Here is a 71,886-nt window from a genome sequence, read left to right as displayed (position 1 = left end):
CTATTTTTACAATTTTTTTTTTACAGCTTGCAGTAAGTTGTAATTGGAGTTAAATCATTTTCGTATAAGTCTACTGCTGACAAGATTTTTACCAGAAATTAATCACAATAATCCAATGTAAACAATTGTAAAAAAAAAAATATATATATATATATATATATATATAAATTTTATGTATTGATGGACTTACTGATGGCATGGCCCTCCCACCGAAAGAAAAAAATAAATGTCTGCCTATTCAGTATTCACCAATCACCATTATAGATTTAGATTTTCAAAAACAAATCATGTTCATTTATATATATATATATATATATATATATATATCATTTATATTGTGTTTTAAGTTTTGACGTGGGAGGAATTGAATCAAAAAGGTCGGAAAGCCCATGAAAACTTGAAAAGACTACGAGAATTGATGAAATTGTGAGTTGTAATATGTAAAGCTTTGTTTTGTCATCATTAATAATTTCCTCGTTTTTTTATGGGAAGATTTGCCTTGCTTTTTGCTCCAGAAGTAACTGTAAGAAAATACTCTTTCTTTCGTTTTAAGTAAACATAATATTTTTATTTTTAAGGGAGTACAAAAGTTTAGAGGAAATCAACCCATCTTACTCTTCAGAAACTGATCCAAAAAAGAAAAGAAAAGACAGAGATGGATCCATGATTCCATGTTACTTATAAGTTATTATAGTTAACAGAATTAAAAGGAAACAACTTTTATCCTAGTTCATTCTATAACAAGACAAATGATAGAGATAAACTTCTAAAAAAATATTTAAGCAGCGGCGCAGCCCATTCATATCCAATAAAAATCTTAAGTTATTTCATTCTTAACATTTTACTTTATATTCTATCAATTTTAGAATGTCATGTGTCTTGAGAAATTTTTTTTTTTTTCATTATAAATTTATGGTTACTTTATAAGGATAAAAATGTATATAATTTTTTAGGGTGAATGAAAATTAAAAAATTGTAGAGATTTGACAAACTGCAATAGATGAAACATAAACACCAAAGAATAATTTAGACTTAATTCTTCTACATGCAGTTATGTGGATAACAATTGGAACTGTCTGTAACCCCAAATAAAACCACAAATTCAGCTAACTAGTGAACATCAGATTTAAAAAATACTAATATACTACACAATAGCCATCTTTAAGCTTCATCAAGCTTGAGCCTTTTTTTTTTCCTTCCTTTTTGTTTGCCAAAATTGTGTCGAATCCATCCAAAACCCAACTGCATAACCAGATAGTTATATATTTTGAAGGGAACAAAAGCTTTAATGCAATTAGCAATTCATGGTGGCTTATTCTTCATCACAGACTGGCTCTGGAAGTACTTCAAAGATCAAATTGAGAAACTAACCAAATCCTACTTTATGAGCAGAAGAGAAATGCTTAGCTGCAGCTACCATTGCTGCCTCTGGTCCAGAGCTTGACACAGACACATTCCTTGAACATTTTGATGAACTAGTCCTTGATGACATGGGCACATGGATACACGACCAAAATGGTTCTAGTAGCAACATGTACCAGGCCATGTACTTTTTACCTCCATTCATTTTGTTCTTAGATTGTTTTATCTTTGGTGAATGAAACCCCAAAAGATGTGAAACTGTTCTAGTAGAGAAGTCAGAGAAGATGAATTAGAGAGAAGGTTGCTATTAAACAATAAAGATAATTGCAGTAGGAAGATATCACTATGCACAGTGTACTTAGGTTCTTATTGTTGGGTACCTAGCTAGATTCTAGATTTACATATATATAGGCGATATTTCGTGGGCCACACGCTTATATTTTAGAGGCTGTGGGGTATGATTGTTGAAAGTTGAATACTTTGCTTTCTCTTTTTGACCATGACCCCCAGGTTTTCTCTGCTGAAGTTGCTTGGAAACTGTCTTCTAATAACCTGTCCTCCAAGTTACTCATAAATTTGACCAACTTGTTAAATATATTTATTTTTTTATTTTTTTTATTTTTATTTAACATGGGTTAGAGATTATTTACTTTGATTTAGAGTTTGTACATGATCTGCTTATTTTGCTAAAATTGAAAATTTTTTGTTGAAAATACTGTAGATAAAGGTAAAAGTTAACTAAAATAGTACAGTGAAACCCATAAATAGTAGCAGAAATAAGCTAAATAGTAAAATAAACTAGCTTTTTAAACTGGATCCAAATGTACACTTAGTCAAACTCAGAGGGGTGGTTGCTTGTCTTAATTTTTTTGGCATACCTGTAATGGAGTACAATATGACTTTTACTAGCTTTCTAGCTTCTGTCTCACATACTTTAGGTAAGGTAATGCAATTGTAGATGTTTTAGTCAAGAGAGCAAAATATTCTTTTTCATATTTAGTCTGAGTAGAGTTTGTTGTTCCTCTAACATCTATTTCTTTGTATCTGATTTTTCAGCAATTAAATTAAATGGCACAAGGTATTTGTAAGGTGACGAATTTGGGGTTCAGGCCCAACAGGTGGGAGATTCTGGCCCAAAAGTCCCTCAACAATGAATTTGTAGAGAGCAGGTTATAGAACTAGGTCTTTGACAGAAGAAACGAAGTTACGACCAAGCCATGCAACCAGTTGGACGTAGGGATATTCCTTCGTCTTTTGGAGTAACGGTCCCTGAGGCTGTTCCTGCTACTTCTCTCTCTTTTCTCCTTCTTTATCCTTTCTTCTTTCTGCTTGCGATCCTTTTTCCATGGGGATCTCCTTCCCTTATATAGCACCCTTCCTGAGATCATGTCCCTACACTTGTCAGTCATCCGATCCTCCACTCGAATGCCTGTCCCATAGGTCATCCTCCCTCCTTTCTGTGAGTTGCACTGGCCAAGGTCATTCTGCGTTCCTGTCCCTTCCACATAAATGCGGCTGGAAAAGTAGTTCCTTGGCATTTAATGCGGCAGTTGTGATTGTCCCCTCCTCCTTCCTGAGTGTCATGCATTGTTTCTTCGTATTGGGCGACCTTTCGCTAAGTATGGGGTGCAAATTGGATGCTTACTGGGTGAGTCCGAGGAGGTGTTCCTCCTCGGACGCCCCTTAGCAGGTCCGGCCCATCATGATTGAGACGGGATATCCTACGCCCATGCCCTTTCTTCTTTATCGCAGCTGGGCTTGGTACATGTGTTACGGCCCAACATCAACTGACAGACTTTACCCACCACAGTATTGATTCATAAAAAAAAAAAAAAAAATAAAATAAATAAAAAACCATTATGCCAAATAGATCTGTCTAAACTAAAAGGATGTTCTTGACACCATTATGCCTAGGGGTGACCACGAGTCAATCTGGTCGGGTTTGTGCCCAACCCATGACCGACCTAACCAAGTTGGGTTAAAAATTTTCAGACCCACCGTCAACCAGTTAGAGAGTTGGGTCGGATCGGACGGTGCTTTGTCGAAAGGTGATCGGGTCTCGATTAAGGTTGGATATGGTCGAAACTCGTTGGATCTGGCCAAAAATTGGGTAGATCTAGCCAAAATCAGGCGAATCTAGTCGTAAACTAGCCTTGTATGGCAAGATCTCACCAAATCTAGGCGAATCTCGAAGAGATCTTGTCGGATCTGGATAAGATCATACCGGATCTCAACGAGATCTTGTCGGATCTAGCAAAATCCGACTGAGAAATTGTATAGACGGTGGAGATCGGCGGCCTTTTTGGTGGTAGAATCAATTGGGTAGGTTGAAATCGGGTTTAGATGCAAGGACCCATCAACTGACCTACCGAAATCGGGTTGGGTACCTCGGAAACCGTCGCCGACCCATCACTGGAGTCAGATCGGGCAGTTTTCGAATCGAGTCGATCAGAATTTCAGATGGGTCGAGTACACAGTTTGTCTTAGACAGGCCTAATTGTGCCATGTAACACAACATCGTTACACCACCACCTGTGTATTTAATGTTTATCTTCAAATCTTACACAATTTGTGAGATGAGATCAAATTTAAATGGAGAAATCTAGAACAAAACCTTAATATATTCATGTGGTAAATTAAAGTGTGCTAAGTTGGAGTCTCCCATGGAAGCCATGCAGGTTCCATACTTTAACAACCTTTTGCAATTAAAGTACTTTTATTTCTACCACATTTGAGTTATGAAAAATGAAAGTACCACAAGCAAAATGTAGAGGATATATAGTAACAAATAATTTTTTTTTTAAAGAAATATTTTTTTAAAGAGAAAAAAAAGTGTTTGGTTTTTAGTGTTGGTTTAGTCCATGATATTTGCTTCTAATTAAACTTAATTCTAGATGTATTTTATTTGATGTAAAATGAGTTATTCTGTGTAAGAAGACTTGAAGATTTGCTTATAAAAGAGGCTCGCTCAAGTAGAGATTAAAGCTCGCTTGAATGAGAATGTGCGAAACAAAAACCCTACTTTGTTTTGCACCCTTGTTTAAGTTGATTTCTTAATCCTAGTTTTAAACACTTGCTTGACACTATAATGCGCAATTTTCAAGAGGGTAGAGGGCAGAAAGTTTGCGTCGTTCAAAGAGAAAAATTCAGCCTTCTTTTCCTGGGGCTTCCATGAGAGATCTATGCTATAGTTTAATCGTCATGATTGTGATCAAAGCATGAAATCATAGTCTTCATCCTAGTGAGTTCAATATATATCAAATCTTCAAGGAGGTGTCTTGGAGAGGGTCAAAGGCTTTGACACGAACAAGTCGTTCACGAAAGGATCCATGTACAAGAAGTTTGGAGTTCTAAAATTGTTGTAGGCATGGTTGTTATGATTGGAATCCTTCACAGATCATTAGAAATTAGATTGTAGGATTAAATTGAGAATCATAAGATTATTCTACTTTTTATTAAAAGGAAAAAATGAAAAATTATGAATAATAATAATAATAATATATGTTAAATAATTATTGAAAAGAAAATTGACCCCTTCCCCACTATCCATCTATATACTAAAGTACGATATTATCAATACATGAACAAATGACAATCTCCAAACTTCCAAAGTTATAACTTATTAGCACTATTTCCATGAGAGAGAGAGAGAGAGAGAGAGAGAGTAAAAACTATTAAAGAGAAAAGGGAAATAATAGCAACCAAAAGCAAAAAGGATTGGCAATGAAATGATAAACCAAAATATAAGTAACAACCTCATCTTATGTAAGCCTTGCTTTCCAAGCTAAATTTTATTTAGTTTTCATATGTGCTTGTGGGAAAGGCAAGCCTTTAAAACATAATAGTTTGGATTGTTATAGAGTCCATCCGAAATCTCACTAACAAAGTTTTTTTCCAAATCGATTTAGAGAAACTCCTCCAACCTATTACGCGGCGACTTATAAAACTATTCACATATATTATTTAAACAAGTACATCAAGTGACTAAAAATACACATGTATGGTTTTATCAATCATTACGTAATGAGTTGGAGGAACTTTCCTTCAAGCCGGTTTGAAGTTAAACTTTTTCTAAACTGAATTGCATAACCGAAAGGTATCTTTTTTGAGGGAACAAAAGCTTATATGCACCAAGGCATTCATGGTGAGTCTGGTGACTTATTCTTCGTCACAACCGGACTCTGGAACTTCAAAGATCAAATAGAAGCTAACCAAATCGTACTTTATGAGCAGAAGAGAAATGCTTAGCTGCATCTGCCATTGCTGCCTCTGGTTCAGAGTGTGACACAATCCTTGAACATTTTGATTCAGTAGTCCTTGAAGGTAAGTGGAAATCAAAACATGACCAAAATGGTTCCAGGAAAAACATGCACAAGGCCAAGGCTATGTTACCTTCCTTCATTTTGTTCTAGCTAATTGTTTTCTCTTTGGTGAATGAAACACCGCCAGAAGATGTGAACTGTTCTAGTAGAGAGATAGAGTAAGGACTAAGGTGAAGAGAGAAGCTTGCAATAGAAAGAACTTTTCACAGTATACTTGGTTCTTATATTGCTGAGTAGCTCGGTTCTGTATTTATATAGGTGAGATTTTCGTGGGGTTCACGTTTAAAATTTTTAGAGACTGGTGGCTATGATTGTTGAAACTAAAGATTTTGGCAGAAAGTGCTTTCTATTTTTCTATGAAGTTGCTTTTGAAACGGTCTTCCAACCTCTCCCCCAAGCTTCCTGTGAGCTACTGATAAATTTGACCAACGCGTTAGATTTTTATTTGAAGTGGTCAAAGATTAATTAATTTTTATTTTGTCAAAAATCATATTGGTGATTGATCTGATGAAGACTGATACAGGTTTAGCATTCGCGGTCACTCGTGCAAAAACTTAGGTCTATTTTAGTATAAGAGCTTACTTTTTCTATTTTTTACATATTTATCTTTCAAAACACTCTACATTTAGATTATCTATTTTAAATTACATTTCAATAAAATATCATTTTTTCTTTATTTTTTTTAATTGTTTATGTTTTTTTACACACAGTTGCGTATTTTAATACAAATTTACATAGCCTGATGTGGGTGAATTTTAGATTTAGTTAGTTAAAATGTGCTACTTTTTTATTATACAAGCACTAATACGAGTGTTCTTCAACATAATTGTTTGGGGTAAACAAGGATTAAGGAAAGTATATAATTAAAAATTTATTTTCTATGCTTCAACATTAGGCTAGATCGATCTATGTCTAAAGAATGTTTCTGACACCACTGTACCAAATAACACAACGTTGTTACTACAACTGTGTTTTAAGGTCTATCCTCAAGTCTTGGACAAGTTATGAGATAAAATTTAGGCTAAAATGTAATATTGACCCTTTAACTTTCTTCAGATTTCATTTCAGTCCTTTATCTTTGCTTTCGTTCATTTCAGTCTTCTAAGTTTTCAAATTCATTCAACTAAAGTCTTTCCGTTAACTTTTGTTAAAATTTTTTAAAAAACAAAATCTGGAAAATATTTTTCAATCATTAATTGATTTTTTTAATTTAAAATATTTGAAGAAAAATTTATAAACTTGAAAAATTAACTACAACATATAACAAAAGTTAATGGAAAAGTCTTAATTGAATAAACTTGAAAGTTAGAGAACTAAAATGAATAAAAGCAAAGTTAGAGAACCGAAATGAAATTTGAAGAAATTTAAAGGGTCAATTTTGCATTTTATCCTAAAATTTAATTCGATAAAACTCGAACAAAACCATAAAATATTCAAGTGGTAAATTTTGCTAAGTTGAGCCTCCAACAGAGCCTGGGAGGGTCCATAATTTGAATAGCTTTATATTTGGTTGTAGGCTTATAGCAGTTATTCCTTACCAAAAATAATAAAACAATATAGTACTTGCATTTCTAACACGTCTAAGAGCATCCACATCAATGAATGCAAATTTTCCATCTATTTTACACAAAAAAGCTACTTTTTCTATTTTACACACCTATTTTTACAAAACACCCACATTAGTTTATCTATTCTATAGATTTTTCAATAAAATATTCATTTTTTTACCATTTTTTATTATTTTCTTCACTGCCTCTCTCTCTCTCTCTCTGACCCAACCACCATCATCATCACTACCCCAATCTCTCTCTCAGACCCGACCCAACCACCATCATCACTACCCAGATCTCTCTCTCAGACCCAACCACCAACCCAAGATCAGAAAACCAATCAACCCTAAACCCATTCAAGTTGACGAACAGACCCAAGACCCATTTAAGACCCAAAGTCATCACCCACCTCGATCAGCCTTAAACCCATTCAAGTTGGCGAACAGACCCATTCAAAACCCCGTCACCTCGTCACTTTAGGGCCATGGAGACGTGGGTTCCGACGAAGCAGCAGCGTCGGTGATGAGGATGGTGAGGCCGATGACGAGGACGGCGAGGGTTGGAGCCAGAAGGAAAAAGAAGCAGAGACGAGAGAGAAAAAATGAGGAAAATGAGAAAAATGGAGAGCAACCAGAGACGAGAGAGAAAAAATGAGAAAAATGGAGAGCAACCAGAGACAAGAAAGAGAAAAAATTAACAAAATAATAAATGCATATATGTACAGTTATTGTAACAATTGTGCATAAATGCATAATTTTACATCCACTGATGTGGGTGTTTTTTTGGGTCAAATTGTGTAAAAGGAGTAACTTTTCTAATTTACAAAACTTTACACAAGCTGATGAGGTTGCTGTAAGGTTCAAGAAATCAAAGTACCCCAGGCTAAATCTACATGGTTACAAATAACATTGAAAACTGAGTGCAATGTTATTTATAATAATAAAATTAAAGATAATGCTATAGATGTGAGAGGTCGGATTTTGATACGCCTTCCACCCACACATTATATTCCACAAATCAGTCTCTAAAAATTGAAAGTGAGAACAGTTTATCAACCACCTCTTTGAGACCTACTAATAAAATTGAAAACATCATGTACTAAGTGTGGGTTTGGATTCAGAGGAAAATCCTGCATCGCCTTTTCCTCTTTTTTTTCTTTTTTTTTTTTTGCTTTCACGCGTTTAAGGGATAGACAAAATTTACTGTTCATGAGACAAAAAACACTGTTTACACATTGTTCATATACTGTTCACGTACTGTTCACGGGTTCCACAACACCATTCACACATTTAAAAATTATTTTGCTACAGTGTTTTCAGTTTCCAGTTTCAGCAACAATAAGTTCAATCCAAACGGACCCTAAGTACCATTTTTTTTTTTTAAATGTAATGCACTCTTCTTTATCATACACTCATAGCACATATGGAAAAAACTTTATAGCTCAAGGAATGAAGGTCAACGAGGTTCAAAAACTTCTTGCATTGTTGTTGTCTTCGTTGTGCATTTTTTTTTTCTTTAGCCTGCTTAGGAATTAATGCATGTTGCATGCATGAAGTTTAATCTTAGGAAAAAGAAAAAGAAAACAGAAGTTCAATACACAGCTCTCCCATGGACCAAATTATCATGTTTTACCTATGATAACATGGTAATACACAACTGTATGTCAATGCATTGGCAGTAGAGGTAAAGCAAAAAAAAAAAAAAAAAAAAAAAAAAACTCTTATATGAATGGAAAGAATAAATATATATTTAATCATGGTCATGGATAAAGCACAAGCATATACCTTATTTTGCTTTTGATAAAGTTCCATAATTCGAAAGAAAGTCAAAATGCATAGGAATACACAATAGTCCTACAACAGACAAATTAGATTTTCAAATTTCCATAGACATGCTAAGTTACATCAAAATTGATTGTGTGGTTACATATATGAAGAGAGTAAGAAGATATTCCCCAAAGGGTATTGAACTAAACTAAATTACACTATCCAATACAACATAAAAGTGCTTCATACCAGAGCTGCGGATCCAAACTGACATGAGCTGAATTAAAATGTGCCCGAGTCACTGAGTTCTTGAACCATAGTTAGAGAACTTGCTTGTCTTGTTGAACTAAAGTTGAGAATAAATTCCGACCTTTCCTGGAACAGACAAATAAAATTGTCATTTATATACAACTAACGAAGCTGTAAAAAGTGCATAATGAGCACACAAAGAGACACCATCACTGGCACTCATTTCGTCTCTCACTATCTTTCTCCACCCTCAAGCTCCTCTTGATCATCCATTTGAGCTTCTTCTTTGTTGTTTGATTCCCCACCTCCACTTTCATGATTTTCACCACCTTGTCGGAAAAACAATCCAGATGATGTGGAATCATCCTCATCAAGATCCTCTTCATTATCCTTGTCTTTTGACCGCAATATCAAATCACTTTTCATCCAGGCCGGGCATTGATGCGCAATGCCAAGAGCAGCCTGAACTTGTGATTGAGTTGAAGGGCTTGAAGCATGAACTTCTGTTTCAGTAGAGTCATACATCAAGCAAGAACATTCAGGAACTGGATGAGAGAGAAAAGACTTTGGTTTTGATTTCGTAGATGCTTCTATTAGTCCATCAATCAATCTCTTTCTCATATGCTTCCGTACTGATTTTAGCCAAGTATGGTTTGCATGATATAGATGGTCCTGGATTTTTTCAAAAAGCTTGGCAACTTCTTTTCTGCATTGACAGAGATATGTTTAAAGAACAATGAGAGAGAATCTTCATGAGTTAACAATTTGAGATAACTTAAGATGATTAGCAAGACGTTTTATTGATTAAGATAATTTAGGCATGCCGCTATATCATATATATCAGCATTGGAGAAGAACAAAATACTGAGAGTGCTCGACCAATTTACTTCATGTAGCGGGATCTTCAAGTGCAAGTCCCACAAGCTATCAAGATTTAACGTGGGAAAAAGAAACACCTACACTGATTTTATGGTCTTAAATAGCCTATGCTGTCCAATTAGTAGTGTTATGGCATAAAGACACAGCAATATAACAACTTGAAAAGAAAAATAAAGGGGAGAGACATTCGGCAATTGATCTCAATGCCTTGACACAGGCAAAATAACAGTCAAATAATCTAAATCACGTCCTGATTCTCTTATTCAGAATGTCATATGAAGATACGCAGCATCCAGATAGATGTGATAATTACCTGTCTGGCCTATATGTTTTCAGTGCAGCTGACTGATAGAGTCTGTGCCCCATTACCAAGCTAGCAAAATTTGGATGTCCCTTGCCATCACGATCGAATCCAGGGATGAACGAATCAGCTTCAATGCATATAACATAGTCAATTGCTTCCCATAGCAATTTATGGGCATTGGTCCGCAATTCCATTACCGTGCTCTCAGGCTCATTATCGCTCTCAGCCACCCAACCCCACCAACCTTCAATGTTATATGATTTTGGTCGGGCTGGAGGTGGTGGAAGCGGCCGAGGGCGTGGGCCTGCAGTTTTCCAAGCTTCATGCTTCATCTCTTTCTCAATCGAAGGTGGAGTACTAGGATAGCTGCTGACAAGGTTAGCCTCACGACCATAAATCCAAGTAAGCTCCCATGGGGTGCTAAGGGAGGTCCTATCAACAACATTTTCAAACATAGAATGAAGAGGAACTAATGTCCTTTGACCACCAAAGACTTCTCCGCCAGAGACATATATTATCGTGTCCCATGAGTATCCATAAGCACGAAGAAGAATACCAACCTGTAGAAATCCATGGGATTAGGATCAAAGGCTCAGAATTTTTAAAATCTTGCCCCATCGATAGACAACTATGCTTAATTAAAAGAGTGGCCAAGTTGATCAGTCATTTTTAAAGCATGGACTCAAACATAACAGGTTTGCCTACTTCCACAGTACACTGGAGAGTTTACCCGGACAATTTCCCATAAAAAAAAGCTAAAGAAAGGAAATTTTAAAATAACACCCATCACTCCTACAGTGTAGTGACATGAGCACCCTCCAACCCCTAAGGTTTGGAGATTATCAGGAAGCAACCATCTTTGGTATTTGTATTATTGGAACAATTTTAACATTGGGAGTTAATATCTAGCAATCTCATACCTCTTCTGGCATTAGTGGACAAGAACCATTAAGGCGTTGCTTAGCTGAATTCACTGGAAGCTTCCCCTTGACAATCCCCCGTTTCATCATCCAAGACCTTTTGTGCTGGATCAATTCAGTATGTACATCCTTGGAAAGTGATTCCAAGTCAGAGGACACATATCAAATTCTGAGAAGAGTTGTAAAACATCTCAATCATGCATTTCCAGTTTAAAGGCAGATACCTGGAAGAGTTCCGCACAGCCATGATATGCTAAAGCATCTCTCGTCATCCCAGGATCATAGGCTATAAATGGCCGTCCAGGAGCCCTTAACCTAAAATAACATTGGAAGTAAGTAAAAAGTAGAGATGATAAATGAGAGAGAGAGAGAGAGAGAGAGAGAGAGGTTTATGAAAAGTCATCAATGACCTAAGTAAAATTTTGGTGGCAAGTTCCTGGACCTCTTGCCGGAACCGTAGAGCATGGAAAGCAACCCTACATCTCAGCCTTTGAAGCTCTTCATTGTGTTGAAGTTGGGGAGGAAGGATGGCCTAAATCAAGCAAGATAAAATAGTAACAGCTCAAAACGTAAAGAGAGATTATTATTAGGAACAATGACATTAAATCAAGAACATAAAACTCCAACAAAGAAAGATTTGTAAATTGTAATTTTTGAGCTGCAAAGAAAAAAATATTCCAGGAGGAAAAAAAATCAAACACAGATATTCTGACAACACCTTCATCCAATGCCATCTGGTAAATATTATGAACAACCATAGGAAATCTTCATTGCAAATAGCAAATGAATATATAAATTTCTTTTATAAGTTGATACAAACCTTTTTAGGTATGCTATACACGTATGCCACTTAAAGTTTTTAATATAACAATGAATTGAAGAATATTTAAACATGAATCAACTTCCTATATTTAATGGTGCAAAACATATAAATGGATTAAGGGCATCCATGGGTTTCCCATGGAGATCAAACAAATCCATTTCCTAGTTATATATATATATATATATATATATATATATATTTTGGGGGGGGGGGGTTGTGGGTGGTGTGGGAATGGGGGGTTTAAATTCCTAGTTGGATTACATTCCTAGTTTTGAACATCCCAAATGCACACCCCAAATCAACCCAGTTGTGGTCAACATCACATTTAACAAGTAAACCTTAGACCAGACAAACCAGTGGAAATATCACTAAATGAAGAGTCAATTAAGGCATCCAACACATCCAAAGCAGGATTAAATCAATATGCCATACTTTACTCAGTACACTATGCTCCAAGCTGCAATTACAACTAGGGTGAAAGTCAAGTTCAACCTCAAGCTATGGATCCCAGAAATAGGAAGGTACATAATAACAGTCATTACCTGCAAGCATCCACCTTCAGACACAACTAGTTCAACCACCGAATGCCTCTTCAATACTACGAGAACTTGGTTCAGATAATAATATGGTGAAGCTGAGTAACGCACTTTGAAACTTGGAATTTCTTTCTTCCTTCTTGCCCATTTGAGATTTTTTGGAAGAGTCTTTACAACTTTCACATCTTTTGCTAATGCTGCCATGAACTGTTCCTCATTGTACAGGTATGCAAAACTCTTGAACTCAGAACTGCATAAATTATAAAATATAATAAACCAATTAGAATATTAACTGGTTAAATTAATTTAGGCTATAATCAAACTTAATCATTATGGTTATCTGGAGGAAATTCAACCTAATCCCCTTCTTGCTTGTAGTTGATTGGATCTCAGGAATTACCAAAGTAGCATTTAGAAGCCGAGAAACCACAACCACATCGCATATCTGAAAGAACACAATGATATTATATATATAGTTTAATATGACATTTGAATATATGTGATTCAAACATGACATCCTCACCGAATTCCTGATCTCATGGAAACCTCCTTGTATTCTAACAAAGATAAACCCATTTGTTTGTGAACTGACATCTGCTACAGATATTTTTAATCAGAAACACCCCTTTAGTTATTAAAAATAAACAAGCACAAATTGAAAAACAACAAAAAAATGAACTTTTTAGTTTTCTTCTTCAACATAACACCTCCCTCCCCCCTTTTGTTCCCCAACTAGGCTTTATTTCAAATGCACAGTGAGTTTAATGTATTGAACTAAAATTTTAGGTTTAAAAAAAGGAGAATAATTAAATGAGTTGAACCATCTCCAATTCTATTTAGATCTAGAGACAAGAATGTTTGGCATATCCTGCACGGATAACAAACAAACTGATATATTGACAAACTCCCTTACTTAAGTCACACCAAAGACTCTTTCAATAAGCATAAATGCCAAAGTTCCAAACATTGAATTTATAGAGAAATGAACTGCAAGCATGAAACCAATTCGGTAAACTGTAAACAAGAATTCAGGAAAAACCAAGCATGTATTTGGCCAATATTTCACTTCCTAATCTTCTTTTTGATGTGAACCCATGGTCCATGATCACATAGAGGACATATCTAGTTCCCTAAAAGTTTCAACTTGCAGGTTAACTTCTCAGATTTACATACAATGTCTGAAACATAATTTTGGTCTCTTGATATATATAGGTGTTATCTAAGGTTAAATTTAATTTTGAACATTAGTTAATAGTTCTTTGAAGCTTCACTTCTCTATGCCAAATGAAAAATAGTATTGTGCATTCCTTGAAGAGATTCAAAGTAGTATAATGGCTTCTTTATTTCATGAAAAAAAAAAAAGGCTTAAGCTTTGGTTGATTCTGGGGCAAAATAGCACTACAACCATCCACTAAAAAGTTAAATATCATTAGTTTGATGAGAACAAAAGTTTGATAGATTAAATGACATTGACCTTTCAACATATATTCAATTATAAATTTATAATATGCTCCTATGCCTTGATAAGTATACTGCTGTTTTTAGTAAATAGTTCACATTAAGATTTCATTGTAGACCATTGGAATTTGTCATAGATTAAAGATTTTCAATCCCCATTGTTGCAGGTTAACTTCAAAAGGAAAAGACAATTTTCTTCTCAGGCAACATTTATCCCGAATTAACTTCAACTCTTCGTTTGATTTTGTTCTATCAATAACAATAATCTCTACAAAGCATTGAACTAATGCAGAATGTACTACCAAGATGCAAATGAGACCTAACCAGCATAGTGTCCTCTTGGATTTGCATCAGGATGCAAAAACTCAAGACGCCTTACAGGACCCCACAGTCTTCTATACATTGGACTCTGCACAAGAAAGTAAAAGTAGAAATATAAGAAGCCATAAACAGACAACAAGAAAAACACAGTTTATAAGACACAGAGATAATAGGGTCCCCAAAATACTAGAGGCCAATTGCTAGATGAAGAATAGGATAAAACCAATGAGTAAGAGGCTATGAGCTGTACTCTAAATTATTGCAAAAATTCAAAAACATAGATCCATAATAAGGAACAAACATAGAGCTGATCAAATTTATTAAGAAACCAAACAAACAAAATTCTAGCTATGTTTTCTACATCAATATCTAAAGATCCAAAAAAAATCCTACAATTATATGATAAAGCAGCCAAGAGTGCCCATTAGCCCCAAACAACATTAGCCTCCTCATTCTTAGAAAAAAAAAATCACATCCCCATAAGCACCACCCAAGTAAGCAACAGAAAATTTAAAACCCAGCAAAATAAAAAACAATATGGAACGATTATGAAGCTGGTTAAACACTACATTCAAACAGTATATATATATATATAGAAAGCATTCAAATTTTCGGAGCATAAAAGGAGAAAGAAGCAAAAGAAGTAAGTGGGGTTGTATTAGCACATTACAGTTATGGGAAAAAGAGGACTTTCAAAGATGGGTCGCCAAGAGAAGAGAGTGATTGAAGACTGGTAATCTACAATGGCCTCTGCACTAAATCTAGCAAGCAAAAAGTGAATGAAGAGAGAAAAAGCAGAGAGCACAAGTCCAACCAGACCAACCCATTTCATTCTAGAATTCAACACCATCTTTCCTTCCCCTTTCATTGAAGATTGAAGAACCCCTCTCTGTGTGTCTGTGTGTGTGTCTCTCCCTGACTAAACAAGGAACTGAGTCTGAAAGTAGTGTAAAAGAGTTGTTGAGAAAATGAAAAGTGAGACTCTGTGAGGGAGTCAGAGAGAGAGAGACGGAAAGATTGAGAAAGTTGACACGTGCGAGAGAACATGTCTAACACGTTACAGTTGGGTCATCAAAGGATCCACTAGTATCTATCACATATATGTTACTGCAGTGCTATAGCCACTAGTACTGTATATTTTACATAACCCACCCACAATTTTAGAGTCAAAGAAAATTATAATTTGCTTCGATTGGATAATGCTATTAAGACCACACAAAAAAAAGACCAAAGTGTCTGTTGGATTTTTTATTGTTTTATAATTTATTAGAATTTTCTATGATATATATATATATATATATATATTATAATGCATTATATTAAAATAATCTTTTTTTATACTAAAAAAATAATCTTAAAAAAAAAAAGAAAAAGGAGAGAGGGTGAGAGTTTTTAGTATTTAGAGGGAGAATGGAATAAAAAAATAAGAAGAAAAAAGATTTAGATGAGCTAAAATGGACATGTATATTTACGTGCTCCCTATAGTATGTTGTATAAAATTTTGTATTATACATTATAGGGAGTGGGTGATTTTTGGTGTCCTTTTGTGTTTTTGGATATCTATTTACATTTTTTGTGTTTTTGAAGCATTGGATAAGAATGTTTTGGTTCCATTGGATAATGTTTTTGGTTTTTGGATTTTTTTTATATTTTTGATTTGTTTTTATGGAATTTGTTAGGATTTTCTATGAGTGAGTGCATTCATGCCCGAAAATGCAAAAATAAATAAATATTGCATTTTGCATATTTTGCATTGTCATTTTAACAATTCACTATACACCGCTATATCTTATACTCTATTTTATAATATATTATATTAAAATAATCTAAAAAAAGAAGAAAGAAGAGCAAAAGCGAGAGTTTTAAGTAGATGAGAAGAAGTAGATTAGACCCTATTACGGGTGTATGTTTCCTCCTTCTTATAGTTGATAGGACTCCACAGTTGTCAGGAGAGGAAATACACACCCGTAATAGGGTGTATTTTTCTGTAGATGAGACAGAGGAAAAAAAAATTTGAGAAGTTACATTGACATGTCATAGACTCATATGCACATATATATATTATGTTGTATAAATTTCTATATTGTATATTACTGTGTGTGGGTGACTTTTGGCATGCTTTCAGCTTTTCTGTTTTGGGACATCTATTTTACATTTTTGGTGCTTTTGAAGCACTAGATAAGAATGTTTTGAGTAGTGTTACAACTGATTGTGCAAAAAGTATATAAAAATAATTCCAAAATTTTTTTAAACATTCTTTTATTAAGTTACTTTTTTGATAAATAGTTAGACCACTTTACTTTTATGTTTTTTTTTTTTTTTTGGGGGGGGGTGGGGGGGGGGGGAATCTTACTGTGATGTTAATTTGTTAAATTATGATCTTATCAATTTGTAATAACCTTTTTCAATTCCCACGCTTGCCATTGTATTGTCAGGAGTCATGTGACTTTCGGACTTTTCTCACATGCTTTTGAACTCTCTCTCTCTCTCTCTCTCTCTCTCTCTGTTCGTGACTTTTTCTATTCTTGGTAGAGTGGGCTTTCTTTTTGAGTCTGTGACAGGAAGAGAATCTGGGGAGATATTGCCTATTGGGGGTTTAGGGACAATTGATGAATGATTGAGAAAAGTGGGGTTTGAGTTTGAGTCATAAAATAAAAGCAGCAATAAGTTTGGAGGTTGAAGATTACGTTTGGAGTAAATTTTGACATTACACAAAATGGTATCTCCTTCTTCATATCATTTTGTGCCAATGTAAAAAGTAAATAATTGTGCTTATACATTTGCCCAAACTTGATTCCAGCATGATGATTTTGTAACTTTTTTTATTATCTAATCTCTATTCTCTAGCTCCTGATGTGGAAATTTTGAATATAATTTAGACAATGCTACTGTTTACACTTTACACTGCTCATTTTATTCATTATTACTGCTTAATGTCAATTAACAAAATCCTTTTTATAACCCCAAAAAAAAACTATAGATCCTTCTCAAAAAAAAAAATAAAAATAAAAACTATAGATCTAATCAGTCAGTTAGTAAAGTAATTTAAAGAAACCAATCTGTTTCTAAAAGGAAATAGGTATAAGATAGCATTGAAACATTTTTAAAATTTTATGAAATAAATTAACACAATTCTAATTCATAAACGAAATTAAACTCTGACACATCATCCAAGACTAAAATTTTATAATAAAAAAATTTCAAGCGACGATTTTGCAAAATAAATAAATAATGAAGAACAAATATGCGATTTGCAATTGCCGGAAGGCTCTTGTAAATAAAGTGGTATACAAATACACGGCTCTTGTAAATAAAGTGGTATACAAATACACAATTTAAAATGAAGATTGATGGATTTCATTTTCATCCATATGAACACAATTCTTGTATGGTGAAAATATATTTTTAGTCCTTATATTTCGGGTCAATTCTCGTTTTGGTCCTTATTTTTTTTAAGTGCCTATATTGGTCATTGAAAATCGAAAATCGTTACTATTTTGGTTTCTACCGTTATCTCAGTAATGAAAATTGTTTACATGGCAAACTAAGTGCATTGTGGCAAGTTAGATGAGGACGTGACTAATAAAAAAAAATTTATTTTAGTATTTAAAAAAAGTCACGTCAGCAATTAAATTGCCACATGTAGGGGCCTTTTTTCTTTATGTATGGTGTATTGGACTGCTTCCTGCGGTAATGGGCTGGGCTGCCTCCTGCGGTGATGGGTCCGAATATTTCTGAGTAAGGAAGTTGGGGCCGGTCCAATTGTAACTCAACTTGGGCCGGTTTGTGCACAAACTTATGCCTTGTCTGCCAGGAGTAAACTTACGGCAAGCAAAACTGCTGCAGACAAGTTACGGCAGACAGATATAATAATAACCAAAACAGAGTATTCTGACTATTTAAATAAATGGTTATGTATTCTCTACTAATAAAGCATGATTACAGTCATAATGATATCAATCACAGAGAAAAATGAAGAAAATAATACTAGCTAATCAAATGGGCATAAATTAAGTTTTAAGCTTAATCTGCCGCAGCAAAGCCAAAGAGGAGAGAACGCCTCTTCTCAAGGCAAATAATCCCCCAGGAAAAAGATTCTGCCATGGGGATTAATGGCTTTGAGGGAGTCGGACCTGAATGGTTATCGCCCAAAAAAAAAGAGTCCTTATTTACGTTTTGGAAGAAAGTAAGATTTGAAGGGGGAGAGAGGGAAACCGATCTATTGGTGCATGTCCATTGAACTAACTCTCATTTTTCCTTAGTTTCCTTTCTTTTCTTCTCTGTTTTCTTTCTTATCTTTTTTCCTTTTCTTCTTGCTCTGTTTTTCTTTTCACTCCGTAAAAATACTCTGTTTTTCCATCCTTTTTACAGGGCACAACAAGAGCCTTTTTATGGTGCCTGCCGTGACCAAGGTTTTACCATTTTGCCCCTTAATCGCCTCTGTCTGGTCTAAATGTACTTGCCGACCACCAGAGATGTGTGCCACTCACTCTTGCCAGACAGTGGCAAGTTTCATTTCTCCCTCTACCACAGCACTTCTTTCCTGCCACGGTATAAATGGTCTCTCTCTCCACTCTCAAGGCATGCACCCAACGATTCCCCCTCAAACTTGCCTCTTTTGGGTGGTCTGTCATCTCAGCAGGACATACCTCCCAAAAGGGCTTAGGCAGGAGCCGCAAATAGATCTTTTCCCCACTCCCCACCACCAAACCATACCCCCTTTACCTCTTACCTCTGGCCCATGGCCCCACCATGTTCTATATTGGCTGGGTACAGGTTGGTGGTGCCTGGGCCTTGCGCGTGCTTCCCTTTCAGATATGTCCAAGAGTCTGCCTGTTGCTCATGCGTCTGCTGTGATCTGGAAACTCTCCGTTTGCGTTTCCTGACCCTTCATGTGGGCTTTTCTTTGGTTTCCCGCTCCATTCAGGAGCTAGGCTTCGTATGATGATGGGCCTTACATTTCTTTGGCCCACTTTTGTTTTTCTTTATTGCCTGCTACGTTGAACTGTTATTCCTGCCGTAATAACTTAATCCTGCTGGACCTCTTTTTGGGTCAGCCGTTTATCCCTTTTCTCAGTGGCCTGTCATGGACACTGTTTTGCTTTTACTCATGAGCTCCTATGTCCCTTTGGGCTTTTCTTTGGGCATCCATTGCCCGATTGCTTTCTTTGGGCTTCCTTGGCCCGTTTGCTAATTCCACACTCCCATGGGCTTTTTACTAACTTCATTGGGCTTCCCCAGCCCAATAATCTTATCCTTATCTTTGGGGTTCATGGGCCTGCCATAAACCCCTTACTCTCTTAGTTTGCATTGCCTTGGGCTTGCAGCGGCCTTTTCTCACTTTTCTACCTCATAGTCTGCCTATGGGATGCTATTTCTTTCTTTCCTGGCTTCTTTGAGCCCGCTTGCCTCTTCAAGACCCATTTATTTGTTTGTTGGGCCTGTGATCGATTATTCCTGCCGCTTGGACCTAATGGGTTTTTTGCTATTTATCTTGTCAATTCTTTGTAACCCTCATTATTGGGCTTTTCTGTCTGCCTGAGCTTCCACAAATGACCCTCAACACCACATCAGCATTTGGAAAAAAAAAATTAAACATGTTAATTTTAAAGAAATACAAAAACAAAAAACAAAATTAAAAACCAAAACAAGTATAAATTTAGATCTAGGAACATATTAAACATAAACAAACACAAAAGAACATACCCAGAAAAAATCTCAGTTCTTCATTCAACTTGAACCCAAACCCAAAACACAATGCCTCACCCTCTATGTTTCAAACCCTTCCTAAATTAAAGACCAATTGGTATTTTAGCCCCATAATAAAAGAAAGGCTAAAATACAAAATTCAGCCTCTATGTTTTACCAAAATTTATTCCAATTCTCTAACTTTACTTTCGTTCATTTTAGTCTTTTAACTTTCAATTTTATTTAACTAAGGTTTTTTCATCAATTTTTGTTATATGTTGTGGTTAATTTTCCAAATTTTTAAATTTTTCTTTAAATTTTTTAAATTAAAAAAATTCAATTAATGATTGAAAAGTATTTTCTAGATTTTTTTTTGTTCAAAAAATTTTAACAAAAGTTGACAAAAATGCCTTAATTGAATAAATCTAGAACTTAGAGGACTAAAATAAATGAAATCAAAGCTAGAAAATTGAAATGAATTTAGAATAAACCTAGAAGATGGGTTTTACATTTTAGCCTAAAAGAAACCATCATGAAGTAAACCCCATAGGTTGAAATTATTAGACGGAAGGCTTGAATTGAATAAATTTGAAATTTAAAAGACACAATTGAACAAAAATAAAGTTAAAAAACTTGAATGAATTTCAATCAAACTTAGAAAATGTGATTTACATTTTAGCCAAAATTTTATTAGAGTCCAATTTTGCGCCATATGTCCAAAAAAAAAAATCTTAATCTTAGTGTCAAATGTGAGGACCACACTATAGTTATCCTTCCAAGTGTCTTACAATAATTGAGAAATCCTTTTTTTTTTTTAATGAATACAACGAATATGGACTTATACCATTGTTTATATCTATGCCATTCACTAGGTATAGTTTCAATGTTTATTAAATCATGCTTTAATACAAAATATATTAATAGGTAAAACTCAGAGAAAGTCTAATTAGAATTTGTAATTGGAGCCCAATATTACATCATGTGTCCAGAAAAAAATATTAATCTTTATGTCAGATATGGGAACCACACTATAATTATCCTTCCAAGTGTCATGCAATAATCAAGAAATCCAATTTTTTTTTTTTTTTTATAGAATACAATGAATTTGGCTTTATACTGATGTTTATATCTATGCCATGCACCAGGTATAGTTTCAATATTTATTAGTTTCTTCATGCTTTAATACAAAAGGAGGAGTTTGTTTAAATTTTGCTGTAAGGAATTTATTCCACCATAAAAATCAAAGGGTCCAATGGGTTAAAACCTCAAAGTGAAGGACCAACATAAATTGAGAGAGAACTTATTCCATTACAATCGCCAGGGACTAGAGAGCATCTATCTAACACCCATAGTAGCAATTTATGTCTATGATTACTGTGTGCTAATTTTTTTTTTTTTTTTTTATCTAGAGAATTTAAATAGGAAAATGATTAGGTACAAGCCACCTAACCCCTCAGATCTTTTTCTCATGCGTACGTATGTAGGACTCTCGATTTCTTTCTTTCTGTGATTGATTTGGTTTCTGTTTGGCTTTTGCAGCCGTTAAATTGTATACAATGTTGGGGCTAATTGTTTTGTGTTTGTTGCAGAGTAAACAATGAATCATGAAAAAGGTTTTGACTTGGTTTTAGGTGAGTGAATATTTTTGTTTAGCTGAAAAAATTTGATGCATTTTTCTTATTAGTATATCCTATTACACGAGCTCTATTAGTCTGAAGTTTGGTAGGCCTTTGGTTGGTTGGCTGTTTGTGGGTGGTTGTGTTGTAACACTTTAAAATCTTTTGCGATCAGTAACTTTCAGAGTACAAGTTTTTTGCAAGGGTTTGAATGTGTAAAATTTAGGATATTTATGTTCTATTTTCATATATAAGTAGAATGTGTGTTGATATATTTATAAGAATTATAGCACAAGAGCATTACTTAAATTATACTCTCTACTTACTTTCTTTGCTATCTAAGTTGAACAAACTAAGAAAAAGAAAATTAATTTCATTGAACAATTTAGTGTATATATAGCCAAAAGTTAGAGAAAATTTAATTAAATTTCAAATTGGAAGCCTGATTTATGGCCATGTGTCTCATCTAAGTTTTTTAAAATTTTGTGACAAAGTAAATGATACATTAACAACTAATACAAAGCCAAGAAGACCACAAAAATAATCTTTACAAGAAAAGTGGATACTTCAATTATTTATTTATTTATTATTATTCAATATTTCCATGCATAAGCACGGATTGCAAGGTTTTTTTTTATTTATTTATTTATTTTTTTCCTCTTAGAGGGAAGCGCAGGTTACAAGTTAGCATAAGGTAATTGTGTTGAAATGGGCTGTATGTGTGACTTGAATTGTCAAGCCCAAGTCCACATAAGTTGATAGAATCCTAGTTGAAAAGGGAATCCCACTCCTGCCGACTTTTGACATATATATATATATATATATATATATATATATTAGGTTTTGTGTAGTATAATGCTGCCGTGAGAACATAGAGATTAAAAAAGGAGTAATTCCAATTAACCTAGTGAGCAAGCCACATGAGAGAAAATAGAGAAAAGAGAGGCAGTCAGCTTCTATTCTTATTTTTTATGTGAGAGAGTGCTAGGGTGTAATTGGGATTTGGGTTTCTTGAGAGTGTTCTTGTGCACTATTGTATTTTCCCTGATAATAGTGAAATCCCTGCAACTCCGTGGACGTAGGCAAATTGCCGAACCACGTAAATATTGTCTTGTGCGTGTGATTATTTTCTTTGACGTGTGTTTTCTCTATTTGTTTTGTTTCTCACAGGTTGGAATTTTTGGTTAAATTCCCTACAACTGGTATCAGAGCCTAGGGTTAGGTTTGAGTGGGAGCAATGACAGAGGAAGCAGGAAAGGCGTCTGGAATAGAAAAGTTTGATGGCACAGACTTCGCGTATTGGAGGATGCAGATTGAGGATTACCTTTATGGGAGGAAATTGCATCAACCGCTTCTAGGGGAAAAACCTGAGGCTATGAAGGCTGAGGAATGGGCTCTTCTTGACAGACAGGTACTAGGAGTTATCAGGTTAACTCTGTCTAGGTCTGTTGCACACAATGTTGTAAAGGAGAAGACCACAGCAGATCTGATGAAAGCTTTGTCTGGTATGTATGAAAAGCCGTCAGCAAACAATAAGGTGCACTTGATGAAGAAACTGTTCAATCTGAAGATGGCAGAGAATGCATCAGTAGCACAACATCTGAATGAATTTAATACTATCACAAATCAATTGTCGTCTGTAGAAATTGATTTTGATGATGAGATTCGTGCTCTGATCGTCTTGGCTTCTTTGCCAAACAGTTGGGAGGCAATGAGGATGGCAGTAAGCAATTCTACAGGAAAGGAAAAACTCAAGTACAATGATATACGAGATTTAATTCTGGCTGAGGAGATTCGCAGAAGAGATGCAGGTGAATCCTCAGGATCTGGTTCTGCCCTAAACCTTGAGACAAGAGGCAGAGGTAATAACAGAAATTCAAATCGGGGCAGATCAAAATCCAGAAATTCTAATCGGAATAGAAGTAAATCTAGATCAGGCCAACAAGTACAATGCTGGAATTGTGGGAAAACAGGTCACTTTAGAAATCAATGCAAAAGTCCTAAGAAGAAGAATGAAGATGATTCTGCTAATGCTGTAACAGAAGAGGTACAGGATGCATTACTTCTTGCAGTAGACAGTCCACTTGATGATTGGGTTTTGGATTCAGGAGCTTCGTTTCATACCACTCCACACCGAGAAATCATACAGAATTATGTTGCAGGTGATTTTGGTAAGGTGTATTTGGCTGATGGTTCAGCCTTGGATGTTGTGGGTATGGGAGATGTTCGAATATTGTTGCCCAATGGGTCTGTTTGGTTACTGGAGAAGATTCGACATATTCCTGACCTGAGGAGGAATCTGATTTCTGTTGGACAACTTGATGATGAAGGACATGCAATACTATTTGTTGGTGGTACTTGGAAGGTTACAAAGGGAGCTAGGGTATTGGCTCGTGGAAAGAAGACTGGTACTCTGTACATGACCTCAAGTCCAAGAGACACAATTGCAGTTGCTGATGCAAGTACTGATACAAGCCTATGGCACCGAAGACTTGGTCACATGAGTGAGAAAGGGATGAAGATGCTGCTGTCAAAAGGAAAACTACCAGAATTGAAGTCCATTGATTTTGACATGTGTGAAAGTTGCATCTTAGGAAAGCAGAAAAAGGTGAGCTTCTTGAAAACTGGCAGGACACCGAAGGCTAAAAAATTGGAGTTAGTACACACTGATTTGTGGGGGCCTTCTCCGGTTGCATCCCTTGGAGGTTCAAGGTACTACATCACTTTCATTGATGACTCAAGTAGAAAGGTATGGGTTTATTTTCTGAAAAATAAATCAGATGTATTTGAAACCTTTAAGAAGTGGAAGGCCATGGTTGAGACAGAAACAGGTTTGAAAGTAAAATGTTTGAGGTCAGATAATGGAGGAGAGTACATAGATGGAGGGTTCAGTGAGTATTGTGCTGCACAGGGAATTAGAATGGAGAAGACCATTCCTGGGACACCACAGCAGAATGGTGTGGCCGAGCGCATGAATAGAACTCTCAATGAGCGTGCTAGGAGTATGAGGTTGCATGCTGGACTACCAAAAACTTTTTGGGCTGATGCTGTTAGCACTGCAGCTTACCTGATAAACCGAGGACCTTCAGTTCCCATGGAGTTCAGACTTCCTGAGGAGATTTGGAGCGGTAAAGAGGTAAAGTTTTCACACTTAAAAGTTTTTGGTTGTGTTTCCTATGTTCATATTGATTCTGATGCTCGTAGTAAACTTGATGCAAAGTCTAAAATATGTTTTTTCATTGGCTATGGTGATGAGAAATTTGGCTATAGGTTTTGGGATGAACAAAACAGGAAAATCATCAGAAGTAGAAATGTGATATTTAATGAACAGGTTATGTACAAGGACAGGTCAACTGTAGTGTCAGATGTTACAGAGATAGATCAAAAGAAATCTGAGTTTGTCAACTTAGATGAATTGACTGAAGGTACTGTCCAGAGAAGGGGTGAAGAAGATAAGGAGAATATAAATTCACAAGTAGATCTGAGTACACCTGTAGCTGAAGTCCGCAGATCTTCCAGAAACATTAGACCTCCACAGCGTTATTCACCCACTCTAAATTATCTCCTGTTGACTGATGGTGGTGAGCCAGAGTGTTATGATGAAGCCTTGCAAGATGAGAATTCAAGCAAGTGGGAGTTAGCCATGAAGGATGAGATGGATTCCTTGTTGGGGAATCAGACATGGGAACTGACTGAATTGCCAGTAGAAAAGAAGGCTTTGCACAACAAGTGGGTATACAGAATAAAGAATGAGCATGATGGTAGCAAACGTTACAAGGCCAGATTAGTTGTTAAAGGGTTCCAGCAGAAGGAAGGCATTGACTACACAGAGATATTTTCTCCAGTTGTGAAGATGTCAACAATCAGACTAGTACTGGGAATGGTGGCTGCAGAAAACCTACATCTTGAGCAATTAGATGTGAAGACAGCATTCCTTCATGGTGACTTGGAGGAAGACCTTTACATGATTCAGCCAGAAGGGTTCATTGCTCAAGGACAAGAGAATTTAGTTTGCAAACTGAGAAAGAGCTTGTATGGCCTAAAACAAACTCCTAGACAGTGGTACAAGAAATTTGACAGTTTTATGCATAGAATTGGGTTCAAGAGATGTGAAGCTGATCACTGTTGCTATGTTAAATCTTTTGACAATTCTTACATCATATTACTGTTATATGTGGATGATATGCTTATTGCAGGGTCTAGCATTGAGGAGATTAATAATCTGAAGAAGCAATTGTCCAAACAGTTTGCAATGAAGGATTTGGGAGCTGCAAAGCAAATCCTTGATATGAGAATCATTAGAGACAAGGCTAATGGTACATTGAAGCTTTCACAGTCAGAGTATGTGAAGAAAGTTCTCAGCAGGTTCAACATGAATGAAGCTAAACCAGTGAGCACACCCTTGGGTAGTCATTTCAAACTAAGCAAAGAACAATCACCGAAGACAGAAGAAGAAAGGGACCACATGAGCAAGGTGCCCTATGCCTCAGCTATTGGCAGCTTGATGTATGCTATGGTGTGTACAAGGCCAGACATTGCACATGCAGTGGGAGTTGTGAGCAGATTCATGAGTAGGCCTGGAAAGCAGCATTGGGAGGCAGTCAAGTGGATTCTGAGATATCTGAAGGGTTCATCAGATACATGTCTTTGCTTCACAGGTGCAAGTTTGAAACTGCAGGGTTATGTAGATGCTGATTTTGCTGGTGATATTGATAGTAGAAAGAGTACTACTGGGTTTGTTTTTACTCTGGGTGGTACAGCTATATCATGGGCTTCAAATCTACAGAAGATTGTTACTTTGTCTACTACAGAAGCTGAGTATGTTGCAGCAACTGAAGCTGGAAAGGAGATGATTTGGCTACATGGTTTCTTAGAAGAATTGGGTAAGAAGCAGGAGATGGGCATTCTACACAGTGACAGTCAGAGTGCAATCTTTCTTGCCAAGAATTCGGCTTTTCATTCAAAGTCGAAGCACATACAGACAAAATACCACTTTATCCGTTATCTTGTTGAAGATAAGCTGGTAATGCTTGAGAAAATTTGTGGATCTAAGAACCCGGCAGACATGTTGACTAAGGGTGTCACTATTGAGAAGTTGAAGCTGTGCGCAGCTTCAATTGGTCTTCTAGCTTGAGGACAGGAGGATGAGTTGCAGGGATGAGGGACTGTGTTATGGAGGATTGTGGCTAATGCTTGCAGCTTGTGAGCCCTTAAGGGCTAAGGTGGAGCTGATGGAGGAGTTTGCTCGTGTAGCTTGATCAATTCAAGCCAAGGTGGAGATTTGTTGAAATGGGCTGTATGTGTGACTTGAATTGTCAAGCCCAAGTCCACATAAGTTGATAGAATCCTAGTTGAAAAGGGAATCCCACTCCTGCCGACTTTTGACATATATATATATATATATATATATTAGGTTTTGTGTAGTATAATGCTGCCGTGAGAACATAGAGATTAAAAAAGGAGTAATTCCAATTAACCTAGTGAGCAAGCCACATGAGAGAAAATAGAGAAAAGAGAGGCAGTCAGCTTCTATTCTTATTTTTTATGTGAGAGAGTGCTAGGGTGTAATTGGGATTTGGGTTTCTTGAGAGTGTTCTTGTGCACTATTGTATTTTCCCTGATAATAGTGAAATCCCTGCAACTCCGTGGACGTAGGCAAATTGCCGAACCACGTAAATATTGTCTTGTGCGTGTGATTATTTTCTTTGACGTGTGTTTTCTCTATTTGTTTTGTTTCTCACAGGTTGGAATTTTTGGTTAAATTCCCTACAAATTGGTCTCAGCCTATTTTATGTCAAATAAGTTTAGGAATACAAAAATTTCACTAACTATTTTAATAATTTATATCATGACTAATTTTGATTAATGCATAATAAATTCCTTTGGTGACCTTTAAGAGCACTTTAAAAGCCTGTTCTAACATACTCTCTCATGTGTCGAGGTTTAAATCAAGTAGAACAACAAGAAGTCTCCAAAGTCATCTGGCCAGGCATATCATTCGCGTTATTGGAGTCAGTCTAGGTTTACGGGTTTACCTCTAATGTAAACCTAGACACAGAATACAGATAAGCACAGCAAGTCTATCTATCACAGTGGGACATGCTCCACATTGTTACTATTTTTTTTTTTTTTTTTTTTTTTGACAAGTGATCAATGCCACTAGCTTCACTCTCATAAACCTGAAACGGCAGGGTTTTTAATCCTATTTTAAAAGATACATAACAAATAATATGGACAATCTTAACTAATAAGGTCTATTTGAAATCTGCTTATTTTATTAAAATTAAATTTTTTTTGCTAAAAATACTGTAAATAAAGGTAAAACGTAACTGAAATAGCACAGTGAAACTCATGAATAGTACCAAAAGTGCAATAGAGCCCATAAATAGTGGCAAAAATAAGCTAAATAGTAAAATAAGTTAACATTTTAAGCTGAAACCAAATGCACACTAATGGTCTGTTTGGGATCCACTTATTTTACTGAAACTAAAAACTTTTTACTAAAAATACTGCAGATAAAAGTAAAAGTTAGTTGAAATAATACAATAGAATCCATAAATGGTATCAAAAAATATAGTAGGACCTATAAATAGTACCAAAAATAAGCTGAATAGTAAAATAAATTGGCAAAATTAATTATGTCAAACAGACACTAATACTGAATCTGATCTCCACACACACACACCAAATCCATTCTCAACAGTGAAATACAATCCTAAAATTATGAACTACAAACATTAGCTCAACTTACTTAGCATTATTATTGGAAAATGCTAATGCCATATCTAAGGGAAATTTGGCATTTGCAACCTTAAAATCATTTGCATCAGAGAATTGTAAAGGCAAGTATTGCAAATTTTTTGCAATACTTGCTACAGTGCAATTCTAAAGATAGAATTGCACTGTAGCAGTATTGTAAAAAAAAAATATATATATATATATATATATATTTTTTTTTTTTATAGGAATGGCAACGGGTCGGGTTCAGGTCAGGTTTCTTTATACCGGACCCGACCTGCGGGTCCAACCCCAAAACCTGAACCCTCCCCGTTTAATAAACGGGTTTTTTTTTAATCCAAACCCGCCCCGTAGGGCCCCGCGGGCTCCGCCAACCACTTAAGGGCCTTAATCCATGGCCATACATTCTTAAAAAAAAAAAAAAAAAAAAGACTTTCCCTTTCAAACACAGAATCACACAAACACAAACTCACAGATTCGAGACACAATCTTATAAAAAGAAAAAAAGAGTTTTCTTTCAAACACAGAATCACAAACTCAGATTCACAAAATCACAAACACAAACTCACAGATTTGAGAATTGAGAATTGAGAGAGGACATGAACCCAAAATAAAAATGAACCCAAAAATAAAAATTGGAGAACTCTGTCCACCAAGGCTCTATCTCCGATAATCGGCGGTGGTTTCAGCCACCAATTCCACCTCTAGGCCGAAGCTCACGGCCTAAACCTCGCAAATCTCTCTCCGATCTAACCTCCATGCTTCTCCGTGGAAATAGCAACCATCAAGTGATGAAAGTGAAGGTAAGGGTGGGTCGGTGAGTGACTGAGAGTGACGGTGAGGGTGACTGGGTGAGGCCGTGTGGGGTGGCTTGAGAGAAAATGAGACAGAGAGTTATTGAGGGTGAGGTGAGAGCACAAAGAGGAGGCGGCTTGGAGAGACTTCAAACAAATGAAAAAAGGATTAGGGTTTGTTATAAGTTACATATATATATATATATAGGTAGGTATTTTAGTAATTTTGTTTTAAGTTTAACTGGGTCGGGTCCGGGTTTGGGCCCGGGTTTCGGGTTTTTTTTTCTAAAACCCAAACCCGACCCTATTTGTTATCGGACCGGGTAAAACCTGACCCATTAGGGTCGGGCCGGACTGGATAACCGCGGATCGAATATAAATTTCCATCCCTAATATTTTATCTCTGACTCTCTCTCCTCTGTCTCTCGTCTCTCTCATTTTTTCTGTTCTCTTCTCTCTCTTCCTTCTCTGTTTCTCCATCTGCTCTCTCGTCTCTGAAGCTTCATCGCCATCCCCTGAGTTTTGGATTTTGGAGGTTGGATCAGCGTGGATCGGCGAGCTGGGTTTGGATCGGTGGGCTGGGATCGGTTGATGGTGGGTTTGAAACGGTGGATCTGTTGATCGGTGGGTGGATCGGTAGCTCCGATGGTGGCTTTGATGATGATTTTTTTTGAATGGGCTTGCTCCGGTGGCTCCGGTGATGATGTTTTTTGAATGGGTTTGCTCCGGTGATGATTTTTTTTTAATGGGTTTGCTCCGGTGGCTCCGGTGATGATATTTTTTGAATGGGTTTGAATGGGTTTGCTCCGGTGGCTCTGGTGATGATTTTTTTTGAATGAGTTTGCTCCGATGATGATTTTTTTTGAATGGGTTTGCTTCGGTGATGATTTTTTTTGAATGGGTTTGAATGGGCTTGCTCCGGTGATGATTTTTTTGATCGGTGACCTGGGTTTCAAATCGGCGGCGTGGGTTTCAAATCGGTGGCTTGGGTGGTGGGTGTGGTGGCCGTTGTTGGCTCCAACTGGTTTGATGGTTTGTGTGTGTGGCTCTGTTGATGGTTTGTGTTTGTGTGTGTAGCTTTATTGCTGGTTTGATGTTTGTGTTTGTGTGTGTGGGTGTAGTGATGGGTTTGGATAGATTGATCGGTGTATCATGGGTGTGTGTATGTTGTGTGTTGAACCAGTGCTAGAGGATGAGAGAGAGAGAGGAATAAAAATGGCTGTTGGAAAGCCCAGGAAAATGAGACTGAAAACGATTGGACAGAAATAATAAAAAAAGGTTAAAAAATAATATTTTAATAAAAATAGAGTTTTAAGATGCTAGAGGTATTGTAAAATGGTATGGTATAATGATAAAATGGTGTTTTAGAATGGTAAAATAGAGTAGCATTGGAAAATTCCAATGCTAATGCTAATATGATTGAAGCTACATTCTTCACATTACTCAAGTTACTTCAATTTGTATAGTGGGTCACCAAATTCCTCAATTCTAGATTAAACAATCATATGAAAGCAATGTAACACTTTAAAAGACCCAGCAATGTCTAAAGGCCAGAAATTTCTTTCCACATTTTTCAAATATGATTTGTAGACATTTTGAAACACTAGTTCCTTAAAGGTTATCAAACAATAGTTCCATTTTTAAGTAACTAGTTCCATTGCTTATTATCAAGTCATTACTAATTAGCACGAAAAGAAAATCATTCAACTTCAACCGAAAATAAAACATGACAACTGAAGCCAACCTTTTAAAGAAAAATTGAAAGGAAAAAACTCTTGAAGGTCAAAAATAAATGTCTAACATAGTCAATCTAAATCCTTGACAACCTTAATCCCCATAGAATTTGCAGTCCCAATGATGGACTTGGAAATAGACTCCAAGGACATGTACTGGCAATAAGGATCAGACTGCTTGATCTTGGCGATCTCATAGACGTGCTTGAGGGTAATGGAGGAGGCAACCACGTGGCTGGGGCGGGAGCTGCCAGACTCGATTCCAGCTGCTTTCTTGAGGTACCAGGTTACGGAGGGGGATTTGACAATAAATTCGAAGGTGTTGTCCTTGAAGGCCGTGATGGTGACTGCCATAGGGGTGTCAGGCTTGTACTTTTGAGTGCGGGCATTGAAGTCCTTGCAAAAGGCCATCAGATTCAGTCGGTACTGACCCAGTGCTGGGCCCACAGGTGGTGCGGGTCTGGCCCCTCCAGCTGGCACTGTCAACCGGATAGTTGCCGCCAAGGGCCGTCGTGTTAGGATCTCTTTTAGGGTCGACATGCCTACTCTTCCTCTTCCTCTACCCTTTCTCTACACTGCACCCTGCCAAAATATCGTAGGTGTCTTATGTATCATTTGAAACGTAGCATGGTAGTTCAGTACGCATTTCCCATTATCATCAGCAAATAAATCAACTGATAGATAGCAATAGCATCATTTGCCTAATATCAAGTATACTCTCACATACATCTAGCAGGAATCTCAAATTCTATATGTCACTAGGCATCAATCAGAAAATAGAAACATGAGATAATAGCATCTAATGACACTTGTAATAATGGATAGAAGTGACAAGTAGATCAATATGCCCCCAAAGCCAAAAGATGCAGCCACTCTTTATCCTTTCACTACTTCATAAAAATATTTTTTCCTCCAACGCTCATATTTTTGAAACAGCAATTTCTCCAACATTCATATTATCCCAGTTGGTTATATTTTCAAAATTTTCTTTTTCCCAACAGTCTAGGCCAAAGCTCATTGGCAAGCTTTGATTAACCATACCAATGCAGAACAAGATACTGACCACATCAGCATGCACAAATATGTAACAAACACACGAGGGGAGGGGAAATTGGTAAGTGATTTTAAATATATATTTGATCCAGCCACCAAAATGTTCAACAGTTGCTTGCTAATGTTAAACTCCAAAAGAAAGCATTCTTAGCGCAAACCTTGTAATCTTGCATAAACTCATAAGGCATATGCAAAAATCCGATATTTCCACCAAGAAAAGAGATTCAGATTCAAACCACATCTCCTATGTCATCCACATATCCTAGTTGGGTGAGTAACACGGAATTATAAGCATGGCATGTTCCAAGCGTGAAATTTGCTTCACCACCCAATTTCAAGGCACAAGGGCAATGTGGAATGTATAATATTTTTACCTTTCTACCATACAAATTTACCAACTATCAGACAGTGTGTTCATGTATTGAATTTGCAATTAGCTGTAATATCTAACATGATATCATGTATTTTGCCATACAGTAACAATTTTCCAAAGGACAAAGTTTGACTCCAAACTAGTTTGAATTGTCTCTTCCAACTCACTACGTGGCGATTTATAAGACCATTCATGTATATTATTTAAACAAGTTACTTGATTCATTAAAAAAGTAATGTGACTAAAACTACACATGGATGGTCCCTTTGATCGCCACATAATGGGTTGGAAAAAGATAGCTCCAAACCATTTTGAGTGGTCTTGTTGTTGGGGTTTTACTGATTCTTCCTCTTCTCTCTCTAAGTTTATATTTTCCCTTAGATTAACTTCCTGATTACCCTCTTTTTTGTTTTGCTGTTTGTTTCATCTGTTTCTTGTTGAACAACTTGTACTATTCATTTTTTGCTCATTAATAATGGTTCTCTGATTACCTATCAAAAAAAAATTTTGGAGCTCAACTGTTTCCTTTTCCAAATTCATGGCTACAAGACTATAAAGATGAAAAAATAAAAGAAAAACAAACTGAATATAAAACTTAAAATTACCACAATTAGTGCCTAATACATAGAGCTTTTCCAAGTTCAAGTGGTACTCCACAGATCTTGATGCTGCAGTTTATGAAATTACTCTACAGTACAATGGTAAAAGTCAAAACAAAGAAAATGGCCTAAAGATCACTTCCTAAACAGCCATTTACAAACTACCATCACAGTTCATGGACGGTAGAGAAGTCTCCAATAAACAAGTGAAATAAGAAAATGCATCTTGAATACCTTCATCAGTATAATAGACCTTTTGTAGAGATACAAACATTTAAAACTAAAATGGGCTTTGATAACAAGAGATAAGCATTATAGTCCACAATGCTCAACAAATACATATAAATCTAGAACAGTGACTGTCCTAACATAAATCTACACAAGCTACAAAGAGAAGTACGCAGCACAACCCTAACATAACTCTATCTGGATCATCACGTAAAAATCTCAACCAGAGACATTGCATTCTTCTAATACACTAGAAAATAGAACATCCATGGAACATTTGTATCTGGATTGAAATGAAACTATGATTATCAAAGCTAATTGTACCCGTCAGGGTGCAACCTAATGGTAGGAGGCTTGAGCTGAGCTGTAAACCCAGACATCCTAGGTTCAATCCCCACTAGGAGTTCCTCTAGATTACCTGATACATAGCAGGTGGGGTTGTGTATCTGTAAACTTTAAGGTGATGTAGCAATGATTCATCAAACTTTACACACACCCAACCAAAAAAAAAAAAAAAACCCAAATTTTAAATTAGTTTCAAATGTTATCAATGTGAGGTGAGAGTCACAGCAAACAATAAATTTCATTATGAAAACTAATACTAATTCGACTCAATTTAAAGTCAAAATGCCAACTTTAACACATAGCTTGTAGCATTTACCACCTAAACCTTGCCAATCAAACAATACTTTAGAAAACCCTGATAAAAAATGACATGAATTTAAATACCTATCAAAATAAATCACACCCAACATTCAAAATGAAAATTTTCGACTAAACTAATAGCCAAAAGGAAAAACTAAAGTCACAAAACTAACTAAGGATTTCATTGAACAGAAAAAAGTGGATGCAGTACACAGGAAGTATACTAAAGAAAACAGAAACAGAGAGGAAAGAAAAACGGTAGCTTCAAACCACAGCAACAAAAACGCATTTATAAATAGGAAAAATGACAAATACGAATACCCAAGCTTCAAAGTGTAAAGAAAAGCTAAATAGTGTTTGATATATCAGAAATAGCTACACCAAACTTGGGGCATCATATACATACATACCCATTTTTTAATTCACAAAACAGAACAAAATGCATCAAAGTTGGAGCAAACCAAAACACACACACACAAACCAAGAGAGAAGAGATAAGAGGGTACCTTTCAGTCTGCCGCCAAGAACTCTGTGCAGAGTACTGTTCCTCGAAGAAGAAAAGACTGAGAGATACATTTGGGCCCCCATCAAAACACAAAATACCAATCACTATTAATAAAAAAAAGAAACCAAATTTTGTGAGAGATCAAAATCTAAAAGTATTTATTCAGATGGAATGGGATATATATATATATATATATAAACAAAAAACTATCAAACAGAACATGGTAACTAAAAAGAGAGAGGAGTGAGACATAAAAGAAATAAACCTGAAATCGAGAGATTGGAGATCAGAGAGAGAGAAAATGACTTAGTGAGGCGGTGAGGTTGGTTCGATGCTCGGCGGTAGGAGATTGGAGACAGAGGCGGTGGCAGTGTGGCGGCTACGGTCCCAATGACCCAAGTTTGAGAGTAAGAGAGTGTTACACTTTTTTATTTTTGAGAAACTGATACAGTGGAATGGCTAGGGTCTAAGATTGCTTTTTTTTTTTTTTTTTTTTTTTTTTTTTTTTTTTTTTTTTTAATAAGATAAAAATTATATTTTAACTTAATATAAATGTATATATCTGTGAAATTTCAAATACTTGAACCCTGGTCCTTATTTTCCCTTCCCCTTCCCTCACCCACACCCCCCCCCCCCCCCCCCCCCCCAGCGTCGCCGCCCCCCAACTCACTATAGTACCAATGATTTTTCAATAGTACAAATGATAAGCTCCAAAATTCAAGTAATTAAGAAGTATGTCAATTCTCAAATGTACAATATGATTGTTAAAAGCAATTAGTAATATCTAGCCGCAACAAGGGGCAGCACTAGGACACGGGAAAAAAAAAACATACACTCTAATTTGGTCTATATAAGTTGTCATAAAATAATGTTTATAAATCATTCAGGACACTCTTAAAAATATCCAGCCCTTCAGCTGATATACTCCTCCTCTTTTGGGATCTAGGAATTTCAATCTTAGGAGGTGGATCAGGGGAGAAACAGACCACAACAACTGTGAGATTATCGCAACTGTTGCGTTGGAGTGCCTCCTTAACAAGTGCACTTGAACACATATCAAAATCATTATGCATAATGAGTTCTTTCCTCACCATCGTAATTGCACACTGGCTACTCATCACATCCCACAACCTATCACACCCAATTATCAAAAACTCATCTTCCTTTGACAGAAGGATCTCCTCCAATTCTGGCTCAGAGCTTAAGGGCTTTTTGAACCTTTGGAGCCCTTTATATGCCAGTCACCAAGAGCACGTGCCACTGATAGTTGACCATTGAGGTAGCCATCATATATGATACCGCCAAGTTTCTCAATTCTTAGTCTTTCAGCGGTGCAGTTGGGTTTGTGGTTTTTAGAGAGTTCAATTGCTCCTCCCCGTTTGCCAAGCACAGCTCGAGAATCTCCAACATTAGCAATTAACATGGTCCTGCAACGTTACTATGTTAAACAAATGATTGCAATAAGGAAAACATCATAAAAGTAAAAATAATCCCCAATGTTATATCAACTTCAATGATCAATGAGTGTTTGGAAACATCAAGCCCAAGTTACAGTCAATAGTGATAGGTAGAAATGAAATATTACAGTCTCTAACCTTCTTGTGATTAGGGCAGTCAATGCCATGGTGCCAGAGGAACTATCAAAAGATGAAGCATTAAGAAATGCATGATCAACCTTCACAAAAGCATTCTTAACAGCCTTTTTTATGCCAGTCAGGATATTGGAGTCTTCAACGATATAGTTCAGTATGTTCTTTTTGATGAATAATGCTGCATCAATACCACCATGTCCATCAAACACCTGCAGAAATAAAAGAAATCTTAACACATGACCTTAATCAATCAATTAACTTACTAGGTAGAGTCAACAAGGAATTCTATATAATTTTCTTAGTTGTCTAGGCCCTAACAAGTCAGAAGAAGATCAACTTCTAAGAAGGATAAAAGATATATGCTAAGTCCAAGAAAGAGTCACCACTGCACCTTATAGTCATAGCCAAGTGGTATATACATGGAAGGGGGAAGGCTATCCCCCGTTGTGTAGCTTACAATTGCTATTTTTAACATGAAAAAGAAAATGTCATGGAAATTTTGATGATAAGATGGCTAATCACATGTAATTTGGCAAATGGAAGCAAGCACTAATACAACAGGATGCATAAATTTATTTTTTAATGTGCCAGAAGTTATTAATAAAAATAAAAAAAAAAAAAAAATTCTCTAGGGGATATATTACTATGAAATTTATTCCAATCAGAAAAATATTAGTAGTGTTTCATCTAAATATTGGATTTACACTTATTTAAAAGCAAGAGACACACCCCATAAAATGCACAATGAAAGGGAATTTTGTAGTTGTCCCAAGATGTTCATGAAGATTATCTACAAAGATATACTCATCCTCTATATACTGTTTTGACCATTTCTTAGAACAACTTCTTGAGCGAAATATAGTTAAAAATCCAGACTTCTCATTTGATGGTGACTTCAAGCCTAAAAACCCAATTTTTGATTCCTACAACAAATTAGCATAGAGAGATAATTAGTGAAAGTCTATCTTACAGATATGTATTATGAGAAGACATAAACTCAACTTTTAAAAGCCTTGCACCAGCTTGTAAAAAAAAAGCCATGAACCAAGTAAACATGTTATATTCCACCTAAGACAATCTGCATGCATGTGCATGGGCCCAAACACTAGCATTGTGATTTGTGAGCATATTAAAGTGAGGTTCATAAAAGATGCATAAATGTTTTGGCTCCAGATTAAATGTAGGAACCTATGGTATCAACTTTATAAAAGAACATAATCTAATTTCCACTAGAAAGATCTCTAAAAATCAAACTGTGATACTAAAATTAATATTTACACAACTTTTGTAATAAGCCAATCACCACTTGTAGCATGCAATATGCATGATTTATAAATTCAGTTTTTCTCCAGGATACAAGGTTTTGTCGTGAAAAAGCAAGAACTAAAGAAAGTTCAAATAAGTAATTTCCTCATTTCAGTGTTTTCTATTTCCTCTATATTTATTTCAATAGAAAAACAAATCTAAAAAGTGAGTTTTGTTGATCCTTAGAGCGTCAAATTACTAAGATGACTCAATGAAGATTATATTAAGGCTAATGCTTAAGACAACTGGTTATTTCTTAGAACTTGGCAACCCAAGAATATGAAGCAAGTTATAACCAAGCATTTTGTAGAAGTGAATTTAGTAACAAAATATCTGTATGAACAATGGTAGTTAGTGTTTCCACTACGAAGACTTCTCTCAAATGCCAAATGGATTTCCCTATCCTAGAATCAATTAGAAAAACATGTCAATGCAATAGGATAATGCTCGAAAGTGTATTTTCTAAGATCTATAGAGTCAATCCAACATTAGGTTTTATTTAACTTGTAAGATCCATTTGGCTTTTTATAATACAACGAAACTTGAAAAAATAATGCATATAATTGGCCCAGAATCCCCCTAGACTAGTCAAAATCATGAATCCTTCTATTACCACAAGGATCTCAATCAAGAGACAATAATGTTACAAACACAACATATTTCACAACTTTTTGAGTTGACAAGTTATTATTAATTTTCACCTAGTCTACATTTTTCTTCACTTTTTTAATTGCCATTAACAACTTGCAACAGCAATTGTGAAAAAAAATTGTGGCTCTAAATTTATTGATCAACAAAACCCCCATCTATCAGCACGAACACATTCCCTTTCCTAAAATAACTTGGTTATTGATAAAGTCTTGTAGAACTGTCACATTTGAAATCAAAGTGCAAACTTTTAAGGGCTATCAACTATCAAACCAAGTTAATAACTTTTTGAAAAAGAAAAAAGAAGGATGAGAAGGGGTATTAATAATACTCATTGATTCAATCAAGAAAGTAGAGTTGGTGCAATGCCGCATTACAGAAAGGTTTCCTCATATTCGTTGAGGTCACACTAGTATCCTTCGTGGATCCACCATCTATACCATTTGTCTGAGACAAAAACTTAGTTCCTGGGGCCATTAAATTAATCTCTTTTTCAACTTAACCCATTAACCACAACCAAATACAAAAACAAGAAAGAGCTTCAAAAAATTTTCTTAGTTGGATTTCTGAAACTTTTCCCTCTAAGGCTATACCAAGTTACCAAACCCTTCAAACTAAACACATTACTCACAATTTCACCATAAAGATTCCATTTTTAGACAAACAAACACCAAAAGCTCATACAGTAACAACCAGATGTCCTCTCCCAATTGTTCAAGCACTCGATCATAGACTAAAATCCTACAAGATAAACAGATCACAAGAACCATTTTTTTTGCCACAAAGAAAACTGTAGCCTAGCATTTTTGGGACTTTAAAAGGAATCAAACACATGTCCATGCCCAAAGTAATTGACAATGAAGATCAAAAGGTGCAGGAATTGAATGGAATAATGTGTGTGCATGAGAGAAATGAAGAGGGCAGTGAATTAAAAATCCAAAAGAGCATATAGTAGTAGTGAGGAAAAGGAAAGAGAGGATCGTTAAAAAGAAGTGGTTAATAAGAAAGTAACTTTGTAGAGGGTGATTGGCAAATCCAAGTTTTCCGATCACCAATATAGCAGTAGTAAGGTAAGGGAGATTGTGATAGTGACATGTGGCTCGCTCATGGTGACACATCTATCTATTGGTTAACCGGCTGGCTTTATGATTGGGCAGTTATTTGGATTGTCTATACTACTATTTAAGGGGCTTTCCCGATTCAGAATGGACATTTCCCTTACACCTCTAGGTTTAAGTAGAGACAATATTAAAAAATAATTTGGTAAAAATATATCTTTAACTCCCACTAAAACATTACCTACAAACTAGGAACTCAATTTAATAAATTAATCTAACAACTTCCAAATACAAACGATTACTTGCCACTTGCCTCAGTTTTTTTCCCTCACAAACATCTTCGATTTTGAGTCTTTTGACAAAAACTTCTTCTTCTTCTTCCTTCTTTTATCCCCATTCTGCATTTTTTTTTTTTAATTACAAATGAAGTCTCCCTCTTAATGTGTGCAATATTGGCCGATAATACTTACTATGTGCGCTAGGCTCTGTTAGTATCACCACTCCCTTTTTGACCTTTTCTTTATTCATTTCTTTTGTAATATTGGCAATGTCTATTAGGATTCAAAGTCGAGGAAGGAATGAAGCCATAAACACAATTAGAAGACAATAGTGTGCTCCATAATCAATTTAATCTATTATTACTATATATTGTACAGGTAGTTTCCATTCCACTCCCTTTTTCCTTTGACTAATCAAATGTCTTTTTTTAACCAAATCTTTAAAAGAATAATGAATCCTATGCTTTGGTTAGATTTTAATTTTCAAAGATGAATTTCTTTGTCTGTAATTTGTATGTTAATTAAATTCTAACATTATACGACTATCAACTACATACCAATCCTAGGTAGCGTTCAAATTTTAAAGATGTTGCTTTATGCTTATTGTTATTGCGAGACTTATTGAACATTTTCTAATATGTTGTTTTACAAGCCTTGACCAATATTTTAAAAAAGTCTGTTGCCAGTTTAGTTGAAGACACGTGGTTTGAGGTCTATGGTGTGTGTGTGTGTGTATATATATATATATATTTTTTTTTTTTTTATGGGATGGTCTATGGTATTTGATGACTCAAACCTTTGCTATTATATATTTTGCCCACAAAGTTTAAGACAACCAAATTGATCATTTAGTATGATTTGAGAAGTGAAACCAAACTAATTTTGGGTTATATATATAGGCCGCATAAGAAGTTTCTTAGTTGCTTTAATCCCTTTACATATAAATGTTTTTCAAGAAATGTTTAAAGTGATCAGAATAGTATGAATATTTTTTATGGTGGATTCCAGATATTATTTACATTATTCATTTAAGAGATTGGATTTAATTATGCACTAATTGGTTGTAGATTGAGGGTTTTTTCTTAAAAAAATAAATAAATCATGTAGATGCCAGGTAGAGATATGAATCTGTTCACAAAAATTTGCTAAGATTTTGTTTATCTATCTTATGTACTTTTCTTACCTGGGATTTATAAGTTTGTGGGTGTACAAACCATCATTACATGATCATACAAACTCGATTATAAACTTCATTTACAATAACGAAAATGCACATGTTAATATCAAAGTATGTTTTTAAAATAGTATATTCTTTCACCAAATACCTTGGAATATATGGCAAAATAGAACATGCATTTGTGGATTTTTTTTGTGCTACATCTCATCACACCTTAAGGTTTTTCAATGATTAGAAAATAATCAAAATACAGCAATCTCAAATTATGATAAATGGAAAATATTGACCTTTATAAAAATAAAAATAGAAATTAGAAGAGTCTCATGAGTCATGACACTTTGGTTGTTAGTAGTTCACAAATGCGTAATATTAATGGACAAATGTGTAAACCTCAAATTGAAATGAATGAAAAATTATGGTACAAATATATAACACTTATCACACCTCTAGGTATTTTTATGATTGGAAAATGTAATAATCCAAAATTATAATAGATGCAAATTATTAACTTTTATAAAAATAAAAATAGAAGAGCCTATGAGCACACGTGCGTGCTCAATTTTTTTTTTTTTTTAATAATTAAGGAATGGAAAATATTGCATTGTATAGCCACCTATATCACTACATATCCCCAACCATAGTTGGAGATGGCTTGTGCAATTGACTTTATAATACTTGTTCTTTCTGCCTTGGACAAGGTTTTGCTTCTCCAGCCTATAAGCTTGATTTCATGCCTGTCAATAAGGTATTTGAAGTCCTTGGAGGGGGATTTGGAGAGGAAGAGAGGTGCACCTAAGTAGACAACATCATGCTTGAGCTTTTTCATCTCGAGAATGTGCTTGATGGCTCTTTGGGATTGATGAGGTGTGTGCTTTGAAAAGAAGACTCCAAACTTTTTCCTGTTCAAGCATTGGCCGAACCACTTGCAGTATCTGTCAACGCATTCTACAATAGTCAAAGCATTCCTCCTAGCAGCTTTGGAAAACAACACTATGTCATCGACGTACATGATGTGCATGATGGCCAGGGCATTAATGCTTGCTTTAACACCATCTAGGTTTTTGATGGAGACCTGTCCTTCAAAATCCCATCAGGTGTATGCAATAAGCTTGATGCCCTATCCCGTAGATTTTGGTGGAAATTAAAATCCCTAAATGGAACATTCCTAGCTCTAACAACCTAGGATAATATTTGTAAACCCACTTGCAAAGGTGGCCTTGGTTTTAGAAAAGCCAAGGATTTCAATGATGCTCGCCTAGCTAAATTAGCCTTGATGATAGCATCAAAAAGGGGCAGTCTCTGTATGTCCATTTTAAAGGCCAAGTACAAAGTTCATCATAGCTGGCTACGTGATGACCCCCCTTCAAAAGCATCCCCGGTTTGGAGAGCCATCGAAGGTGCAAAAAGTTAATCACTAAAGGGGCATGCTGACACTCCAATGATGGTTTCCATTCTCATAAACAACCCTACCAATCACTGGAAAGTTGGCATTATCAATGAGATTTTCAAACCAGACTCGGCATAAGCCATCCTATCTCTCCCTATTCCCTTAAGACCTAGAGCATATAAGCTAATATGGATTCTAGACTCTAAGGGAGTCTTCTCCGTGAAGTCAGTATACAGAACTAATCATGATTTTAATGTGACAAGCTCCCTAAGAGAAGCTCAGTGGAAAGGTTTATGGAAAATCAAAACTCTAAAAAGAATCTGAATTCTGCTATAAAGAGTGGCAACCAACTCTCTGCCAACTGAAGACATCTTGCATCAAAGGCTAGAATCCATCAACTCTACTTGTGCCCTTTGCAGCAACGATTTTGAATCTATATGCCACCTTTTCTTCACCTGCCCAATCACTAGAGCAATCTAGTTTGCTTCTTGCTGGGTTTTCAAAACTAATTCTCAATATGTCCATATCAGCAATGATATAATCAAACTCATCCTTGACCCCCCTTCTTTTATCACCCCAGACATCAAACTTTGGTGTTGTTGGGTTTTGTGAAGCCTAATTTTGTTTGATCCGGTTCGACGATTCGAATAATATTGCGTGGTTTTCAATGGAAGATTTACTGAGGCTTAGTCTATGGAGCGGAGGCTTGGGCTGATAGACGGGAAATTTTTTTTGGCCCGTTTAGCCCATTGTGGAACCGACTTTGGTGATTAGGGTTTTATAAGGTTGTTGCCGTGTTTTTTGGTGTGAAAGAAAATTGTAGCCGCACCTTGTATTTTTTTTCCCTGATAATAGTGAAATCTCTACAACTTCGTGGACGTAGACAAATTGCCGAACCACGTAAATATTGTCTTGTACGTTTGATTGCTTTCTTTGGCGTGTGTTTTCTCTATTTTTTTGTTTCACACAGGTTGGGATTTCGGTTAAATTCCCTATAGGTGCGTATCTTCAACCATGTCATTCGTAGTAGATGGAATTTGGAACTTAAGAAATAGAGCCTTATTTTAAGGAGAAAGTTGACATCCATGCAACAAGTTCGAGTATTCAAAACAGAATCCTCGAATTCCTTACTATCACCCAGTCTACCAACCAAGCACCCCACCCATCTTCGCCCCAGAGTTGGAAGCCTCCTCCCCCTGGCACTATCAAGCTGAATGTCGATGCTGTAGTTAACCCGTCAAGAGCCACCCTAGCAGTAGTAGCGAGAGACTTTTCTGACGAAGTGATTAAGGTTTGGGCCAAGCCTCACCATAGTTGCCTTGCCATCCAAGCAGAAGCAAGCGCAATTCAATGGGCAGTCAACCTAGCCTCTCGTGAAGGATGGAACCAAGCGATCATTGAGAGTGACTCGAAGGAGTACATGGAATCCCTGTCTAACAATCCCACCGTGCCAAATTGGGCTATCAGCAATGATATCCTTAATATCCTAAATTTTGTTCTGTCTTTCCTTTGTTGCTCTTTTGTTTGAGTCCATAGGTCTTGTAATTCTGCAGCCCATGCCGCTGCCAAGTTAGCTTTGAGTTCCGCTTCACCTTTATGTTTCAATAAGGAGAATCTACCTAAGGTTATCCTTTCTACTTGTGTGGTGGACTCCTCCATTGTATTTCCTTCTTTTTCAGTTAAATGATATTGAAGTTTAGCGGGAAAAAAAAAAATCCCCTACCAAAAAAAGGAAAAAGTGGCCAACTATATCACCGTATTGCAGCTAATAATTTTTGCATTGGGATTTTTATTTTAATTTCCCTAAAGAATAGCACTACTTATATAAAATTTGCTCCTAATCATAGCACAAATCACAGCAGTGGTAGAAGTAGACACACAAATCATAGCACTTAGAAAAAAGGGAGTGTAATTCTTAACTTGGTCATCCTTTGTTATCATTGAGATTTCAAAAAATTTCTATGACAACGGAAGAAATCTTTTTTGGTAATTTCTTTTTTAATTAATCATTATTACTAATTTTCATCCAAGATTCAATATTCTTCGGAGGAAAATATATAGCATGAGCAAGATAAAACATTTTCTTTATTAATATCGTTTTTATTGCTGTTGAAATATTTGTTCAAAAAAAAAAGATAAAACATTTTCTTTATTTGTTTCGATGAAAAATATCGTGTAAAGGTAATTTTCGGTGTTTTCCCATGTTTGGTAGTATTAGAAAAAATTAGTCAAAGAAAAACTATTTTTGGTTAATATAAAAAGTATGGCTTATTTTTATAAATTGTTTTCCTCTATTTTTTTTTTTTTTTTTTGAAAACAACTCTATCTCACTGTAAGCTAAATAAGAGAAGTTAAAATATTATTTTTTAACTCATTTAAGGCTACTATCAAACATAAAAAAATAAGATAATTTTATAGAAATTTTTTTTTTTTAAATAACTCATCTTCTAAAAAATATTATTACTAAAACATACAGAGAGTTAATATCATTTTTATCATTGTTGAAATATTCATTCCAAAAAAAAAAAAAATCACTGTTGGAATATGATGCCTCTTTAATGTGGTCTTATCTGAACGTCACTAAAAGCTTCTTTTTTTTTGCCTGTTGCAGAATAATTACATAATTTGCCGTATTACTAAGAATGGGAAAGATTCATTTGACAAGTCCAAGGAACAAAAAGAAAATGTCGGCATGGAATGGATATTGATATGTCTTTAGTTTTGAGCCGCAAAAAAGAAAACATTTAATTACTAAAGAGTAATGTTAACGGATGCCCTAAGGACACTTGTTAATGAATTAATTTTGGAAAGTTTTTATAAGAAAAAAAAAAGTCATTAATATTTTGACAACTTTTTCTATTTTTCAAAAAAATAATATCAAAACTTTCTTAAAATTATTTATTAACAATTCCAGCATCCGTTAAGATGGCCTTTATCAAATTCAATACTTCAGCAATGGATTTAACGACATTGGCACAATATTCTACAATCAATTCTGAAGAAGACAGCTTCACTGTGCAAGACATAGAAAACCTAATGTCAAATTTCTGATCATATTAACTTCATACTTCTAAATATATATATATATATATATATAGAACCCTTAATTTGTGGTTTATTGAGAAAATTTATTTCTGTTTTCTGTTTAAGGTATTGTTGCCTAAGGGTCGTTTGGATACAACTAAAAATTGAAAACTAAAAACTGAAAATATTGTAGCAAAATAATTTTTAAATGTGTGAATAATACTGTGAGATCTATTTTTAATGAAAAAGTTGCTAAAAAGTAGGTGAGTGCAGAAAACCCACCGACCCGCTAAACCCGACCCGACCCGTCGGGTTGGGTCGGTTTTTAAGGCTTGGTGGGTTGGGTTACAAAAAAAAAATTTATAGCGGGTCGGATTGGGTTTGGGTCATAAAATTACAAACCCGTCAAACTCGACCCGACCCACCATATTTAATATATATTTAAAATATATTTTATATTTAATAATTTTTTTTTAAATCAATTGTAGGGCACTTATATATATTTAAATATATATTATATATTTAATAATTAAAAAAAAAAAAAACCAACCGTAGAGCAGCATTTCCTCAGTTCCTCCTACTAATACTAACTTTATATATATATATATATATATATATATATAATATTATATAATTAATAATTTTTTTTAAATAACGAGTTCTTCCTATCTTATATAAAAACCAATTAGTTCACACAAATCCTAATAAATTACTATTGTTGTTTAGTCATTAGTGTTGTTTGCCTTTAAGGAGTTACATTGGTACTAATCTTTAGGTTTTTTTGAATATATTAATATTTATATTTTTTTCTACTCAATTTAATAATAATAATTAAAAAAATTTGTCAAACTCATGGGTTTAACCCGACCCAACCCGACCCATATGGGTTGGGTTGGGTTGGGTTGCACTTATGTGAAGGGTTGGGTTGGGTTGAATTTTTTTTGACCCACCATGGTGGGTTGGGTAAAAAAATCCCTTCAACCCGACCCAACCCAACCAATGCACACCCTACTAAAAAGTGAGGTTTGTGGGTCCCGTGAATAGTGCACAGATCCACTGATGTGCTGAATATTGTAGCAAAATTACAAATTGCAACATCTAACTTTATCTAAAATTCAATCCAATTCAATTCTGTAAATTAAATTCAATCAATTTAGTTCTCTAACTTTTAACTTACTCAATTTAGTCCCTCCATCAGTGTCCGTTACGTGATGTGTTGTTCAGCACCCAAACGAAACCATGTCTTGTGCGTTGCATGAGTGGCTAGACTTGAGTCGTACACTAAAAACAAAATGAATTGTACCTTTAAGCTTCTGACTCAGCTAATGAGGCAAGCGAACTCAAAAGAGGGACAACTATAGTACTTCATTTTGTACCTCTTATAACTTGAGTCTCCTATTCTCCAATTACAACATTTAAAGGACTCATTACCAAGGGGTCTTGGTCAAGCAAGATGATAGAGAACTCAACATATTCTCAAAACCATCAAAAGCCTCATAAAATCCTAGTTTTGCACACAAAGACTTGGAAGCCTAGCGTATGCAACCGCAGGGTTGTGTGCGCTGCGGTTGTGTGCGCAAGTTACTGAGCCCATGCATACATGCAAGATTGGTAGAGGCATAGAGCCATTTATGGGAATTTTCTCTTGAACGCAAGTCCAACGCCAACCATGGCTCCGCCCATGTGAACCTATATATACCAGTTGGTAGTGACTTCTAAAATTTCTCTTCCTGCTCCACTCAAACGCAATGTAGTAATGTACTCCTAATAGGGACTCACACACCTAGGGTGATGTACCCACACATTAATCAACTAAACAATGTGTGTAGCGTTCATGTAGTTATTGAAATGCATGTAGAAATATAATCTCTCTTTTTTTTTTTTTTTTTTTTTTTAATTTTTTTTATACAAGATAGAATTCTACTATAGTTTAATCTAAGTGTATATGTGTGTGAAGTTTCCTCTTGGAGACTTGAATCAAGCCCTTGCTCCCCATACTCCACAAGCACTTATACCTGTGACGTAACCATCGCACCAAGGGTGTGTGGTGGTGAAATATAATCTCAAACATGTGAACACAATTAAAAACACAAATCTAACGTAAATAGTATGGATTCATACCTCCTCATTTAACACAAATCTTCTAACGTAACCGTAACCTTGTATGTCTAACACATACAACAGGATGATGGAAAACCCATAAAAACTCTGAAGAAAGGTTTAGTAATATGGAAACATTTATTCTTCCTGTTCTTTTTATATCGTGTTCTTGCAAGTCATATAACTAACGATAAACCATCGTATCCGATGGTCAATAATACGGAAACTTGCACACCAAAAAAACAAGAAGGTTTCGCTTGTACAATAAAATTTTCCTTCCTTTTGTTTTGATTGGGACCGCACAGCGAAGAATATGTAATTGATTTGATTGTAAAGCACGTTTCTTTCGAGATGTGTCTATTTACTAGTCTATTGACTTTACTCTTTTCCATATTCATGTTGCAATGAAATCTTGCTTCTAGAGTTCTTACTTGAACACGCATTTTATCATTTGACATAATTTGCACACCAATTTCGTACTCATTTTCATACTCATATGTGTTAGTTTCACACGAAATTTTTTTTTTTTCTTCACTAATTACAATCATCCATATCATCGGGAAAATATGGGTGATATTAGACTTTAATGCAAAATGGTATCACCATAAGACTTTTAGCTAAGTTTTTACTAGAGTGGACAAAAGGCGCATGGTAATTGGTGAAATAAACAACAACCGTGTTAGATTCTTCTTCCAGCGCAGTATTGTATTGGACTTCCTAGCACTGTTTGTCTGTTGAGTAGTACCCGCCAAAGCAACCAGATGTAGCCACGTCATCAATTAACGGCCCCTCCTTTCACCACTTGTCTTAATCTCCGCATCATACGCCGGGATTCTGTTCTAACAATATTAATTTTTTTTCCTTTTTTTAATAAAAAAATGATATATTTTTTTTGAGATAAGAGATATAAAAAAAAAAAAAAAAAAAAAGATATTTTGATAAGTAGTATAAGTCTATAATTGCCGTTAAATCCCCACGACCCGCTTCTCCTAAAAAAAAGCCAATTATCCGAAAGCGGGAGTGTCGTCACAGAAAAGCAACACTCAATCATAGCCGTTGATCTTTCCCTTTAAAAATAACAAAAACCAGAATTTCTGAATCGGTGTCGAATCTCAGCCGTCCTTTCAAGGCGGTGGCTCCACCGTTGGATCACCGATCCCGCGGTTCTTCTCCCAGGTGAGTCAGTGAGTCCGACTCACTCGCCCGAGTTCGTCCCTTCCCTCGTGTTTTCCATTTTCCGATTGTTTCTGAATTGTGAACATTTTCTTCAATTTCTTTCCCAAACCTCTCTCTCTTTGGTTTCACTGTAAAAAAAAAAAAATGCTTTAATTTTGTTGCAATTGACTTGATGTGCCGATTTCGGTGCTCCTCGAGCCGATGAATTCAATTTAAAATTCATTTTTATGGACTGTATAAGACGGATTTGATGGTGTAATTCTGTTTCCTTTCATCTCATAATTTTCTTTGAAAAAAAAAATTGTGAATTTTCAGAAGGAAAGGAAGGAAGGTGTAAAGGAAAAGGATGGGCAGGAAGGCTTGGAAAATCCTTAGGAATCAGATTTGGGGTTTGATAGCTCTTTCGCATGGCTAAAAAGGCGAGCAATCTTATCTGATTTTTGGTTCAAATTAAGATATATATATATATATATATATATATGTGTGTGTGTGTGATTTTGTGAAACATATATTTGTGTAATCTTATTATTATTAGTATTTTTATTATCTTCCGAAATTTATTTGTTGCTAATCACTTGGATTCATGTCCTTTTATTTGTTTATTTTAAATTCTTTGAGAAAACTGATCATTTTTAAAAAAAATTATTCGTATTATTTTTCTTCGCTAGGAGCGAATTATTTAGTATTATTTATTCTTAAGTAGTTAGACACAAAGAAAGATGTTTGGATTATTAGATTTGGTTATATTAAGGATGTTTGATCTAATATAATACAAGTTTTATCCTTCTCTTTCTATTTTTTTTTTCTTTTTAATTTTTAAAAGGAAGATTATTAATAATAATCATAGTTTTGTACGAGTTGTGCTGTCAATATAGGTTTTTGGGAGAACATAGTTGATCTTATGTTTGCAAGAGGGTTACAGTTGAGAAACAAACACACATATAGGAGGAGATGGAGTCGAAAAAGTCAAGGTAACTTTAAAAGAGGGAGTGACAAGCTATACTACACACAATTGAAATTGTGCTAATTTGGTTGTGTGTGTGTGTTCATCTTTCTATTATTATTATTATAATTTTTTTTTTTCAATTCTTGGATCTATGGCTTCTCTTTCAAAGGTGTGAAATTTAATGCTTCTTTAGAAATTAAAATTGACCAAACTATATGGAAATATGAATTGAGTTGATAAGTAACTTTTTGTTGACTCTTTTATTTTTAAATTTTTTGGGGTGGGGGGAGTGGGGGGTAGGGGGTGGGGTGTGAAATTTGGATTGATATTTTGATGATGGGGATGAATTTTGACGATCAAGTTTGCAAGGTAAAACTGAAAGGAAGCACCAAGATTTTTCATATGCCTGTAAAACGATTATCTGATTAATGTTGAGGACGGATTCCCTGATACAGCAATTCATGTGGCCTCTTATTCTGCCTATAGTAGACATGTATTCTATTATGTTGTCAAAGGTAATTGTTCAAAGAAATTCATTATCAAGTAGAAAAGGCAATATTTAATATTTGACTTTTTTTTTTTTTTTTTTTGGGTAAGATTCGATAGAATTTCAACCTGTAGCGTTTGCTTCATGATGGCTTCTCTTTATCATCAAGCAAATACATTAATTGGTTTTTGGTTCAAACGGAGTTTGAACCTCCGTTTGAACCTCATATCTCTTATCCGACAATAGACTTTACCAATTGACTTAACTGGGACCCACTTAATGTTTGACTTAATATCTCTAGTGAATTTTCTATCACATCTTAATTAACTAACCAACTAATTTTCTAAAGATATTTTTTTGTTCCTTCAAGTGTTCCTTGGGTAGAGAGAAGCTTCTTTTTTTTTTTTTTTTTTTTTTAATATATGCTTAAAGAAAATTTGTTCTTGACATTTTTCCTTTTTGGAGAATTGCTCTCTAGTTTCTACTAGTAAATTCTACTAATTATTTTATGCTTATCAATCAGGCAGCATTATCAGGTGGTTCTCCAATGTAGCAATTTTCACTTTGTGTTCTACTCTACTTCATATCAATCAATGGTTGTTCCAATGTGAAAATCACGAAAGCATTTGCAGTCGACTGGGTTGATTATGATTGTTTTCCACACATCATTTTCTCTCCTTCAACTGCTGGCTTTTGAGTTAGGCGTCTGCTTGAGAGAAAAGCTCTCTGCTGCTGCCACCTCTGTCGCTGGCATTGACCACTTCACCTCTTCCTCTCATGTTCCCTGATTTGAACCCTGTACATAGACCGATGGCACTAGGACCTCTTGGTGGTGAGTATCATGTTAATGAGAGAATGGAAAGAAAATCTTCTGGGAAGAGACGTGTGTTTGTGCAGACAGAAACCGGCTGTGTTTTGGGTATGGAGTTGGACAGGAGTGACAATGCCCACACAGTGAAGAGGAAGTTACAGCTTGCCCTTAATGTCCCAATTGAGGAAAGTTCATTGATATGTGGTGATACAGTGTTGAAGAATGATCTCAGTGTTGTTAGAAACGATTCTCCACTTCTTCTCACCAGGAACTTCTTGCACAGAAGCTCGTCTACCCCATGTTTCTCACCCACTGGGAGGGATCTTCAGCAGAGGGATCAAAGTGGCCCAATTGAGATATTGGGGTGCTCAAATCAATCTCCTAGAACGAAAGATCTGGTCAAGGACATTGCAAAGGCAATAAAGAGTGGCATTGATCCAATTCCTGTTCGTAGTGGGCTTGGAGGTGCTTATTATTTTAGAAATTGCCTTGGTGAAAATGTTGCTATTGTGAAACCAACAGATGAGGAACCTTATGCCCCTAACAACCCAAAAGGTTTTGTAGGCAAAATTCTTGGGCAACCAGGCCTGAAACGTACAGTGCGGGTAGGGGAGACAGGATTTAGGGAAGTTGCAGCCTACCTTCTTGACCATGATCATTTTGCCAATGTGCCCTCTACTGCTCTTGTGAAGATCACACATCCAGTTTTTAATGTCAATGATGGGGTAAATGGTTATATTCATCAAAGCAGGAATCAGGTCAGCAAGATTGCATCACTGCAGCAGTTTATTCCTCATGACTTCGATGCTAGTGATCATGGTACATCTAGTTTCCCTGTTACTGCTGTGCATAGGATTGGGATTTTAGATATCCGGATTTTAAACACAGATAGGCATGCAGGAAACCTTTTGGTTAGGAAGCTTGATGGGGTGGGGAGATTCGGACAGGTGGAGCTTGTTCCCATTGATCATGGCCTTTGCCTACCTGAAAGCTTGGAGGACCCCTACTTTGAGTGGATCCATTGGCCCCAGGCATCAATATCTTTCTCAGAGGATGAGCTTCAGTATATAGATCATCTTGACCCATTTTGGGATTCTGATATGCTTAGAATGGAGCTGCCCATGATTCGAGAAGCATGTCTTAGGGTCTTGGTTCTATGCACAATTTTCCTCAAGGAAGCCGCAGCTTTTGGTCTTTGTCTTGCTGAAATTGGTGGGATGATGAGTAGGGAGTTTCGGGGCCATGACGAGGAGCCAAGTGAGCTTGAGCTTATATGTATAGATGCAAGGACATTGTTAGTGGAGAGGGAGATATCAACTTCTGAGGTGAAAGAAGGAGACAAGGATGAGTTTCAATTTGACTTAGATTGTGAGGAAGATGTGTTGGAATTAACTTCAAATGTGGAAGAGGAACCGACTGTTGAAACAGCTTTTCATTTTGGACCAAAAGGTAGGAATGGCCATAATCTACTTTATAAGCTAGACGAGAGAGTTGAGGAGGAGGCGGCAGCGGAAGATAAAGAAGGGGATGAATTACCTCTAAGAGGAGATGAACATGCTGGCCTTGTGCCGGACAGGAATTTAAATGTTTCAAAGCTGTCCTTGTCTATGAAAAATATCAGCGTTGCTGAGAAGAGTTGGCGACACCCAGGTGCATCTCAGAAGTGTGGGTATTTGGTTGGTACATCATCTGGAAACAGGAGTGCGAATGAGCAGTTTCCTGTGAGTAGCAGGTTTGTAAAGCTGGCAGATATGAGTGAAGAGGAGTGGAGGCAGTTTCTTGAGTATTTCCAGAAGTTGCTGCGCCCAGCTTTTGAGAGTCATAAATCAGGAAATGTAGGTCAGAGGCAGAGACGGAGGCTTGGGACTTCTTGCCAGTTTTGAGGCGTTATCATGAGATCAAATCTTAGAAAAATGTGGATCCAAAGGTTTGCACATAGTTATGTACAAAGAGCTTCTTCTCTAGATGGTAGAGTACCCCATTTAGGAGTTGGAGAATAGTGCTATAGTCAGACAATAAAACTTGACATTGGCTAATGGAGGGGAGAATGCATTAGCTAATGGGGATGAAAAGTATGTTTTCATATAGCTAGAGAATGTTTTTAATAAAATGGAATGTGGAATGGCCAAAAAAGCCAAAACTATCAATGTACATGTTTTCTTGCTATCTTTAGAGATGCAAATTATGTGAGCCAGCTTGTTTGTTTTTTCTTTCAGCTTGTATTAGATTATAATCCGGTTTCTGCTAACTTGAATTTCTTAACTTTGAAACCATACTTTTTTTAGCTTTGGGTGTGTTGATGCATTTCATAACCTTATTTCATATGCTAAGTGGTTCATGACAGCTGTGCTCTTTAACAACATAGGATTCAGACAGTACGTTCTCCAGTCAGCTGCCAGCTACAGGTTTTCTCCTCTTTAATCTTCATTCAAAATTGTTAGATATATTTCCTGCAGAATTTTTGTTAAATGAGAGACTGAGAAATCTATTGTTGTCACTGGTAATTCTTGAGCTTATTTAGACAAGTTAAACATTATATGTATACTGTTACTGTTGAATGAAATGGCAGAGCTCTCAATGCTATTAGAATTAAGCATCATGAATTTGGGAGAGAATTTCTGAAACGTAAGAACATGATTAAGGAAGGTGCCTGTTATGTGTCAAGCGAGGAGAGCAAGGTGGATGTTTGAAATTATTCATGAAGATTAATCAGTTGTTTACCTAACAATTAGCAGAGTAAATTCTATGAATCCCCATCTCAATTCTCAACTACTAGAGAACTAGATAGGCTAGTATATTGTTATATACTAGCCTATCTAGATTTAAAATATTGCCAATTTGTCACTCTTCAAAAAAGTCGGTTGGACTTATCACTTTAATGAGTATCGAAAGCTACTATTCTATAATTTTTGTTGTGGCACTGGCAGATCCCACCATTCTTGTTTTGTCAATTTTCCACTGGTCAGAATGTAGCATGAATTGAGAGGTCGATTTATGAAATTCTAAACGCACCCTTAAATGTCAGTGTATTTGGCAGTTTCTTTCGAAGCAGGGAACACATGGACCCGCAAATTCAAAACAATGCAAATAAAGGCTGCGATGACATTGAAAGAGATATCATAAATTTCACCAAAAAAAAGAAAAGAGATATCATAAAAATTGACCTGCACGTATAGAATAATGCCGACAAAATTAAGGCTGCGATGAAATGGAGAGTGACATTATCAAATGGACCCACAAATTTAAAATAAGGCAACTTTAAGTTCTTTATTACATTATCATGTCAACTTTTTTATTTTGATTTTGATTTTTTATTTATAACTGTCGGAAAAAAGTTAAGGTTTAAAATATTTCCACCCGCAAGTGCCAAAATCCGAAATTATACATATATACCTTATCATATATTATTAACAGACAAAATTTAACTCCAAACAACTGTAGAGAAATCTCATACGAGTGGTGTTTAGAGAAACCTCCTATAAGTTTCCAACCCACATAGCAGGTTAAAGAAATATAACTCTAAGCTAGTTTAGAGCTAAACTTTATTCATTATTAATTCTTATATATTTTCATAAAATAAAATCATATATACTATTAATGGCTGCCAAGTGCCAACGTCCAACGAAGTGAAAGGCATAATAGAAGTGCATCAAATAAGTGAATAACTTCTAGAACAGTAACTTAAAAAAAGACTTTTTAGAACACCTATGGTTATGACCAATCTTGAAACTATCTTTTACTTTCAGTTAGGAAAAACAAAACTATTTAAAATAACTTATCAATGAGCTTTCTTTTTGTTCTATGCAAATAGTCTTTAGAAACTATTATAATAAAATAAAAATAAAACCACCACAGCCAGAAAATGTTTTTTTTTTTTTTTTTCAAACATGAAGTTTTCCTTCTTCACATTATTATTATTTTTTTAATAAAAAGTTTACCTTCTTCTTTGGCGGAAGTCCTCCATTTACACCAGCAAAAAGATAATTCCCAGTAAGGAGTACTTTTTAAGTTTTTTCTTTTTTACCATTGGCTTTTAGATCTGTTTACAGTGAAAATCAAGGCCTAACCATTAACCAATACGAAATTGTACATTTTTGCGGCTTTCTCAATTGACACTATGATATTGCTTTACACGCTACTCTGATTGAGTCGGTTGTCATCAACGTTAAAGTTTTAGGATGCACACTCCTCATGGTATCCTATAGCTCATTTTGGCCTAGAGGGTCAGAAAGACTTCGTACTTATGTTGACCTATATGAACCATGGAATACTAATTTTGCAAAAGTAGCTCATTGATTCAGTTACCTTTTGTTCGACTATGCGTACTAAATGGTAGCATTAGTATTACTCGAGGAACAGCCAAAGGGGAGAGGATTTGAACGATAGAGAAAGAGAGGGGAGGGGGGGAGTAAAAAGAAGCTTTGTTGGTCATTCACTCACTCTCCTTCAAGCTGGCCATCTTCCTTAACTCCACTTGCTGATCCTCTATTCGGCTCACTGCTCGTGAAAAATCACAGCTTGCAAAAGACATGGTATCTACTTTAGCAAGGCGCCTCTGTTTTAACTTCAATATAGCTTGTGAAACTTCTGCTATTGAAGGTCTCTTTCTCGGTAATTTGTGCAGGCATTTGTGCGCAATACTCGCAAGCCCCCTCACTTCGTCAACATTGCATTCTCCAGCAAGCTTCTTATCAAGTATTTCATCAACACCATCATGACTCATAGAGGCCTTAAACCAAAATAATTACAGGTCTATAGGTTAAAAAGCTTGGCAATGCAAATAATTTGAAACAACTACTGCAAAGGGCTAACAACTCACAAGATTTATATATTCCATTAAGTTTTGTTGGGGGTGAATGGATGTGATGAGTTCAAAGATGATAATGCCAAAACTGTAGATGTCACTTTTCATTGTGAAATTGTTTGTTGATACGTACACTGGGTCTATGTAACCGTATGTGCCTTTCAGTCCAGAATTCCGGCCATCAAAGACCTCTTCCTTTGACAACCCAAAATCAGCAACCTAAAAGAAGTAACGTAAACACATAAAGGAGCTGAAAATTTACAATAACAAATATAAAACTCACAAAATGCATGTGATAGCAAAAGCATATGCTGGTCTCAAGACCAAAAACATGGGGAACACTGCTCTTTACTTCTGCTTTTCATACTTTTTGTTTTCCCTAAATGTCTTTGGCAGTCATTCATGCTTTTAGAACTTCCACCTTGTACAACCAGAGAGGTGGGAGGGGGAAATTGAGGGTGGGGTTCTTGGCAAAGCAAAGAAATAAAATTAAGTATGGCAATGTGCATATTTCAACCAATTTTTGTAGTATTGTAATAAATTTTAGATACAAAAGAACTTAATAGACTGTTAACGTACACTAGCTTACCTTGGCTCTCATTGATCGGTCTAATAATATATTAGCAGACTTCAAATCACGATGTATAACAGGTGGCACTGCCTGTTCAAGAATTTTCATATGAACCGTATAAACAAAAAAAATTTGCACCATGGGAAAAAAGAAAGAACATAATAGTCAACATACCCCTTCATGAAGGTACTCAATCCCATGTGCAATGTCTAAAGCAATTTGAAGCCTTTCATCCCAACTCAAAATCCGTTCTCCTTCACCTAGGCAAATGCACAGCAGGATGGTTCTCAATAAGAACAACTCAAAAACCTTTTCTTTGAGAAGTTTAGTCATCAGCTAGTTTACACAAATAGAAAAGATATCTACAGACCATACAAATGATTGTGAAGTTACCAAAAAACATGTAATGTTCATAAACTCTTGGTGCGGACACCACATGATGGCACATCTGTGGAGATTATCTTTATCATTTATGTTATCTTTATTTGGGTTTATCGTTAGTATTGGATTATTATTTGAGATTGTTAGGATTATCGTATTTGTATTTGAGACTGTTTAGGATTTGTTTAGAAGAGTTTACCTTTATCATTATGATTCCTAGAAGCTGTATATAAAGTTCCAGATGGTTCCTTTTGTATTTTACAGACTATTATTATTATTATTATTATTGAGATTATTTGCAGAGATTGCATCTTATTTGTTTGGTGGTGATTCCAAACACCTTAGGTGGGAAGCCTAAGGTTCTTCGGTAGGACTAATCTAGGTGGGAAGCCTAGGTTGTCCTACATCAACTCTCCCATTAAATTTGATTACCTCAACTGAATTATCCAAAAAAGGAAAATGAAGATAACCTTTTCATAACACTTAATACTCATCACAGTTTGAGATTAATATGACTTCCACTCTCTCCTCACAAAGAACAGATGCCTTCCAGCATACATTTACCATGAAAATAAGAAATCTTGATATGGATATTAAATAGGGTTTTGAGCTTACCATATAGAAGGTTTGCCAAGCTCCCATTACTCATGAACTCATATATCAACATGTGCTGTCCTTTATCTACACAATATCCTACCAAATTCACAAGATTCCGATGATGTAATCTTCCAAGCAGAGATACCTGTATCATGACCAGATATTTTTGTAAACTGAACATGCTTCATGGATGGTCAAAATTGTGATATAATAATATATGCATGGTGACACAGGATGGGAATGGTAAAAAATAGAAATAACGGAAAAGGAAGAAAAGGACAAATCCTATCCTTCACCCACCTAAGGGTATTTGGAATCACCACCAAGCTTAGAGAAACATCCCTAATCAGAAATTTCTTATTCAAATTGCACTGCTCAAAACCATCCCTGGAGCCTCGTTTTAATGTTTTAATAGGTTTCAAGGAGTACAACAAACCACAATTGCATTCCATGAAATCCTCAACAAAATTAAAGCCTAAATTCAAAATTTGAAACTGAAATCTAAAATTCAAATTTCAAAAATGAAATATGGCATAAGAAAAAAAATTTGAAATAAGTTTGATTGTGCTCCCCACATCATTATCCTCTAGTTGGAGAAAACTCAACCTCAAGTTTTGAAGTGTCTTAGGACAAGAACTTTAGCGCTTAAAATTTGTACCTCAAGTTTTGAAGTGTCTTGCAATAAGAACTTTGGCACTTGACATTTGTACCTCAAGTTTTGAAGTATCTTACGATAAGAACTTTGGCGCTTGACATTTATACCTCAAATTTTAAAGTGTCTTACAATGAGAACATTGGCCCTTGACATTTCTACCAACTCATGATACACTTTTGGCAACACTAAGAACAAAGAATCTTTTTGGTCCACCAAATTAAATTCATCAGAAATGGAAAAATCAATGGGTGAAATCAATTTTGCAAATGTTATAGCCTTATCTTAATACTCAAGAATCACCATAATCTCAAGCCTTTTCACTTCATGCACCATAGCAGACTGAGTAGCAGGTGCATCAAACTCAATTTTCAAAACATGTACACCCTCTAATTCATGGATCTCTTGTTGCACATTCTCCTCATCAACTAGTGACCCTCCAACATGTTGCATTGGGTCTACCTTATGCAAAAGGAAAAATTCCCACATTTTAAGGATCTAACTACTTCTGCATATGCATATAATTAAATTGCACGTGTTAAATTGAAGCTCATGTAAATTGGAGCATATGTAAAACCAGCCACTCCATGATGCTTCATGCATCCAAGTGCCACATCACATGTTGCCAAGCCACTTCATCACCACATGCCACATCATCCATGTATGCATTAGACTACATTATACTCCCCCTTTAAGAGAAAACTTGTCCTCAAGTTTTATCAGCTTCCCTTCTCAACCAGGAACTTCACCAATACGAAAGCTAGATGCATTGCAATCCAATTCGAAGACCTTGTCAAATTTGGGTAGTGAAAGAATCGGAGCTTGGGTCAACTTGAGGCATTCAATAAGTGGGGCTCCAATGGAGCTGAAATTCCAAATGAATCTTTCGTAAAAGGTGACAAGACCATGAAAACTCCTTAATTCTTGTACATTTGAAGGAGTAGTCCAATCAGCTATAGCCCTAACGGTGTCATCCATCTTGATACCTTTAGAGGTCACTATGTAACCCAAGAACACCACTTGTTCACCACAAAACTACATTTCTTGAAGTTGCACGTAACTTTTCTCGCCACAATAGATTGAACACTTGTTGGAGATACACCAAAAGATCCCCTCCTAACTACCACTATAAAGCTATAAAGCAAGATATTGTTGAAATACATGACAACACATATCCCCAATAGCAGCTACATCTACATCATGATCTGAAAGAAAGTACTTGGTGCATTTGTGAGAACAAATGGAATAAAAAGTCCCTCAAACTCCCCCACATGAAAGCACTTGGTGCATTTGAGAGACTAAATGGCATAACAAGTCACTCGAACACCCATGCACAACGTAAATAACTCCTAGCCTATACATAACATAGCTATGCAAATTCATTATAATCTCCTTCTTGTTGATAATTTTTTTGATAGGTAAGAAAAATATATTCAAAAAACTGCTAGATGCCAAAAAAACACCAGCAAAACAAAAGTACAAAGAAGAAAAGAAACAAAAAGAAAAACAAAAAAGCATTAATTACAGAGAAAAAGAGAGCTAAGGAAAAAAGGAATAGAGTCACTAGAAGTGAGTCCCCAAGCCCTAGCCCAATCAAAAAGGGAACCAGCGAAGAGAGCAAGCAGCTGGTCTTCAGATCTATCCAGATCCTCAAACGTCCGCCGATTGCGTTCCCTCCAAATGCACCACATCAAACAAAGCGGAACTAGATTCCAAATGTTAGATGAATGCTTTCCCAACCAATTCCACCAACCAAACAGACAATCTTGCACCGTATGCGAGGGAACCCAAGAAATCCCAAAAGTCCTAAAGAAAAAACACCATAGCCGATAAGCCTTTCCACAATGTAACAACAAATGATCCACTGACTCACCGCAACAACGACACATAATGCACCAGTCAACAAAATCAAAGCCCCTGAGACTTAAGATATCTCCTGTGAGGATCCTATTCCAAGCGGCTGTCCAAACAAAGAAAGAGACACGCCGAGGAGCCTTTACCTTCCAAATACCTTTCCAAGGAAAAGCAATGGAAGAAGAGCCATGTAACTTATGATAATATGAGCGGATAGTGAAATCTCCATTTTTTGTCAAGATCCATCTCAAACGATCACCATCAGTCATAGAAGGAACATAGGAAGCCAAGAATCGAAAGAAATCATCCACCACATCTGCCTCCCAATCATTAGGATCCCGAATGAAACGAACATCCCAAGTTCTCCTATCCCCTGCTCCTTGACATATCAGAGATGATTCTACGGATGCCTCTTTGTTTGCAGCAAAATTGTACAAGGTTGGAAAAGCCGAAAGGAGAGGGAGATCTCCACACCACCTATCTGACCAAAATTTCACTCTATCCCCCACCCCCACCTTATACTGGACATATTTGTTAAAAACTTCCCAACCCATCCGGATACTTCTCCACAAACCACACCCATGAACACCCCTTCCCAACTTAGAGGTCCACCCCGCCCATTCTTCCCCAAATTTCAAAGCTACCACCCTCCTCCAAAGCCTATTCTCCTTAATCCCAAAACGCCAAAGCCACTTTCCTAGTAAGGCTTTATTGAAAGTGGTCAGTTTCCTAATACCCAAACCACCATTAGCAATAGGCAAACAAACCTTATCCCAACTCAATAAATGAATCTTAGAATCACCCCATAGGAAGTCCCTTTGAAGCTTCTCAATTTTGTTGGCCACATGTGTAGGAATGGTGAACAAAGATAAGAAATAGGTGGGAAGACTAGAAAGCGTACTTTTAAGCAGTGTCAACCTACCACCTTTAGATAAATACAACTTCTTCCACCCTGCCAGCTTCCGTTTAATTTTCTCCAAAATAGGGTTCCAAATAGAAGGGGATTTATGGGACACTCCCAACGGCATACCAAGATACGTCATTGGCAAGGCCCCAATCCTGCAACCCAAAAACTCTGCCAAAGCCTGCATATTATTTACCTCCCCTATAGGAACAATCTCACTTTTAGCTACGTTAACCTTCAAACCAGTCACAGCCTGAAAACCAAGAAGCAGCAGCTGAACATGAAGGATTTGCTCCACCTCTGCATCGCAAAACAAAATAGTATCATCCGCAAACAGCAAGTGGGAAACGCATTCCCCTCTACCCCTCCTACCATCTGCCTTAAAACCACTAAGTAAACCTGCCCCTTCCATTCTCTTCACCATCCTACTAAACACCTCCATCACAACTAAAAATAACAAGGGAGACAGTGGATCACCTTGTCTCAATCCTCTAGAACTGCCAAAGAAATCAGCTGGAGACCCATTAACCAAAACAGAGAACTGCACTGTCGAGATACAAGTACGAATCCAGCTGCACCATTTCTCCCCAAAGCCCATTTTCTTCAACAACTTCAGAAGCGCCTCCCAATTCACATTATCATAAGCTTTCTTAATATCTAACTTACAAATCACCCCCGGAATCTTACTCTTCAATCTGCTATCAACACACTCATTGGCAATAAGAACTGAATCGAGGATTTGCCTACCTCCCACAAAACTATTTTGAGATTCAAATATCAATTGATCTAACACCATTTTCAATCTATTAGCCAAGACCTTGGCCAAAATTTTATATAAACTCCCCACCAAACTAATAGGTCTGAAATCACGAATGTTGGAGGCACCATTTTTCTTAGGAATCAAAGCTATAAAAGTAGCATTAAGAGATTTCTCAAACTTACAATGCTGATAGAACTCTTCAAAGACTGCCAAAACATCTCTTTCTACTACCCTCCAGCAATGATGGAAAAAAGCCATAGAAAAACCATCTGGACCTGGGGCTTTATCCCCTTCCATATCTCTAATCACTGAAAGAATCTCATCTTTCTCAAACCTCCTCTCCAACCAAACTCTCTCCGACTCCCCTATTTGGTCAAACTCCAGACCTTCCACAAAAGGTCTCTATTCCTCAGACTCTTGATAAAGGGTTTTATAGAATTGAACTACCTGAGCAGCAACTTCTGCTCCATCCTCATAGATCACCCCATCCACTTCTAAGAAACTTAGGTGGTTAGACCTTCTATGAGAATTAGCCATCTTATGAAAAACTTAGTATTATTATCTCCCTCCTTAATGCACAACATTCTCGATTTTTGTCTCCACGAAATCTCCTCTAGAGAAAGAAGCTGTTCAACTTGCGACCTCGCTTCATTTCTCTCAACTCTCTCCGTCTCAGTGAGACCAAGAACCCCTTCCTTAGCGTCTAAAACCTCTAAAGCCCCCAATAATTCTTTCTTCCTACGCCCAACATTGCCAAACTCTTGACGATTCCACTGAATAATGTCTTCTTTCAACGCTTTCAATTTTCTAACAAACACAAAACTAGGTGTGCCCGAAAAAGAATGGCGATTCCACCAAGAGTCAACCCTATCAACAAACCCATCCGTCTTCAACCACATATTCTCAAATCGGAAGGGACTTTTCCCTCTCGCCATACCCCCTACCTCCAAAAGAATAGGAAAATGATCTGAAACAGTTTGTGGAAGAATACGTTGGATCACATCCGGAAAGTGATGCTCCCAATCATGAGACACCAGAGCCCTATCAATCCTAGACATAGAAGGATGGACAGTGCCACTAGACCACGTATAACTCCCTCCCTCCAACGGCAAATCAATCAAGTTTAAATCATCAATAAATTCAGAAAACTTTTCCATAGCCGGAGTAAGACGAGACCCACCCCTCCGTTCGCTAGGGAAGCGGACAACATTAAAGTCCCCAAAACAGCACCAAGGAACATTCCAAAACTGCTGAATACCAACCAACTCATCCCATAAATCACCCCTCAAATTATTATCATTTGGGCCATACACCCCTGAACAAGCCCAAATAAACCCATCCCCCACACCTTTCCACTGAATCGACACCGAAAATAAGCCCACCAGAACTTCCAACTTTTCTAAAACCCTCCTGTCCCATATAAGCAAAACCCCACCAGCCGTCTGATCGGCATCTAAAGCCGCCCAATCTGCATACGGACAGCCCCATATACTGCAAACCAGCTGTCTATCTATACCAACCAGCTTTGTTTCTTGAAGGCAAACAATATCACACTTCCACTCACGCAACAAATTTCTCACTACCAACCGTTTATGAGGGTCATTCAAACCTCGAACATTCCAAGAAATCATCTTCAGCATCATAAAGACTAATAAGGCCCCACAACTCCCTCTACCTCACTAACAACACACTATCTCCCATCATAGTTAACCGTTGAGATTAGATTCCTCAACTCTCTTTTCCCTTTACCCGTGGAGGAGGCTGCTTTTTGGATAGCATTAGCTTTCTTCCGTTGCTGGTTAATAACTGCCATCTCCCTTTCTAGCCTTTGAAGGTAAGCAATACACAATTTTTCATGACGATTCACAGAAAGCCCAATCACTTTACAAAAGCCTGGGATTCTGTTCTTCACCCAACTAGAAACATCCAGAGTATTTCCAATATTCAACACCTCAGAATTTTTCAACATCTCAGAATCATTGTGCACTTCCATCGTCAGAGCCAGCCCCGGAGGGATAATAGTAAACAATGGGTTACAAACTGTCAAATTCTCCTCCTCACCCAAAACCACTTCTGAGAGAGCCATTTCCTCCACCGTTGAGACACCCAAAACAGGTAGGCCACATCCTGACTTCAATTCCATCATCGCTAAATTGGGCTGCCCATTCTCACCATCATCCATCTGCCTGGTTCCTTTATTATCCACCCCTTGTATCAGAAGCTCACTGCTCACACTTCCAACTTTATCCACACTATTGACCCCAAAATCCACGAAACCCGCACCGGATAGTCCCTTAAGGCTGTCTGCCAAGGACCTGCCCTTCGAGATATGAGAATTTGCCTGGACAGTATTGCCCGGAGCCACTGCGAAGTCCTCGGAGCTCAACCCAGTGAAGGGACAACCAATCTGAGCCACCGCGGGTCCGTTGGAGTAAAACCCAGCAGAGAGAAAGCCCTTAAACTCCATCGGAGCCACCATAGGACCATCGGAGTAGGTCCCAACCTCCACCCCATCCACCACGGGATTGTCGGGATCTAACCCATTCATCGTGAGACTGACAGAAGCAGAAAACATGCCTTCAACCTCCAACGGAGACTCCGCAAGACCATCGGTGCTGGTCCCAACCACCAACCCATCCACCGCGGGACTGTCGAGGTCTAACCCAATCACCTTGAGGCTGAGAGAACTCCTCGGAGACACTGGAGCACTGTTTCCGTCCATCTCGGCTTGAACCCAGTCCATTTGTGACCTCACCGGACCACCAACCAGCTGTGTCGGCAACCCAGGGCTCATTGGAGAAACCAGTGGGCTCTCCCCAGCCTTCTCGTGATTATCAACTGAGTGTAAAGACTCTACAGGCTTATAAGAGCAATCCCCAGGCTCAAAAGTGGTTGGGCTTACATAGGTTGGGCCTGAATAAGACTTACTAATAGTCTGGTGGGCTGCCAACGTATTAGAGCCCACAGCCAACAAACCTTTGCCAAGATCCTTACCAGCCCATGCTACCCCTCCACAAAGCTTTTCTCCCCCCTTATTTCTTTTCCAGGAAACACGTCTCCTACCTTTCACATCAATCTCTACGATTAGACCACTCCTAAACCTGCAAGATCTCCTTAAAGCATTCCTCTTTCCATATTCAGCTTTAGAATTCAAATTGAAGCTTGGTGGGATACGTTTCCTATCTTCTGCCAGATTTTGCATACCTAAGTCTGACACCACATTAATGCCCTGCTTCTTCCTATCCCCTCCTCCTGCCACCAACATATCAGGCATACCCACCGGAAATACCCCCACCTTAGCATCTGAGCACCTCGGATTTAACTCCAACAACCCCCTTGACAGATTCTGCTTCTCCACAGACTCCCCTTGAGACTTTTTTTTATCCTTCACCATGGTTTTGAAGAGTTGTGACTGAGTCACAGCCCTTGGCTGCATCTGACTCTTAACGATTTCAGCGAAAGACCGAGAGGGATACTGCCCCAACATTCTCCTCTGTGGCAGAGACACAAATTTGGCCTGACCTGAACCAATAAAAGCATATTGGTCAGGGTCCAACATCTTTCTCAGCTCAAGCCCAAATACCTTCCAGCCATTTTGTGCTCTACCTCCAGGAATGATAACAGATCTTCTGTGCCCTCCAACTCTGAGTTCAGACACTAAAAGGAACTGACCAAAGGTATTAGAACCTCTTTGTAAAGTGTACGCAGCATCTCCTTCCCTAAACGTAAAAAACTGTTTGGGATTGACTCCGACCACCGTGTGTTCTATGTTCTTCATCAACCATACAGCTGCATTCTTGCCCATGAATACTGACTTCATGAAGTGTTTGCCCCGTTCAAAAATACGTAAGGAGAAAAAGCTTCCTCCTTCCTCAACCACCAATTTAAAAAGCTTAAACTCAATGAAAAAACTACGGATACCACCCATAACGCTGACAAGAAGATGAAAGAATAAAGAGAATTTCTTACACAACAAATAGAATTACTTCAGCCAGCTAGCTTCTATTCATTTATGACACAATTTCTTGTTGATAATAAAATTCATATTTCTCTGAGTTGAAGATTGAGGTGAATTTCCCCCTCTTCATCCAATTCCTCTCTCTCTAAAATTTTCTTGGGAAATTATTTCCTCACATCAATACAACACAATTTAGGTTGTAGTATGTATACATTTTTTGGCACTTAGTATTTGTTTTTCAGCACTAGGTTTTGGTGGTACTTTCTCTTGGGCATGAGCATAAATTGCTTAGCCGTTAGGGGTGAATGCCCCTGGATTACTCGGCAACTAATTCTAGCAAGTGAGCTAAGTTGCCCACAGGTTTTACTCGTTAAAGGCTCATTCAAAGGACTCTTCTTTATTAAAGTTCCCTACGTTATTAAAAATTAAATAAAAAAAAAAGCTAGGTTTTGGTGTTACTTGAGATTCCTTCATCACCAAGGTTTCATTACCAACACTATCGTCTCCTGTCTGTGAAATTGCGGTTTCATTGCTACAAGTCATCTTTTGAGAATAAGCCATTAACTTGATCTTCATAGACAAGCCATAGGTGGCATTCAGTATTGGATCCATTAATGGTGAAGTGGGCTTAGGACTAGAAACTATGTGAATACTCATTTTGTCTATTCAAATTATGCCTTGTAACTAGTAGTGAATCTATTCCCTTGTCTTAGATTGTTTCTTTGATGTAAAAAGTCACCCTATAAGTTCTTCTTTCATTTCTTCCCAATAGGTTATAGCCTGCTGTCCCTTCCAAGGTGATGGTTCAATACCGTACCAATAGTCCCCAGTTTTACCTATTAGTTTCATCCTGCCAAACCTATCCTTGTTATCAAATAAACCCATTTGATCAAAGAACTGGACCATTTCATGTAGCCAATTGGTGAAGATCTATGGGTCTTGATGACTGCTTCTAACATCACCATTATGCACTAAAATAATAAGTTTCAACCAATTGAAATAAGAATTGACTTGCTACACAGGACCACTTTCCTGTCACAATGGGTCAATTCATGTGAACAAGTGGTGCTGGCTAAGATGCTGGCTCACTTATTGAATAACAGGTTGACTACACCAATGTGCTAACAAACCCAATATATATATATATATATTTAAACGGATAGAGCAGGCAGCATAATTGTTAATTTTATTATGAGATCAGTAAATCAAAATAAGTCACGAGTACTTTGCAGCTTGACCAAAATGAAGTTGCTTAGAGATGAGGGTCTGTATGGTGGCGATCAAAGGCAACATGGCGACATTAGTGAGCATCTTCAGTCTCAGTCCATGTGGTGGCTGATTGGCATAGGTCAAGCAAGTGAAATAGGAATGATCTCTAATGTGACTCTCAATGATGATGAGTGTAAGGTAGCTTGTTGGTGACAGCTCAGCATCGAGGAGGAAGGGGCAATACCAATGGAGGTGAAGTGGGCCTCAAGTGATTGGGTTGCAAGCAGTGAATGTTGGTTGGGTTATGGGCTCAAGTGGGAAAGCTTGTTTGGGGTTCCCGGGGGGGGGGGGTGTGTGTGTGGGGTTTGAAGTCTGGGTGATTTGCTATGGGTGGGGTTTGTCGTGAGTGGGTGGATCTGTTTCAATGAGGTGGGCTCTGTAGAAGTGGTTTTAGGGATCAGAGTCTTGTAGTTCTGGGTTTCATGGGGATGGTGGTGGGCTCTTCACACACTGATTTGCTAATGACATAGAGATAAGGGAGCCCTTTTGGCAAAGGTCTCATAGCTGCGGTCTTCTAGATTTTCGACGATCTAGGTGTGATTTGTTTCTAAGGGCCATGTGGGGAGGTCGAGATGGTTGGATTTCAATATACATACATATATATATATATATATATATATATATTATTTAGGTATGGTTTATGGGTCAGATTTGATTAAGCTGCTAGAATCTGGGCGTGGAGTTGTGGTTGAGTCTGGTTGGTTGACATGGGCGATATGATTCTGTTAGATTGAGGGGTTAGGGTTTGCTTCAAAAAATGGTTTACATTGTGCCTTTGTTGTTTAGGGACTTGATTCTGCTGATTAGTTCAAGGTTACGCTCTAATACCAAGTTGGCGCAGGACGAGACTGGTAAAAAATAGAAACAACAAAAAAGGAAGAATTGAAAAATCCTAGGTTTCCCCACCTAAGGGTGCTTCGAATCACCACCAAGCTTAGAGAAACATACCTAATCAGAAAAGTTTTATTCAAAGCACCCTATCAAAGCAATCCTGGAGCCTTTTTTAGTAGGCTTCAAGGAGTACACTAAGCCACAATTACATTCCATAAAATGTTAACAACGTTAAAGCCTAAATTCAAAATTCAAAAATGAAATATAAGATAATGAAAAAGATTCTAAAATAATTTTGGTCGTACTCCCTGCATCACCTAGTTTGCCATTTTTAGATTCTAATGGTCCTCACATGAAAACAAAGGCATACAAAGGCCAAACTAGTAATGCAAAATACTTTTTTTAATAGGTGCAAAACTAGTAGTTCATAATAATGTCATACTTGTAAAAAAAATCATAATACAGTCATAATCTCTCTAGTACCAGATTGAAAATTAATGCATTTAAAAATAAGTCTTCAGAAATAGAAGAGCTTAAAGGAATTCTGGTATTCGATCATAATGCCAATATGGATTTTAGAGACAGCCATAGTTCCTGGGGGACTTCCTTGTCAACTTGGGTTCAGACAAACAATCTCTGACCATATTTTAAGTGCCTGGGGTACTTTTGAAAGGTTCAGTTTTCATTTGTGTGTCCCTTTGAATTAGAAAAAAAAAAGGTGGGGGGGGGGGGGGGTGTCTATAAAATATATATTAGGAAAAATCTTTTCTCGCATATGCTAAATCTTAAGGGATCAATAAACTTCGTTCTTTCTAGACTAACCATAGATGTAATTCTGTGGCCCTTACCTCTGTTTGAAACTCTCTCTCTCCCTGTTTGGAATTAGAAGCAAGCACCTTCACAGCTACTTCTCCTGGGTTTAGTGTTGCTTTATAGACAGGACCAAATGACCCTTGTCCTAAAATAGTTGTGAAATTCTGTGTAGCTTTCTGAATATCCCTGCATAATGGGTTAAATAAGTCATACACATAATATAACATATCAATTCAGAAGACATGCATTTAGGAACCAGTAACCTCAGATGAGTATATGAAAGTTGCACCCCAGACCAGGTATAAATTCCTCATAATTTCAGCTCTTTGGTCATCAAACATGTAGGGGAAAGAAATAAGGCAAAAGAAATTTTACAAGCTGAAAAACAGCCCAGCTTAAAATTTTTAATTTTTCCCTTGCATCAAATGAGGAGAAAGATTCACAAAAGTGGAGATTCTAAAATTCATTTCCCCCAATTGGTAGCTTGATTCACAGTAGTTGGGGTCTCCCATTGCACCTAGAAGCTGTTTGATTGCTTGTGACTAAATCTACCAAGCACTCTATCCCTCTACAGTTTGGTTTGCTTTCAAGCTCACTATCCCTCCATGTTTGCCCAATTTCATAAATCAAGTAGTACATTGGACCAGATGGTAACTAAACCAAGATGCTTTTTTTTTTTTAGTTGACCTGTTGCATGCAACCTACCAATGGAAATCAATTCCTAATATATCGATTATCTATTGAAAAAAAAAAAAAAAATATTGTCCCAGGAAAAATATGTGATTGTCTTTTTAAAAGTTTAGTTGACCTTGTTGAGCAAGTAACTGCACAAAACCAATTCAATAATATGAAATATAGTAGAAGTAAGATCTTATGGATGCAGTTAAACTTCAGCTTGAACCTATATGAGGATGATATTCTTTCCTCAGTCCTAGTACAATAGTTTTCCATCTGCAATTTTTTCCCGTCCAACTAAACACAGAAATCACAGTTTTTAAATAATCATTATCAATTTACTTTTAGGTTTTTGGTTGGGTGGCTCTGAAGTGAAGATGAGCAACATTAGAAAGATTTAACAAGCTAACCTCTTCACATCCAACATAACCCCAAGCAAAAAACATGGAGGTCATTTAGTTCATGATTGATATACACATTATATAACAAAATTCTACTAGTGAGAAGCTTCCACAAAAAGTAGACTTCAGAAGTACAAGAGCATAAATTCGTTTAAAATTCAAGCTTAGGAAAATCTCAGAAACTACATACTTGTAAGAGTATCTAAGTATGCCTGATGGAGAAGCAATGCCATCTTTATTCTGACTTTTCCACCAGGAAAGCTGAGAACTTTTATGAAGCTGTTCTGATCCCTGAATGGTTATTGAATTCGTGAGAGATGCGCTAAATTCAGTGCTTGTACCTAAGCCATTTGTGCGTATGGGAAGGGTTGTGCTTGGTATACTATGCTCATTTGCACATCGGCGAAGATGAGCTCGCTTTCTATACCACCTTATGCCACGGAATACCAAAAAAGCTATCAAAATTCCAAGGGCCAAACCAACTGAGATGCCGATGGTAACCAACCCAGCTTGATTAACCATTCTTTGGTCATTTTTTAAATTCTGACTCTGAAAACATCTTTTGGGGCAGAAATGCCACAGATTCACTGTCATAAGATGAAGACAAATAGCAAGCAAACTTGAGAACCTTATCTAAAGGGAACTGAAGAAAATGACAACTCAAAGCCCCTGCTCATTTATTTCCCCCCTTCTTTGCTGACATATGACCATTAAACTAACAAAAGAAATTCACCTTAGCAGATAGTAAGAAGAATAGTGTATAGAACATCTTGCTCACAAAGAATGATGACTGTGTTGTATCAAGTATTAATGCCAATCTAATATGATGGAAATGTTTACTTGCAGAGGAGACTAGTAAAATGACCTATAGCATTCTATAGTTTGTTCTGGTGCGACCCATGCATACAGGAGGTATTCAACAGGTACACAAAAAATTAAACATAAAAAGTAAAATGATCAAGCAAATCAGGCAGAGCAACAAAATAAAATAAGCCCAAAGCATTTAGCCACTCCAACAAAGTCTGAGGAATAAAAGCTTCAGGTCATCAACCAATCTTTCACAACATTCAACAGTCAGAGCATTCCTCTCCCACCAAATACCCCACACTCCAACAAAGTCTGAGGAATAAAAGCTTCAGGTCATCAACCAATCTTTCACAACATTCAAAAGTCAGAGCATTCCTCTCCCACCAAATACCCCACACGAGACAATGGGGGATCATACTCCATATCGCAGCATTATTACACCTAATAAACTTGCCTGGCCAACTAGCTGAGAGCTGGGCGTGGGAATGTCTTACTCTTTATAGTTTATAATTCAATTTAGATTTATGATAGATTCATTATTTATATTGGTTAGGAATTTATGCTTGTCTTCTTTACTAAAAACAGTTGACCCATGTTACAAATATTAATCAGCATGAAAAAAAATCAATTCAGATAGTCCTTTTCTTTAGGGAGCATTTGGCAAATCACAGAATTGATTTAGTTCTCATATAAGCTCTACCAAAAATAAAACCAGTATAAAATTGAAGTCGTTTGTTTATTTTATACTGAGTTTTCTTAAACTCATTATACCAAACTGAAAACAATTAAAAAAAATTGTAATTTTTGTTGGCAGGTTCTTTGACAGGCCAAGTGTTAAAATAATAGTTAAATAATTATATTCTGCCTTCCCTAATAAGTAATAACTTAAAATTTTAAAGTTTTCAAAGAAATGGTCTTGAGTTTGAAACCCTAACTCCACTCTACCTCCCATTATTTAAAAACAAAGTTACAAATTCAACATAATGGGTCTGAATTACTGAGAGAGGGATTTTGGACCCCCACTTGAGGAGTGTAAGAATAATGGTTAAACAAATAAATTCTGCCCCCTTTAAGCTCACTGGCTCTTTCTTCTCAACATGTTTTTGTTTCTCTTTCCCATATCCACCAAAATTTTTTGCTCAATAGAGACGATGTTGAGTTAAAAACCCGCTATAGCCACATAATTTGAATGAAAATTACTGGACACTCTATCTCATCTGGGATCGAATTACATGCAGAAATTTGCAGCGGTAGGCAGAAGGAAATAGCAACAATAGAATGTTCTACTGATCCAAAATGCTCATTCACCGTACATGTCCATATAATTATCAAGATGTACAATACTCAAACAACCCCACAGTACAAAGTATGATAAGATAACTCCATAATTTAACATAACCATCAGTAACAATTCTTTCCCTAAACTCCAAAGTAACAATATTCACACGATCAAAACCAACAAAACACTATAAAAACCCAAGAACAAGAAACAACCCAACAACACAATCAAGCATATAAGGTACCTTAAAAGTTAAAACAACACCAGCAATAGTAAGGTCACAAAGTAAAACCCTCTAAAAGAACAACAAAAAAAAGTATAAACCCAATAAGCAAAACCAACAGAAGAACCCAAGAAACCAAAATGTTTCAAAAAAAAAACCCAGCAAAGAAGTAAGAAAGCTTGAAGAAAACCCACGTACCTTATCACCTGAAAAAAGTAACAACCCAACAAAATTTGATGCTATTTGTTTTGCAATTTTGATTGTTGTTGTTGTTACTTTTGTGGGTCAAGAGTGAAGACTGGAGAGAGAGAGAGTGGAGAGACTAGTTCAGGAAAGAAACTGTAGAGAGAGAGAGAGAGAGAGAGAGAGAGAGAATGAAAGAGAAGTCTGAGTTGGAGGCTTTGAGGACTTTGGAATATAGAAAGTTAGGCGGCGTATTGTATTTTTTTTTTTTTTTTTTTTTTTTTGGTATTGGTTTTGGTTGTATTAATTTAAAAAAAAAAAAGATTAGGTTATTATAAATTATCAAAAGGAATAATAGCCAATTGGAATTTTTTTTTTTTTTTTTTTGAGAATGCCAAATTGAGTAAGTAAAAAACACAATTTGTTCACGTGACAAGTTGTAAATAATAGAATTGTAAACTCATTACTTTTAC

At 36.5% G+C, this 71,886-nt stretch overlaps 4 protein-coding genes and 1 pseudogene across 15 annotated transcripts; 1 reads left to right on the top strand and 4 right to left on the bottom strand.

Annotated features, from left to right (window-relative positions):
• Positions 1-9,088: 9,088 nt before the first annotated feature.
• LOC126714368 (O-fucosyltransferase 27) lies at positions 9,089-15,542 on the bottom strand. 6 transcript variants are annotated; one of them, XM_050414488.1, is made up of 10 exons: positions 15,161-15,542; positions 14,494-14,578; positions 13,235-13,308; positions 13,068-13,156; positions 12,718-12,961; positions 11,763-11,884; positions 11,577-11,667; positions 11,353-11,481; positions 10,442-10,992; positions 9,089-9,955 (listed from the first exon to the last, which is right to left on the bottom strand). In XM_050414488.1, exons 1-10 carry the CDS (start codon positions 15,356-15,358, stop codon positions 9,484-9,486), a joined length of 2,055 nt encoding a protein of 684 aa, XP_050270445.1. In that variant the 5' UTR covers positions 15,359-15,542; the 3' UTR covers positions 9,089-9,483. The 6 variants fall into 6 exon arrangements, with proteins under 6 accessions (XP_050270445.1, XP_050270448.1, XP_050270446.1 ...); XM_050414491.1 differs by having other exon boundaries at positions 15,314-15,542; XM_050414489.1 differs by having other exon boundaries at positions 13,235-13,305; positions 15,161-15,541.
• A 15,518-nt stretch (positions 15,543-31,060) lies between these two features.
• On the bottom strand, positions 31,061-34,934 carry LOC126714366 (54S ribosomal protein L19, mitochondrial-like). Of its 4 annotated transcripts, none has more exons than XM_050414487.1 (4): positions 34,728-34,934; positions 34,464-34,566; positions 33,091-33,173; positions 31,061-31,641 (listed from the first exon to the last, which is right to left on the bottom strand). In XM_050414487.1, exon 4 carries the CDS (start codon positions 31,597-31,599, stop codon positions 31,132-31,134), a length of 468 nt encoding a protein of 155 aa, XP_050270444.1. In that variant the 5' UTR covers positions 31,600-31,641; positions 33,091-33,173; positions 34,464-34,566; positions 34,728-34,934; the 3' UTR covers positions 31,061-31,131. The 4 variants fall into 4 exon arrangements, with proteins under 4 accessions (XP_050270444.1, XP_050270443.1, XP_050270442.1 ...); XM_050414486.1 differs by having other exon boundaries at positions 34,464-34,520; XM_050414485.1 differs by lacking the exon at positions 33,091-33,173 and having other exon boundaries at positions 34,728-34,932.
• Positions 34,935-35,334: 400 nt separating this feature from the next.
• Positions 35,335-41,831, bottom strand: LOC126701554 (probable protein phosphatase 2C 47; annotated as a pseudogene).
• A 6,126-nt stretch (positions 41,832-47,957) lies between these two features.
• LOC126714364 (phosphatidylinositol 4-kinase gamma 5-like) lies at positions 47,958-52,666 on the top strand. Of its 4 annotated transcripts, none has more exons than XR_007651590.1 (2): positions 47,958-48,207; positions 48,523-48,632. XR_007651590.1 is itself a non-coding variant. In XM_050414480.1 (2 exons), the coding sequence occupies exon 2, from the start codon at positions 50,418-50,420 to the stop codon at positions 52,332-52,334; it is 1,917 nt and encodes a 638-aa protein (XP_050270437.1). In that variant the 5' UTR covers positions 47,995-48,207; positions 50,164-50,417; the 3' UTR covers positions 52,335-52,666. The 4 variants fall into 4 exon arrangements, 3 of the variants coding, with proteins under 3 accessions (XP_050270437.1, XP_050270438.1, XP_050270439.1); XM_050414480.1 differs by lacking the exon at positions 48,523-48,632 and adding an exon at positions 50,164-52,666 and having other exon boundaries at positions 47,995-48,207; XM_050414481.1 differs by lacking the exons at positions 47,958-48,207; positions 48,523-48,632 and adding exons at positions 49,077-49,178; positions 50,164-52,666.
• A 2,059-nt stretch (positions 52,667-54,725) lies between these two features.
• LOC126714365 (calcium/calmodulin-regulated receptor-like kinase 2) lies at positions 54,726-71,602 on the bottom strand. Its single transcript, XM_050414483.1, has 8 exons — positions 71,429-71,602; positions 69,112-69,508; positions 67,881-68,031; positions 56,823-56,949; positions 56,001-56,086; positions 55,845-55,916; positions 55,271-55,474; positions 54,726-55,180 (listed from the first exon to the last, which is right to left on the bottom strand). The coding sequence occupies exons 2-8, from the start codon at positions 69,441-69,443 to the stop codon at positions 54,884-54,886; spliced, it is 1,269 nt and encodes a 422-aa protein (XP_050270440.1). The 5' UTR covers positions 69,444-69,508; positions 71,429-71,602; the 3' UTR covers positions 54,726-54,883.
• Positions 71,603-71,886: the final 284 nt, after the last annotated feature.

This window comes from Quercus robur, chromosome 2 (assembly GCF_932294415.1).
Source record: "Quercus robur chromosome 2, dhQueRobu3.1, whole genome shotgun sequence".
NCBI classification, from domain to species: domain Eukaryota; kingdom Viridiplantae; phylum Streptophyta; class Magnoliopsida; order Fagales; family Fagaceae; genus Quercus; species Quercus robur.
The sequence above is the reverse complement of the archived record's forward strand: the minus strand, read 5'-3'. Positions and strand labels throughout refer to the sequence as shown.

Bases quoted from the DNA above. Each gene is read 5' to 3' on its own strand.
- LOC126714366 (XM_050414487.1), bottom strand. From the start codon at position 31,599: ATGTCGACCCTAAAAGAGATCCTAACACGACGGCCCTTGGCGGCAACT.
- LOC126714368 (XM_050414488.1), bottom strand. From the start codon at position 15,358: ATGAAAGGGGAAGGAAAGATGGTGTTGAATTCTAGAATGAAATGGGTT. The intron at 14,579-15,160 runs GTAATGTGCTAA...TTTCTTGTGCAG, and splicing joins GTCCTCTTTTTCCCATAACT to AGTCCAATGTATAGAAGACT. The intron at 11,668-11,762 runs GTCATTGATGAC...ATGTTATTTTAG, and splicing joins GCCACCAAAATTTTACTTAG to GTTAAGGGCTCCTGGACGGC.
- LOC126714365 (XM_050414483.1), bottom strand. From the start codon at position 69,443: ATGGTTAATCAAGCTGGGTTGGTTACCATCGGCATCTCAGTTGGTTTG. The intron at 55,475-55,844 runs GTAAGCTAGTGT...TACTTCTTTTAG, and splicing joins ACCGATCAATGAGAGCCAAG to GTTGCTGATTTTGGGTTGTC. The intron at 55,181-55,270 runs GTGAGTTGTTAG...TTTTGGTTTAAG, and splicing joins TAATGGAATATATAAATCTT to GCCTCTATGAGTCATGATGG.
- LOC126714364 (XM_050414480.1), top strand. From the start codon at position 50,418: ATGTTCCCTGATTTGAACCCTGTACATAGACCGATGGCACTAGGACCT.